The sequence below is a fragment of the Molossus molossus genome, unplaced genomic scaffold (assembly GCF_014108415.1).
Source record: "Molossus molossus isolate mMolMol1 unplaced genomic scaffold, mMolMol1.p scaffold_m16_p_3, whole genome shotgun sequence".
Lineage (NCBI taxonomy): Eukaryota > Metazoa > Chordata > Mammalia > Chiroptera > Molossidae > Molossus > Molossus molossus.
In genome coordinates, this window is record NW_023425366.1 from 47,172,245 (window position 1) to 47,243,986 (window position 71,742).

At 40.6% G+C, this 71,742-nt stretch overlaps 2 protein-coding genes, 1 non-coding gene and 1 pseudogene across 6 annotated transcripts in view; 2 read left to right on the forward strand and 2 right to left on the reverse strand.

The window, feature by feature from the left end:
• The first annotated feature begins 1,360 nt into the window (after window positions 1–1,360).
• Window positions 1,361–47,988, forward strand: OCLN (occludin). Of its 3 annotated transcripts, none has more exons than XM_036279415.1 (9): window positions 1,361–1,415; window positions 9,285–9,395; window positions 13,685–14,360; window positions 17,528–17,689; window positions 33,050–33,195; window positions 39,828–40,043; window positions 42,480–42,651; window positions 45,331–45,372; window positions 47,462–47,988. In XM_036279415.1, the coding sequence occupies exons 2-9, from the start codon at window positions 9,346–9,348 to the stop codon at window positions 47,582–47,584; spliced, it is 1,587 nt and encodes a 528-aa protein (XP_036135308.1). In that variant the 5' UTR covers window positions 1,361–1,415; window positions 9,285–9,345; the 3' UTR covers window positions 47,585–47,988. The 3 variants fall into 3 exon arrangements, with proteins under 3 accessions (XP_036135308.1, XP_036135311.1, XP_036135310.1); XM_036279418.1 differs by lacking the exon at window positions 1,361–1,415 and adding an exon at window positions 1,521–1,590; XM_036279417.1 differs by lacking the exon at window positions 1,361–1,415 and adding an exon at window positions 1,545–1,603.
• Window positions 29,628–29,739, reverse strand: LOC118642980. The gene has a single exon (XR_004961887.1). It is a non-coding gene; the product is annotated as a U6 spliceosomal RNA (small nuclear RNA).
• LOC118643032 lies at window positions 42,170–42,270 on the reverse strand (annotated as a pseudogene).
• A 10,231-nt stretch (window positions 47,989–58,219) lies between the features above and the next one.
• The window catches only part of GTF2H2 (general transcription factor IIH subunit 2), a 23,128-nt gene continuing 9,605 nt past the window's right edge, over window positions 58,220–71,742 (forward strand). The window contains exons 1-10 of one of the 2 annotated variants that reach the window (XM_036278961.1): window positions 58,220–58,357; window positions 59,576–59,653; window positions 59,967–60,003; window positions 60,211–60,297; window positions 62,659–62,709; window positions 63,032–63,086; window positions 69,052–69,157; window positions 70,232–70,322; window positions 70,492–70,579; window positions 71,089–71,196. In XM_036278961.1, the coding sequence (XP_036134854.1) occupies window positions 58,302–58,357; window positions 59,576–59,653; window positions 59,967–60,003; window positions 60,211–60,297; window positions 62,659–62,709; window positions 63,032–63,086; window positions 69,052–69,157; window positions 70,232–70,322; window positions 70,492–70,579; window positions 71,089–71,196 (757 nt within the window). In that variant the 5' untranslated portion in view covers window positions 58,220–58,301. The remainder of the gene's footprint in view (window positions 58,358–59,575; window positions 59,654–59,966; window positions 60,004–60,210; window positions 60,298–62,658; window positions 62,710–63,031; window positions 63,087–69,051; window positions 69,158–70,231; window positions 70,323–70,491; window positions 70,580–71,088; window positions 71,197–71,742) is intronic. The other variant, XM_036278962.1, reaches the window with a different exon arrangement.

Genomic DNA, 71,742 nt, shown 5'->3' on the forward strand with positions numbered 1-71,742 from the left:
CCCAGTGGAATGTTTGGAGATTTCAGTAATCTGACAGGGAACATTAAGAGGATTAACCTGACTTCCCCACTGTTAGCACCACCAATTTAAACTGCATCATTCAAAAACTACAGTCATATTAAAATAATTGTGGCAATGACTTCCACGAAAACAATACCAATCAAACTAATTACCCATTAAGGCTGTCACCACTTTAAATACCTTATATTCATATAATGCTCCTTGTAGTTATATAATGCTTTTACTTCATTAAGTATTGAATTATGGCTTAAGAGCTATTGTATAGAGAGAGTCACATCTCTAACCATTTAATTAAAGGCAGAGACGTGGGTGGGATTGGACAGAAATTTATTAACAATGCTGACATTCCAGAATGGAACACAAAGTGAAGCAGGATTTAAGAAACCTCAATTCTAGCCTTCAATACAGATAGTTCAATAGCAAGAAGTAAAACTGCCACATTCTGGAGTACTAGTTTTAAAAAGTATTGAAATACAACACACATACCTAAATGTGTATACATCCTGAAGTGTAGATTATTAATTTTCCTAAGTGAACACGCCTTTGGAAACAGCCTCCAGATCAAGAAAGAGAACACAGCACACAAAACTAGGGTTTTTGTTTTGTTTTAAGCCAAAGAGAATATTAAAATTGTTTAATCCCCCACCTCCAGAGAGATTCTCCATCATATCATAGTTAAATTTAGGGAAGGAGCACATAACCCTGAAGTGGTAATAATGTATACCCTGGTGTGTGCTTAATTTTGATAGCAAATTTACCGACCCCAATATCTATGATACTTCACTTGCACTTAACCACTCTGAGTAATGGTCATGTTTCCGGATCCAGGGATTCAGAAACAGTTCCTAAATTTACGCGTGACTTTAAAAATCTCCCACATCTGGGTGTTTCCTTCCAACAAAACCTGAACCAAATTTTTTAAGCAGGAAAGTGCTGTGTGAAAACGTGGTTTTCCTGCCGAAATGCGGGGCAGCCTCGGCCCCTCCCTGTCAGGGAGGAAAACAGCCCGGTGCATCTCACTCCGCGGTTCTCCCAGAAACCCGCGAAGCTCCGAGCGCGCCCCAGGTGGTCCACGGCCAACCCCGAGTGCCCGGGGGCCAGGGCCCTTCCTCTGCGCCGGGTCTCGGTCCCTCCGCCCGAAACGCGGAGCTTTTCCTTTAACTCCGCGCTCTGCAAGAGTGTGAGGAGCAGGCCGGTTCCTCCCGCCTCCTTCTCCACCTCTCTCCTCCCCCTCCCACCCGAGTTTCAGGTGAATGGGTCACCGTGGGAGGAGGCTGCCACACCACACCTCCTCGCCAGCGTCCACCTTCCCCTTTCTTCTTCCTTAGGCGGAGACCGCAGGACGTGGGGGAGAGCTGGCCAGAGCGCCAAGGAGCCGGAGCGGCGTACAGCAGGTGGGGATCGCCCGGGCGGGGCCGCGGTCCTCCCGCAGCCCGGCCTGGCGTCGGTGCGCATGCTCGGGGGCCGGGCGCCCGGGGTGGGGGCACCGACAAGGAGGAGGAAGAGGAGGGCGAGGGCTGAGTCCCTTACCCGGGCCGGGCTGCGTGCTGGCAGTCCGCACAGCGTCAGGTGCGCCCGCCAGGTGAGCGCGCTCCTCGGCTCCCGCTGTCCTCGGTGGGTCCGGCCGGGCAGCAGTGAGCAGGTGGGAGTTGGGCGCGGCGCTCGGGGCGCACGGTACCCCAGACTCTCCGCGGGGGGACCGCGGCGCCTCGGTTGGTAGGGGACGAGGGAGGGCGTCGCGGGGTGGTTTCGGTGGCGGTTTCGTCCTTGGCCGGGGCTCGCGGGAACCGGAGAGGACGGGTCGCCGGAGCGAGCAGCGCTAGGCTAACTTGGAGGCGGCGTCCCGGAGCCGGGGCCACTTGGAGGCGCCGATCGGCTCCTTCGGCGGAAACCCTTCATTATACGTGTGGCCAGGCGGGCGCGGGCAACTTTTCGCTTTTAGGAAGCGGGAGGTTCGTGAACAGTGAGAATCCTGAGCTCTGGTCTCCGGGCTGCAGTTGTGGGGAGTCCTCAGGGAGTGGGGCACGGCCCCCGGCTCCTGAGCCCCAGGGCTGGAGCGAGGGCGGGAGGCTTAGAGCCCGGGGACCTCATCATTCCCACCCCACCTCCCCACCTTTGGGTATTTCGGGGAGCGAGAGGCCGGGTTGAATTGGTGAAACACTGTATTCCTGGAGTGACGGCGTGCGCTGACCTACTGTTTTGAATTTTGAGTCCACTTTGGGAGTTCGGTGAGCCCTCGTGGATTTAAGCTGGAGGGACTTAATTTCGAGGGAGGCAGTACTTCGAGGGAATCTGCTCGACGCTCGGATTCTCAGCCGTGACCAAAGGCCTCGGGGCGGTCCTTGCTCGGCCAGCGCGTCCTGCCCGGGGTGCCCTGGGCGCGGCGGGGGCGCGCGGATGCCGGGACCTGCTCCCGGCGGGATCGCCGGGTTTTGAGACCTCCAAGTCCAGCAGACATGTTGCCTTTGTCGGAGGAAGTGCGCGGGGGAGGTGGGTTGAGGGGCCAAAATGGCCTCTGCACCGTGGGACTGGAGGAGCAACTCCGAGCCCCTCGTGTTGTAGGTGAAGCGACTGAGTGGGAGGAGAAGCCACGGCATTCATCCTCGGGCCGGCCCTGGAGCTGGCTGGGCAAACTGCCCACCTGGGGAATGACCCGGGGCGGGGAGGGAGGCAGCCTTCCAGGTTAGTGTGTGGCCCTCGCTCACAACAGGTGTATTATTGGGATCCCCGGAAAAGAGAAACCCTTACCTTTAAGGCATTGCGGGCGGTTCTTGCTATGATTGAAACTAGTTCTTTCTAGACGGAGGTAGATTTCTCAAACTATTCATTCCCAATTGTAACAGTGTTTCTTTGCATTGTACATGTGGGCCTTTATTTTCTCTTATTTATTTATTGATTGATTGATTGATTGATTGATTTTTTAAAGACATTTTAAATGGTGGAGCCACAGTAGTAGATATCTCCTCAGACAAAGCAACACTTGGTTGTTTGGGTCTTTTTGTTTTTTTGTTGTTGTTGTTGTTGAAGTTTTGCACTTATTTATTTATTGGGTACTTCCTTTGTTAGGTGATGGTGAGGAGGATAGTGAGATTTAGACAACTTTCAGGCTATTTAGGGGAATGATAGGCAGTGTCTTCTTTGTTTGAGGCACTGTTCTAAAAGCCTTTGTATGTTATATCATTTAATCAACCACTCTAAAAGGTAGACCTTATTAGAACTCCCTTTTAAAGGTGAGTAAACACCTTTAAACCTAGTTACCTTCTCAGTCTTGAATGTGGTATGAATCACCTGGGAATCTTTTTAAAATGCAGGTTGTGATTCATAGGTCAGAGGTGAGGCCTGGAATTCTGCATTTCTTCTTTTTATCCTCACCCAAGGACATTTTATTTCATTTTTTTGTTCAGATAGAGTGGGAGGGAGAGAGAGAGAGAGAAAGAGAGAGAGAGAGAAAAACATCAATGTGAAAGGGACACATCGAGTGGCTGCCATCTGCACGACCAACCAGGGCCGGGGACAAACTGCAACCAATGTATGTGCCCTTAGTGGGAACCGAACCCAGGTCTCTCTGGACCGCCGGCCGATGCTCTAACTGCTGAGCCAAACCGGCCAGAGCATGGAATTCTGCATTTTTAATGAGCTCCCAGGTGATGCCCACATGGTGTGTATTTCACCCTTTTCTCTCTTTTTCCCCTCAGACTGTAAGCTCTTAATTATGTTTGGTGGTTCTAACCGGTTTGGCTCAGCCATTAGAGTGTTGGCCCTCGGATCAAAGAATCATGGGTTCAATTTCGGTCAAGGACAGTACCTCAGTTGCTGCTGGATTCCCTGGCTCTGGTCATGCAGGAGGCAACCAGCCGATGTGTCTCTCTCACATTCATGTTTCTCTCCCTCACTCACTCCCTCCCACTCTGTTTGAAAACCAATGGAAAAATATCCTTGGTTGAGGATTACAAAATAATAATTGTGTTTGCTGAACTTAAAGGATTCTATTTACTGGGTGTTATGAGTCAAGAACTTCAAGATGGTCACTGCTGGATTGAATCCCTAGCTGTAATGTGGGCTATTGATTTTTATAAATCAGAGATTGATAGATCATGACTTTGTACCAGGGATCAGGAATAACATGGTCAAAACAGACATCCAAGTGAAGCTGGTATTCCATTTGGGGTGGAGAGAGTGGCCAGTGGAGGGGGGTGGGAGGGGAGAAAGAAAGAAAAGAAAAGAAAAGAAAAGAAAAATGAATAATTTAGTTAGGGGGGAAATGTGCTCTGAAAATAAAACAGGTTTAGTGGATGGAGTGTGTGACTGGGAGGACATCTCTGAGGAGGTGTCATTTGAGCTGAGAACTGAACCCACCCGCACCTGCCATGTGAAGATCTGAGTGTTCTAGACGGGAAACTCACAGGATCAAGACTTTCCTTGGATTGACACTATTACACTAGGCAGTGTTTCTCCAAATATATGGTGTGCTTAAAAATTATCTGCAAAGCTTATTTAAAAAGCAGTTTCTGACACAGAGCTCATCTATTTCACAATTGCCTAATTTCAAAAATGTAAGCAGTTTATAGGTCATGTGCCTATAACCTAAATAGAATCATTTAATATAAGGCACAACTTAAAAAACTTCTTAAAGGCAAATTAACTATTGCTGGATGTGCTTGAAAAGGAACAGACTAACTGCCTTTAAATATAATAAACTTCATTGTTTACTTTTTGACAGTTTAATGAATAATTTTGGGGCATAATACTTTCAGACTTTTGTATTTCATCTTAGCTTGTTTGTTTGTTTTTGTTGTTGTTTTTAATTAAGACAGCTTTTGACCAGTAAACGTTTTCAAGAGGAGAACTTTTGTTATATGTTAACATTAGCTGACTTTCAGCTGAACATATCCAACAAGGGTGTGCTGCTTCTCTTTTGCCCCTGACTCTTACTCAGCTGTTTGACTTATGTCTCCTTCAGTGTCTTGACTTGCTGTGCTGAGCATTGGACAACAGGCTCTTGTGTCTTGGCTCTTTTTCTGCTGTGGCTGTGACCTTAAAGCACAGTCACAGACTGCCTTGAAAGAAACCTTTTAAATCCCCCTGTCCAGTCCCCCCAAAGCATGAAACAACTTAAGCTTTGTATAATTGGCATCATTTCAAATTGTTAGTTGTTATTTTTTGGAGGGTGTGTGGGGTCAGGGTGAGCGAGATACCTCCTAACATTGAGAGGAAATCGAACCCTGTGGTGTTTTTGTTTGTTTTTTCAAAGAACCATTTCTAGCACTACAAAGACTGCTCTTCAGATATTTGAAGGTTGCCATGGTGGTCCTTCTCTTGTTGAGTTCTCCAGGCCACACATTTCCTGTTTTTCCAATCATTTGTCTTAAGTCGTGATTTTTCTAGATCTTTAGTAATCTTAGTCACCCTCCTGGAGAGGCACTTAGTTGGAACTTGATGTACAAATTTGAAAGTTATACATAGGTTTGCTTCTTTTTAACAGCTGTGTCATTCCTAGATCCAAACACTATCTCTGTGAATACTGCCTGAGTTTGTAATAGTATGTTAGTTTTTGTTGAAATTCTCACCAAGGAAATGCACTTTTTTTTTTTTTTTTTTATCCTCCCCCGAGGACATTTTTCCATTTTTTGTACAGATAGAGTGGGAGGGAGAGAGAGGAAGGGAGAGAGAGAGAGAAACATCGACGTGAAGGGACACATCAAGTGGCTGCCACCCGCACGACCAACCAGGGCCGGGGACAAACTGCAACCGAAGTACGTGCCCTTAGCGGGAACCGAACCCGGGTCTCTGCGGACCGCAGGCCGACGCTCTAACCGCTGAGCCAAACTGGCCAGGGCGGAAATGCACTTTTTAAAATGGACAGTTATTGCCCAGCTGGTGTGACTAAGTGGATTGAGCATCGTCCCATGGACTGAGAGGTCCTGGTTTGATTCCCAGTCAGGGTTGCTGGTTTGATCCCCAATAGGGGGTAGGTAGGAGGCAGCCAATTAATGTTTCTCTCTCACATTGATGATTCTATCTCTCTCTCCTTTTCTCTATCTTTAAAAAAATCAATAAAAAAAAATATTTTCAAAAAGTTTAAAAATGGACAGTTATTAAGACAGCTCTCTCTATCCAGTAGTTACACTATTGTTTTAAATTGCATTTACATTTTTAAAATGATTTATTCATACCACCAATATTTGAAAATGTATAGCATATACCTAATTGCCTAAACACTGAAATTTCTTACCTTCAGGACAGCCACCTTGCTGTGAATACATTTGCTTATCCTTCTTTTTTTTTCTCTTTCTTTCTTTCTTTTTTTTTTTTATCCTCACCCAAGGACATTTCTGCATTTATTTTCAGACAGAGTGGAGGGAGAGAGGGAGGAAGAAAGAAAGAGAAATATTGGTGTGAAAGAGACATTTACAGGTTGCCACCCATACGACCCTAATAGGGGCCGGGGACGAACTGCAACTGCAACCAAGGTACAGCCCTTAGAGGGAACCGAACCTGGGACTCTCCAGTCTGTGGGCCAACGCTCTAACTACTGAGCCCAACCAGCCAGGGCGCCTTCTTTTTTTTTAAATTAAATTTATTGGGGTGACATTGGTTAATTGGATCATATAAGTTTCTATGGTACAAGAAAAGTCAAATCTTCTTTTGTTACCTTATACTGTATAACGCCCCCCTTCACCCCTCACCCCCCCTGCTTATCTTCCTTAATTCATTGTTTTACTTAGTTATCCTAGCCCAGAGGTCAGGATTATCCCCCATTTGACAGGGGAGGGTAGTGAGGCTCAGAGATGAGGACTTGTGTCAGGTGAGGAGCTTTTACAACCACTAGGTTTGTTTCAACCCAATCTTCTGACCTTACAGAGAACTTGATCTGTGTTGATGGACTTGTAGCCAGTGGGTTTTTTAGCTGCAACTCTGGATAAGCCCATTATATGCACTTTGAGTATAGTTACCACTAGAGACCTCCCTCCAGGTGGACATAAATGGTCCATTCTTTCGTCCTAACTAGGTTCCATTATTCAGGCCCTTGAAATCTGTCTGTACACAGTAAGGATATGTTCTAGATCCTCAGGATTCTCTCTGCATTTCCTTCATCTACCAGTCTGGTAACCTCAAAAAAGGAGATGGAGTTGGTGTGGCATGACTTGTTCTTAATTAGTTTTTTAAAATTATTTGCTTCACAATTTAAAATCTCTTCTATTAGAGAAGACATGACAACTAAACTCTAGGAAATAGCAGTTTGAAAAGGGATATTTCTTCTGGATTTTTGGCAAAACTTAAACTGCAGCCTGGGTTTGAATTAATTTAGAATTTTCAAAAACCATCATTGAGCCTGGCATTTTGGGCATATTTTTGAATGAGTGAGTTAGAGGTATAGAAGGAATAAGATTCCTTCTCTCAGATCAATTTGTGAGCATTTGACATTCAGCTTCAGTTTTTCTTAATATTTTTCTGAATGTCAACTAGGGAGACATTTAGTCTGGACTTTTATAGCACCATAATATTTTGGCCTGAATTATTCATTTATATGTGTTTTTGGGTTCTAGTTACAGAGCTTTGTATACCTATGATTTGTGGACTTTATGTTACGGTTCAATAAAGTGGTTTTTAGAAATAAAAGAATGTATAGAAGAATGTCTTCGTTGTGTTTGGAAGAATTATGCTAAATATGTTGATGTTACTAACTCACTGTATTTCCATCTTTGAGGTTTTACCTAATATACATATGGGCAGTATTTTATTGTAAGACATTTGGAATTGATGGACCTTAAGGATGTGGAGGATAGCTGCCATTGATTTAGAACAAAGTTTAAAGAGTTTGAATTGACTCACTGTTTCTAACATAGTGATGTAAGATTACACATACTTTTTGAGAAGGAAAATATACTAGATACTTCAATATACTCAGATATAGATCTTTTTTTTAGAGAGAGAGAGAAAGAGAAAGAAACATTGATTTGTTGTTCCACTTATTTATTGTATTCATTGGTTGATTCTCATATGTCCTGACTGAAGATTGAACCCACAGCCTGGTGTATCAGGGACAATGCTCTAATCAACCAAGCTACCTGGCCAGGGCAGATATAGATCTTGCTCAAGTATCTTTCCTTCCTTCTTCCTTCCTTTCTACTTCCTCTTGCAGTCTGTGGTCATCCCTATACAGATCACGTAGTCCAGTCCTAAATAATGTCTGTTTCAGTAGCTGTTTTCTTTGTCACACATGTGACCTTAAGAACTGTGTCTCATTCTTAATCTCCACAGGATCCTGTGATGTGGTGGAGGCACTTAATAAATACTTGTGGATTGAATGAAATTGGAACAAATTGAGAAATTTTAGAGAAAATCATTTTGTTTTTCTCTTAGAGAAGAGGACTCTTTAATACAATGTGTGTTTAATGTTTTTTCCCCCATAATTTATAAAAACCGTGCCTAGTTTTGAAGACTTAGAAAAGCAGAATGGGAAAATGTCCACAGTCCCACCATTCATAGATGCATCTTATAATTATTCGTAATGAAAACATCATACTTTTAAACCAGATTATACTATAGTTAACATTCAGGGGCTGGTATGTGTTAGACTTTGCTAGATATGTACTTTCAGGTGCATTCTCATTTTATATGAATTTTCCAAAGTAATATGAAACACTATATTAAAAACTTCTTTTTTTCTTATACCCATCTTCCTTGTTCTATGGCGGGACTATTTAAAAAAATAAATACCTTCCCACACGTGTGCCTCAGAGGTTGAGCGATGACCCATGCACTAAGAGGGCGCCGGTTCAATTCCTGGTTAGGGCACATGCCCAGGTTGTGGGCCCGATCTCCAGTCAGGGACACCCAGCAGGTGGCCAATCGTTGTTCTCTGTTATTCATGTTTCTATCTCCCTCTCCCCATTCCTCTCTAAAATCAGTAAAGAAAAAAAATTTTGGAAAAAATAAATACCATTTTAACCTATGCTGTAAAAGCTTTGTGAATTTATTACTACAATGTAGAATTTCAAGATTAAACAATATTTGTATGCCAGTGATATACAGAGCATGGTGCTAGGTGCTGTGAGGACTCCCAGGCAGAATGATTCCTATGCTCAGATTTCCTGTACTCAAGGAATTAATGATCTAATGTATAAAAAGAACAATGGGAAGGATGAGAGAAGTAAAACTGGTGTGAGAGGTTACTTGAGATTGGTGTCATTAGTTTTCTCAGTGATGCAAGGAAACTCTGAGCTCAGTAGTAATGCCATTACCCTACTTATGTTGCTTAGATTGGCTTATCTTGGGAGCTACAGGACATTGCTCCTCTTGAAGATCAGGTGACCATTGACCATGTCATCGAGGCCTTTTGAAAGTCCACCTCCATACAGACCTGATGAGTTGTAAGTAAATGATTCTTTAGTTTTCTATTTTTTAAAAGTCCATCACATGTAAAAAAAATATGTGCTTATCATTACATTTTCATCTATTGTTTGTTTTCTTTTAAAAAATAAAATATGTGTATTGAGTGAAAAATGAATTTCCCTCTTACCCATAACGTCCAGGATGACTTGTTCTATGCAGAGGCAAATGTTATTACCTGTTTCTGATGTTTACTTCAATATAGTCTCGGCTTATATTTGTGTTTATATTTATTCCTTTTGTTTTTCACAATTGGTATGAAGTTTCCATATTAGTACCTTGTTTAAATGACCATTGGCAACCTAGCATCAATTTTTTAAATAACACTTTTATTGAGATATAATTTGCTCATTTAGAATGGACAATTCAGTGATTTTAATATAGTCACAGAGTTGTGGAGGCATCACCACAATTTTAAAACATTTTTATAACACTTTCCCCAAAGAAACCCCTACCCATTAGTAGTCACTCCCCATTTCTGCACTGTGTTCAGCAACCACCAATCTGCTTTCTGTTCTAGGTTTGTCCATTCTGGACATTGTATATAAATGGAATCACATAGCATGTGGTCTTTTGTGATTGACTTCTTTCACTTAGCATCATGCGTTTGATAATTTTAAGAGTGATTCCTGCCATTATATAAAACAAGAAACAAAGTTAAGGGTTCTTGGCATCTCTAGTTATTTAAGGATTTATTTATTTATTCTATTCTTTTTTTTAATCCTCACTCGAGGACATTTTTCTGCATTTATCTTCAGAAAGAGCGGGAAGGAGAGAGGGAGGAAAAGCAAGAGAGAGAGAAACATCGATGCCAGAGAGAGACACACCGACCAGTTGCCACCCACATAACCCCAACTGGAGCTGAGGACAAACCACAACTGAGGCTCAGGCCCCTAGCGGGAACCGAACCCAGAATTCTGGTCTGCGGGCCGACACTCTAACCATTGAGACAGACCTGCCAGGGCTATTCTATTCTTTTTACATTTCTCCCCCGCTCCTTCCCTCCCTCTCTATTTTCCTCTCTCCCTCCTTCCCTTCCTTATTTGGGGATTTAACAATGAATTCTTCCATTTTAAATTTGTTAGCAAGCATTGCTAGGGATTTCCTCCTTTAAGTAGCTTTAACTCTTTGATAATTGTAGTTGGGGCTGTGTTCATATTACATAACCTCCTGGCTAATACTTGAACATGGTAATTGTTTACAACCCTATGGTCGTGAAAATGTTAGAGAATATAGTTATTAAGTAGTGCTCCATTAGCCTAATGTTTATTTTATATTGCTTTTATAAATGACAGTGGAATATAATATTCAAGTAGAAAAGGGCACAGAATGTGTGTATGAGATAGATAAAGACAAAGCAAAATCATCACCTAGGTCAAGAAACAACACCTCAAAGTCCTGTTCTGACAAATGGTCATCCCTTGCTTTTCTCTGTTATTTTACCACTTTATGTATCCTAAAGAGTACAGTTTTGTTTTACTTGGTTTTAAACTTTTTTTTTTTGCTTCAGAGCAGTGCTATAGAAATATAATGAGTCATATATGTAATTATATTTTCTTTTTTCTTCTTTATTGATTTTAGAGAGAGAGGAAGGGAGAGAGAGAGAGAGAAACATTGATGAGAGAGAAATGGCAATAGGCCACCTCCCGCACACCCTGACCGGGGATCAAACCCATAACCTGGGCATGTGCCCTGACCAGGAATTAAACCGGGGACCTCCTTGTGCATGGGATGATGCTCAAACACTGAGTCACACCAGCTGGGCTTAAGCCTTTATGTTTTAGAGCACTTTTATTTTCATAGCAGAACTGAGAGGAAGGTACAGAGATTTTCCATATTCTTCCTGCCCCCACACATGCATAGCCTCACTCATTATCAACATCCCCCACCAGAGTGGTATATTTGTTATAATTAATGAGCCTACATTGACATATCATTATCAGCCAGAGTACATAGTTAATATTCGGGTTCTCTCTTGCTGGTCTTACATTTTTTTTCATGCTGTGATCACTATGTATTTTACACTTAAAAGCACATCTCTGTACTCTCGCTGATCATGATGTGTCAGTGTAGGCTCATCCCATGACCAGGAGGTCCCCGGTTTTATAAATCAGAGGTTCCCACAGCTCTCTTCTTGGGTTTAATTAATTTGCTAAAACGGTTCACAGGACTCAGAGAAACATGTTACTCGAGCACTGGTTTATTTTAAAGGACATAAGTTAGCAACAGCCAAATATATATGTGAAAAATATATTTGATCATCTGAGTGACCAAATATATATTTCTTTTTTTTTTTTTTTTAATCCTCACCCGAGGACATTGTTGCATTTATCTTCAGATAGAGCAGGAGGGAGAGAGGGGGGAAGAGAGAGAGAAACATCGATATGAGAGAGACACATTGACTGGCCGCCACCCACACAACCCCAACTGGGGCTGGGAACAAACTGCAACCGAGGTACATGCCCTTAGCGGGAACCAAACCCTGGTCTCTCTGGTCCGCAGGCCGATGCTGTACCAGCTGAGCCAGACCAGCCAGGGCTTTCTTATAAATCACAGTATTGTACCCATTTGGACTGTTTCCTGTTTTGGATTATCATAAGCAACGCTTCTGTGACCATTACACTGTTAATGGGAGTGTAAGTTGATACAATCATTTTGGAAAACAGTTAGACATTGTCTAGTGGAGCTGAAACTAAAAAAAAAAATGGATCCAGAAATTCTCCTTCTGGATACATACCTTAGAAGAATAAGTGCTTGTGTGTGGCCCAAGATACAAGATGTTCAAGATGTTCAGAGCTACACTGTCCTTGAATCCCCAAACACAGACAACCCAAATAGTTGAGTAGAATGGAATATGGAGCTTTCTTACTTGACATCCTCAAGGACCAGCTAATCAGTGTTCTCTCCAGTTCCTTTTCATTCTTAAATACTCAGGTCATTTCTTTGAAGCACCTAGTAGTAAGATGTCCCTTGCTTGGGGTGAGCAAGGTGGACTGTGGAAAAAATGGCAAAAACAAAAGGGGCTGAGGTCAGTTTACAAACTGAATTTTGCCTCCCCAAGGCACACAGTTCTTAAATTCAGTGTATCCACACATCAGTGTGCCTATCACAAGCCGTGTTTATGATTAAATAAAGGAGAATCAAGATCCAATTAAGCATCACCCTGAAGAGCCCTCATTACATATTTGATTTTCTTTATAACTCTTACCATAACTGATTATAGATTATGTAGGGATTAATGTCTTACCACCCTGATAGAGACTCAACTCTATGAAGATCCTGGATTGAGTGTTCTGTTTATTGTTGTGTCCCTAGTACTGAGCACAGTCCCAGCCTGGCAGCTCCAGTAAATAGCTGTCAAATGAATAAATGAATGAATGTGCCTTCCTAGGTAGGAGAGCAAGGCTACCAGGAATTGCACGTGTTCATTGGTAGGACATTGCAGGTGTCATGTCTGAATGCACTGGTCTCAAGTCACATACATAGGCAAAAGGGTTGACACCATTGTTTTAAACTTTGTGGGTTCCATCCCCAGGGATTATGATTTAACTGGTATGAAGTGTTCCATCTGGGGATTTTATACATTCTCCACGTGATTCTAATATGTAGCAAAATTTGAGAGCTTCTGTTCCATTCATAGAAACTAGAGCCGTCATTCCCAGCGTATGGTTCCCAGACCAGTGACATTAGCAGCTCCTGGAAACTTGTCCTACCCCAGACCTGCAGAATCAGAAACTTTGGGGATGGAGGCCAACAATCTATGTTTTAACAAGCCCTCCAGGGGATTCTGATACATAGATATCTTTACTGTTCAGTGGGTGTCTGAGTCAATTCAGGCTGATAAAACAAAGGACTATAAACTGGGTAGCTTAGGTACAACAGAAATTTATTGCTTTCATTTCTGGAGTCAACATTATCAGGTCCTGGTGAATCCCCTCTTCCAGGCTGTAGACTGTCAACTTCTAGTTGAGTCCTTCTAGTTGGCAGAAAAGTTTAGAGGTCTCTGGAGCCTCTTTTATAAGAGCATTATTCCCATTCATGAGGGCTCCACCTCAGGACTTAATTACCTCCTAATACCATCATACTGGGATTTAGGATATTGATATTTTAATTTTGGGGAAGAAACAAATTGCCTTATTGCAGTTGGGGAAGTACTAACAATAGTTTTATTTTGCCAAAGGTTTGTTTAAATTATTTCAAGTACTTTGTATGTTCTTTCTGCTTACCTCCAAAAAGTGCTAACTTGAAATTGTTTTTGTGTGTATTTCAGCAAACCCAGTCATTATGCACCAAGCAATGACATATATGGTGGAGAGATGCATGTTCGGCCAATGCTGTCTCACACGGCATATTCCTTCTACCCGGAAGATGAAATTCTTCACTTCTACAAATGGACCTCTCCTCCAGGAGTGATTCGGATTCTGTCTATGCTCATTATCGTGATGTGCATTGCCATATTTGCCTGTGTTGCCTCCACACTTGGCTGGGACAGAGGCTATGGAAGCACTATATTAGGAGGTGGCATAGGTTACCCTTATGCAGGAAGTGGCTTTGGAGGCTTTGGAAATGGCTATGGTTATGGCTACGGTTACGGCTATGGAACAGGCTATACCGATCCAAGAGCGGCAAAGGGCTTCCTACTGGCTATGGCTGCCTTTTGTTTCATTGCTGCATTGGTGATATTTATTACCAGTGTTATAAGATCTGAAATAGCTAGAACAAGAAGATATTACCTGACCGTGATAATAGTGAGTGCCATCCTGGGCTTCTTGGTGTTTATTGCCACAATTGTTTATATAATGGGAGTCAATCCAACTGCCCAGGCTTCTGGGTCTATGTATGGTTCACAAATTATTGCCCTCTGCAACCAGTTTTATACACCTGCAGTTTCTGGAATCTACACGGATCAATATTTGTATCACTACTGTGTGGTGGATCCCCAGGAGGTATGAATAATTTTGTGTTTTTTTTTATACCTTGCGTCAGAGGCTCTCCATTTAGGATACTTAATAGAATCACTTTGGGAAATTAAAAAAAATACTGATGCTAAGGCCCCACTTCTGTTTAAATCAGAATCTGGGAGAAAGGCTAGGTGTCATTGTTGAGATACAATTAATATACCACATCCATTTAGATACAGTTTGTTGTTTTTTAATATATTCACAGTTGTGCAACCATCACCACAATCAATTTTAGAACATTTTCATTATTTTCCAAAACATTTCACTAACCCATACCATTAGCAGTTACTCCTCATTTCCCTAACTCTTCTCAGATCTACTCTATAGATTTGCCTATTCTGGATTTCATATAAACAGACTCACACAATACATGTGCAGTCTTTTATGATTGGCTTCTTTCATTTAGCATAATTAAAAACGTTTTTTCTGTTTTTTTTTAATCCTCACCCAAGGATATTTTTCCATTTCTTTTCAGATAGAGTAGGAGGGAGGGGTAGAGAGAGACACACACGCACACTGATGTGAGAGACACATTGACTGGTTGCCTCCCGCACGACCCTGGCAGGCCGGGACAAACCACAACGAAGGTACGTGCCCTTGACCAGAATCGAACCTGCGACTCTTTGGGCTGCGGGCCGACGCTCCAAACACTGAGCCAAACTGGCCAGGGCGAGCATAATGTTTTTAAGGTTCATCCGTGTTGTAGTAGGTGTCACTACTTCAGTCTCTTTTATTGCTGAATAATGGTCCATTATATTGATACACCAAATTTTATTTATCCATTCATCAGTTAATGGACATATGGGCTATTTTCACATTAGCTGTTAATGAATAATGCTCTGCACATTTGTGTATGAGTTTTTATGTGAACCTATGTTCTAATTTTTCTTGAGTATATACCAGGGGGTGGAATTGCTGGGTCTTATGATGACATTGTGCTTAACCTTTTGAGGAACAGCCAAACTTTTCCAAAGTGGTTACACTACATTTACTAGAAATATATAGGATTCCAATCTTTACGTATCCTCACCAATATTGTTTTTGTCTGTCTGACTCTAGCTGTGCTAATGGGTGTGAAGTGGTACCTCATTTTAGTTTTAATTTGCATTTCCTTGACAGCTAAGGCTGTTGAGCTTCTTTTCCTTATGCATATATCTTTGGAGAAATGGTTATTTAGAATCTTTGTCCATTTTTAAATTGGACTACTTGTGTTTTTATTACTGAGTTGTAAGAACTCTATATATCTGGATACAAGTCCCTTATAGATGTGTGATTTGCAAGTATTTTCTTTCATTTTGTCATTCTCATTTCACTTTCTGTATGTTTTTGTTTACATAAAATCCTTTAATTTTTATGAGGTTTGATTTTTCTTTTGTTGCTTGTGCTGTTGGTGTCATACCTAACTCAAAGTCACAAATGTACTCCTGTGTTTTCTTCTAAGACTTTTAATTTTAGCTCTTTTATTTAGATCTTAGAATGGAATCCATGTTAAGTTTATTTTGGGCATGGCTATGGAAGGAGTCTAACATTCTTTTCAGTTGTATTGGTATTTTTTGTTTTGAAAGAACTATTTCACCATTAAATTGTTCATGCCCTAGTCATAACTGAATTGACAATAAATGTCAGGATTTATTTCTAAACTCTCAATTTGATTCCATTAATCTATATTTCTGTCCTTATGCTAGTACCTCACTGTCTTGATTGCTGTAGCTTTGTAGTATGTTTTGAAATCGGGAAGTGGCTGCCCAACAACTTTGTTCTTGGCTAGATTCTGGGTCCCTTACATTTTAATATGAATTTTGAAGTCAACTTGTGAATTTTTTTTTTTATCCTCACCTGAGGATATTTTTTCTATTTATCATCAGATAGAGAGAGAGAAAAATCAGTGTGAGAAAGAGATATTGATTGGTTGCCTCCCACAAGACCCGACCAAGGCCAGGGACGAATCGGAACCGAGGGTACATGACCTTGACCGGAATTGAACTGGAGACTCTTTGGTCCGCTGGCTGACACTCTAACTACTGAGCCAAACTGGCCCGGGCTCAACTTGTAAATTTTTGCCAAAAAAAAAGCCAGCTAGGATTTTGAAGGATTGCATTGGATCTGTAGATCAATTTGGGGAGTATTGTCATCTTTACATCAAGTCTACTAATACATGACCATAGGATGTCTTTCCATTTACTTAGGTCATCTTTAATGTCTTTCAAAAGTGTTTTGTAATTATTAGAGTGTCAGTATTTTTAAAAGCTATCCAGATGGGAAAGAAAATAAAAAAAATAAAATAAAAGCTATCCAGATGATTCAGATGTGCAGGTGGAGTAGAGAACCCTGCCTTCAGTAACCACGAGTCACCCCTTAATTATATTAAGAAAATATTTCTGGGTTAACTGACTCAGTAATTCTCATTCTTTTGCTTGTTTTGAAGACCAGATGTTTTCTCTTCAAATGTTTGTGGTTGACATTCAGATGTATCTATGGTAAATAGGGCTGAGGATCGGTCCTCCTGTCTTACCACACCCCCATCATCTGACTACCCCAAACCTGTGTTCTTTGAAAAACGATATTACTGTTAGGTAGACAGCTGTGGAGAGAGCCTCCTGTTACCCATTAGCAGATATGCAGGGCAGGGTTCTGGTGCCTGCCTCAATTCCAAGTGTCCCTGGGCCAGTGTACCACTTAACATACCTACCAGGCACTAGTAGGACTGTCACACAGCCCTTTCTAGTTAGTACATGAAAGACTCCTAAAGCGGAAAGACCTGCCGGACTAAATAAATCATTAGTCAATGTCCTCTAATTTATAGCTTGGTTAGATCATGTCTGCATCATTTATGGGAAGACAGATCCTCCATAAAATATGGCTTCTTGGTGCTCAAGCTTTGGAATAGTTTTCTGTAACATTCTGAGACGGGGATGATGATAGTACCTAACATTAATTAACCATGTTCTGAGAATTGAATTAAGGTGTGTGTGTATGTTTTGTTAACCTTAGCTTAACTGGTGTGGGCTAGGTGTTATATTTCTAAAATGTAACCATTTGTATCACTTTTATATCAGGTAAGTCACAGAAATTTAGTAGTGTATTTGTAGTGAGTGCATTGGAATAAAGTAAAAATTAAAATCTAATTAAGTCATTATCTTTCATCTCTGTAGGCCATTGCCATCGTGCTGGGGTTCATGGTTATTGTGGCTTTTGCTTTAATAATTTTCTTTGCTGTGAAAACTCGAAGAAAGCTAGACCAGTATGACAAGTCGAATATTTTATGGGACAAGGAACATATGTATGATGAGCAGCCCCCCAATGTTGAAGAGTGGGTAAGTATTTAAAAAATATCAGCCAGCATCCAATTTTTTATTAAACCTCTAGGCTCTTTCTCTAAACTTGACCTTTAGTGCTTCCTGAAACATTTTCTTAGAATTAATGTCTATGTTGCAAAAGTTGTGGCCTCAGATTTTACTCAGAACTTTAAGAAGGTGGGATAAGGTGCTCCTGTGCCCTTCCCTTTCCTCCCCCCCCCCCCACCCCAGCCAGTCACCATTACCTTCCTCACTCCCAAGCTCCAAGAGCCCTTTCTTTACCTCTATAACTTGTTTCCTAAGCCCATTTCTTCTACAAATTACTTCTACCTCTGTGATTTTTCAAATAAGTGTTCACTTATTAAAAAAAAAAAAAGAAAAGCCCTGCCAGTTTGGCTCAGCAGTTAGAATGTCGGCCCTAGAACTGAAGGTTCGAGGGTTCGATCCTGGTCAAGGGCTTGTGCTGCAGGTTCAATCCCAGCCCTGGTCGAGGTTGTTCAGGGAGGCGACCAATCGATGTATCTCTTTCACATTGATATTTCTCTCTCTCTCTCTTCCTCCCTCCCTTCCACTATCGAGAAAATCAGTGGAAAATCTCTGGGTGAGGATTAACAAAAAAAGAAAGTGGGATGGGATAAGTGGAAATTATTTTACTACAAGGTAAAAATCAGATTTCCATTTTCAAGAAGTGGATCTAGGCACTGAAAAGAGATTGCTTCTAAAGTAATGATGTGGAAGGAACCTGGCCTTTACAAAATTGAAACACCCCACCCCATCCCCGGGCCCCTTTCATTTTCCTGCTTATCCTTTGGAGGGAAACACCATTACCCAGGGTGCTCTCTTGGGTCAAGATTGCCAAAGGGTGTTTTTAGGTGGTAGCAGGTGGCAGACACAAACATTTTACATGGAGAACAGCCTGGCAAATCATGGTGTCTAATTCTGCACTAATATTTACAGTACCTGTGAAATACTTGAGTGAGACTGAGAGAGAGTAGAGCAATTTCAATTTTTGTATATACTGTTAATCCCACTGGTAGGTGGCTTCCTATATGATATGATTTGCGGAAAGCCCACAAAATCCGTCTCTTTAAAAATGTTTGAAGTAAGATTTTGTTTCTCAGAAATCCTCTGTTAGGATGCTATTGGGAGCAACCTCAGAAACTGCTATCATAGGTTCTGTTGAGCAAATTGATTTTTTTTTTCTTTTAATCCTCACCTGAAGACACTTTTTGCATTCATAGAGTGAGAGGGAGAGAGGGGGGAAGAGAGAGAGAGACACATCTACTGGCTGCCACCCACACAACCCCAGCCAGTGCCGGGGACAAACTCCAGCTGAGGTACGTGCCCTCAGCAGGAACTGAACCCAGGTTTCTCCAGACCACAGGCCGACGCTCTAACCGCTGAGCCAAACCAGCCAGGGCAAGCAGATTGATTTCTTCCATGAAGGTTAGTTGAGACTCCTTGACACTGGTTCCAGGGTAGGATTATTTTTGCTAGTGGGAGTTCAGTGGAAAGGGCTAGGGGTGGGAACTGCTGGTCAGGAGTAAAAATATTTCTAAAGGAGTAAAAATAATTAGTCATCCCAAAGGCTCCTTTAGCTCTAGCATTATATACATCTTGTGTTTAAAGAATTCTAGAAATGTTGCCCTGGCCAGATTGGCTAAGTGGTTAGAGCGTCAGCCCATGGATCAAAGAGTCTCAGGTTCGATTCCAGTCAAGGGCACGTACATTGGTTGTGGTTCAGTTCCTGGCCCGGATCAGGGTTGTGTGGGAGGCTACCAATCGATGTGTCTCTAGCATCAATGTTTCTTTCTTTCGCGGGCGTGCGCTATCTCTCTCTCTCTCTCTCTCTCCCTCCCTCCCTCCCACTCTATCTGAAGATAAAGGGAAAAAGTATCCTCAGGTGAGGATTAAAAAGAAAGAATTCTAGAAATGTAAATGAAGGGTTTATTTTATTTATTTATTTTTTCTTTATTGATTTGAGAGGGAGAGGGAGATGGAAACATCGATGAGAGAACATTGATTGGCCACCTCCTGCAAGCCCCCCACTGGCGATCAGGCCCACAACCTGGGCATGTATCCTGACCAGGAATCATCTTGGTGCATGAGTCGACACTCAACCACTGAGACACACCAGCTGGGCTGCTTTTGTTTTGTTTTTTAATCCTCACCTGAGGATATATTTTTTTACTGATTTTGGAGAGAGGAAGGGAGAGAAAGGAACATAAGGTGAGAGAGAGAAACTTTAGTCAGTCAGTTGCCTCTCATATGCATCCCTACTGGATCAAACCTACAACCTTTCTGGTGCACATAATGCTCCAACCAACTGAGCCATCGGCCAGGGCTGAAGCTGTTTTTTATAGTTAGTTAAGGTGCAAAAATGAAGCAGTTTTAGGAAAGTCAGAGGTGTGGTATGTATATGCCATGGAGATGATAGTCTGTGTCCCTGCCCTCTCCTTGAAGCCTCCTTGCTCTTTTTTCCTCCTCATTTTTCCACCCATAAAGTGTGAAGGTGTTTGGGAATGTTTTCTTTTGACCTTTAGCTCCAGGCAAGGCCACCGCAGATGGAATAGGACAGTGTATTGTGAACTATGAAGTAAATGTTTCTTGGGAGTTTCTGGGCGTGTCAGTTTTCACTGGCTGTTGGATTTGTTTACTTAAGGTTTCGAGAGCCTAAAAAAAAAAACTGACTTAAGAGAGACCAGAGCCAGTAATAATAGAGTCCCGGTGAACTTTGGGCTTTCGTCTGATTTTACTATCATAAAGGTTTAATCAGTTCTGGGTGCTTTCAGTAATTTGGCAAAGGCTAGTCATAGTGACTTATGGAGGTGACAGTGATGATGAAGCTGGGAGGACTTAACTTTTTAAAAGGCATTATTTTTATAATGCCTTCTCACTGAATCCTTGGAAAAACTGATAGCCAGATTAGGTTGTTTGACTTGTACTTAATAGTTTCTCTGTATTAATAACTGTTTTGATGTATGAAACTAAAGGAATCATCTGTTGACTAGCAGATGTACGATTTTGGCATACTAATGTTTTATGCAATACTTGCAAATCCCTCATTTCTTTTCCCTTTTCCTTCGTTTCCCCAACTGAAATGCCTAAGGAAGGCTAGTATTTGAAATAAGCTACTTGGAGGTGGTTTTAGCCACAGATATATTGCTTTTACTTTCATTCTGCACTCACCTGCCCAGGTGTGCTTTGCTAAACTCAAAACCAGCAGCACCTCCGATCTTGGAGAGTTGCCGCAGCTCCCGGAGAGCTCTCGAGGTTCCCAGCCTTCTCTGTTTGTTCAGAAGCTGTGCATCAGCCCTCTGTTTTCTCTCCGGAGTATTCGATCTGTACGTAGATGTTCTTGGGTGGGCCACTGGTTCAGCGTCCTCCTGCGCTGCCACTGTCTTGTACCTTCTCAGAAAATGTGCAACTTTCTTATTTCCTCTCTCTGAATCTTTAGCACAGTGGTTTCTCTGCCTTCCAAGGGATTTGTAGGGATTTTTTTCTCCCTCCCCTTTCTGTATATCTTGTATTTTGTAAAATAAACCGACCATGTTTGCCCGCTATTTGGGCGTTAATCTGGTTCTTTGAGTTTGTGCCAACATTGTTGTATTTTAAATGTATAAAGTTTCTTTTAGTAAATTTACGGATTTTTTTTTCTATATGTCCTCAAACCCCAGATTGAATGGTTACTTTTTCTGAATTAAATTATAGTCATGCATTGATGAACAATGGAGATACAATGAGAAAAGCACCGTTAGGTGACTTCATCATTGTGAACATCGTAGAGGGCACGCACACAAACCTGTATAGTCTCGCTAATCACACATCCAGGCCACGTGGTATAACCTTTTGCTCCTAGGCTACAAGCCTGAACAGCATGTTTCTGTACAAAACGTGACATTAAATCAGTGAGAAGAGACAATCAAGAGACACAATAAATATGAGATATATGAGGCTCTTGCCTACATAACACAGCACACTGTTTTACAGAAAACATTTTTTTTTTACATATAGGTAGAAAGAGTACACTCTAAAATAATTATTAAAAGTATAGTATTAAGCCCAGTCAGTGTGGCTTAGTGGATTGAGCATCGTCCCATGGACTGAGAAGTCCCAGTTTGATTCCTCGTCAGGGCACATGCCTGGGTTTCAGGCTCAGTCCCCAGTAGGGGGTGGACAGGAGGCAGCCAATTGATGTATCTCTCTCACATCGATGTTCCTATCTCTCTCTCCCTTCCTCTCTCACTGAAAAAAAAAAAAAGTATAGTATTGAGCCCTGGCTGGTGTGGCTCCGTTGAATGTTGTACTGTGCACCAAAAGGTTGCAGGTTTGATTCCCAGTCAGGGCACGTACCCAGGTTGCAGGCCCGGGTTTGGTCCTGGGTTGGGTTTCATGCAGGAGGCAGCCAATCAGTGTTTCTCTCTTCCTCCCTCTCCTTTCCTCTCTCTCTAAAATCAATAAAAATGTATTTTTAAAAAAGTTATAATATAGTTGCATCTTATAAAAAAAGTATAGTATTTTAAGTAAATAAACCATTAACATAGTTGTTTATTATCATTATCAAGTATTAATACATAATTCATTGTATGTGCTATACTTTTATACAGCTAGCAATGCACAGTAGGTTTGTTTACACCACAGCATCACTACAAACACATGAGTAATTCATTTCACTGAATGAATTCAGTGTTGCGAGAGCTACAAGTCATAGTTGATAGAAATTTGTCAACTTCATTACAGTCTTATAGGCGAGCCACCTATCCTAACTGCAGTCCTTGCTGTGTGGGCTCTCTTGTAGGAGAAACTGAGGTTTGCAAATAACTTCAGTAATTTTCCTCAGACTTGACATACTAATCAACAGGACAAGTATTATATTTGCTGTCATGATTTGTATTTTCTCGTGTGTGTGTGTGTGTCTTTTTCCCTTCTGAGCCTTAATTTTCTTTGTCAATAGAACTGTGGAAAATAGTATATTTTTGATCTACAGTTGGGAATCTGTTTATGGGGAGGGTAAGTTATATGTGGCCCTGGCTGGTTTGGCTCAGCGGTTAGAGCGTCGGCCTGCAGTCCAGAGAGACCCGGGTTCAGTTCCTGTTAAGGGCATGTACCTCGGTTGCAGTTTGTTCCCGGCCCTGGTTGGGGTCGTGCGGGTGTCCCTTTCACATCGATGTTTTTCTCTTTCTCTCTCTTCCTCCCACTCTATCTTAACAACAACAACAACAACAAAAATGGAAAAAATGTCCTCGAGTTAGGATTTAAAAAAAAACAAAAAACGGTTAAGTTATATGTGGATTGTTAAGTTATATGTGAGTCTGGCACTCCTAAACCCTGCGTTGCTCAAGGGTCAACTGTACTTAGTAGAACTAACAAACTAGAATGATAATATATGTGTAAAATGCCCGTCTCTACTACAGATCAGCATACTAGTTAGCAATGAGTATTTTCTGCATCTCTAAATTTGCACTTTTTCTTGTTATGGACACACGATTATGTCAGATGCAGGCTTAGACTAAGTTTGGAGAGAGCATGCCATAAACTTGTTTCTCCATTGTTACCAAGTAGTAAACGAAATTTGTTTTAATCCTCACCTGAGGACATTTTTTTCTTTTTTGTTCAGTTAGAGTGAGGGAGAGAGAAACATCGACATGAAAGGGACACATCGAGTGGTTGCCACCCGCACGACCCAACTAGGGCCGAGGACAAACTGCAACTGAGGTACGTGCCCTTAGAGGGAACCGAACCCGGGTCTCTCTGGACCGCAGGCTGACGCTCTAACCACTGAGCCAAAATGGCCAGGGCACGAAATTTGTTTTAAAAGATTCTATTTTTAGCCCTAGCCAGCGTGGCTCAGTTGGTTGGGCATCCTCTTGTACACTGAAAGGTTGCCATTCGACTCCCAGTCAGCACACGTGCCTGGATTGCATGCTTGATCCCTGGTAGATGCTGTGCAGGAGGTAGCCCATAAATGTTTTGCTCTCACATTGATGTTTCTCTCTCTCTCCTGCTCCCTCCCTCTCTCTCTAAAAATTAATTTAAAACATCTTTTTTAAAAAAAAGATTATATTTTTAAGTAGGAAATACTTAAAGCTAACTTTGTTATCTAGGTAGTTTTATTTCTAGAAGTTTCTAAGCCTTTGACATTGTGATGTAACATTTATGTAGCATTGTTCCCAGTACTTACTTGACAGGGTAGGAGCTAGTGAGGATGAGCTGGCTGGATGTAGAGAGGGACAGGCTCCCTGATTGTTCTTTCTGGTCAGCCTTGGGTAGCTTTTAGTTTCCTTGGATTCTGATGAAGATTGTCACTTTGTCTGTTTATTTAATAGGTTCCTTATATGTAAATGGGGAAAATACAAGTTCCATCTACAGATTTGCTGATTCTGTAACAATTAAAGGGCTTAGGTCAGTCCAGAACAGCACATACTGCCCAATAAACTTTAGCTAGAGAAATAATTGTTAGCATTTGCAATGATGAACTTGAATAAGGGACCTTGGGTAAGAGGACCCAAAATGTAAGTACATTTAATATTGGTTGCAGTTTAACTTAATTTTTCTCTTGTAAGCTTGCTACAAGTCTGCATAATATCTTCTTCCTTTTTTTTTTTTTTTTTTTAAATCCTCACCGAGGACATTTTTCGATATTTTGTTCAGATAGAGTGAGGGAGGGAGAGAGAGAGAAACATCCACGTGAAAGGGACACATCGGGTGGTTGCCACCCACACAACCCAACCAGGGCCGGGGACAAACTGCAACCGAGATACACACCCTTAGCGGGAACCAAATCCAGTCTCTCCGGACTGCTGGCTGACGCTCTAACCGCTGAGCCAAACCGGCCAGGGCCATAATATCTTCTTGTACATAGGATAGGGGTAGGTGTCTGGGAAGGGCAGTGGTGGTCAACATTGGACATCTGAAGATATTTGAATAGGTTTTAATTTTCAACTAGTACAAGCTTTCTTTAAAGTAAAAACAGTCCTGTGGGCTGCTGACTATTGGTATATTGTTACCTGTGGCCTCAGGTGGGTCAAAATGGAACAAAAGTGGAAGTTCCCTATCCGCCTACTGACTTTCAGAACCCACCAGCACGGAGTACAGAGGCCTTGTCTGCCCCAGCACCACTGCAAGTGAAAAGGGTGGGCGGACAGGCCAGGGCATCATGGGGAACCGGTTTAGAGACCTGTAATGGAAGGTGCAGTAGGAGGTGGAACATGTGGTGACGCTGGTGATGTCTTGGTGGCTCTTTGAAAATAGGAATTCCTAGATTTCCAGCACTACATAGAATTAATGTTAAGTTAACAATAGGTGATAGGTATAATGGTCCAAATGGGGTAGTTGTCTGCCTTGGTCAGGGGTTCTCAAACCTTATAAGCATCAGAATCACCTGGAAGACTGGTTAAAACAGCTTGCTGGGCCCCACCCCCAGAGTTTCTTATTCTGAGGCTCTGGTATGGGGCCTGAGAATCTGCACTTCTAATTAGTTTCCCAGGTAACCTGGATGATGCTGGTCTGGGGACCACACTTTGAGAACCATTGTCCTGCAGAGCCAAGCTACACTGAGTTAAGGTAGGCATAGGGCCTGTTCCACATCATGGCGTATTTAGAAAATAACAACATTGTACAGAGTCCTGGAGTAAACTAAAGGGGATTTGGAACCCCAGATGGTGACGGACCACAGGCTCTGAGGACTCAGGTGTTCCATGCCTTGTGGCAAACCTGTTGGGGAGTGCTACCATGGATACACAAGTCTTAAAATACAGACTGCACCAGGATTTCCCTTTCTAGAGCAGGGAGGCCTTGAATGTTATCACTCACTGAGTGTAAGGTTTCTCCAGCTCACCCTTTCCTAAATCTCTGTTAACAATTCATTGACTCCTAGGGAGTTTCATAATTCATCTTTGTTGGTATATGTTAACATTTCCCTACAGGCATTTCGCCTGACATGCATTTCAGTTGGGAACATTGTGTTTGCTAATTCCTCAGTGCTGTTTGATCAACAGTAAATTAATCAGACTAGCTCAAACCTGGCCCATGATCTCTTCATTGTGGGATTCGTACATTTGGGAACATCTACCTTTAGGAAGCCAAGGGTGGAGAAAAGTCTGAGGGAACTTTCCAAAGGCAATTTTGAGGCTCTTGTTGGGGAAGCATCTTGTGGGTATAATATCAGAAAACAGGAAAAACAAGTTGGACCACTTGCTGTTCTGAAAGTGGACGCAGGTTATAAAACTGGAGATGGTACTTTGAGATTAAGGTACTCCTCCCTCTGATGTCTGTTCTTTCTCCACTATAATTACAAGCAGGAAAAGCCCTTCTGTTTCCCTTTTGAGGGTTGTGTTTCTGCACCTGGTGACTGAAGCACACATTCATAGTAATTTTGTGTCAAAGCTGCTTTTACAACGTTAGTCTAATAGGCAAATAAAACTCTTCAAAATGGATTCACCTCACATCTCATTAGGGTTGGGTGAGGAGTTAAGACAAAGAGAATGAGTCCTTTAGTTACTGGGACTAGTCAGTACCCAGACTAGATGGGCGCCTTGAGCCATATTTAATTTACTGAGGTAGCAGTTTGTTCTGTGGGAAAGAGTTAGCTTTTGGAACCAGGTGGACCAGGGTTCAAATCCCCTGTCTAACATATCACCTTCTGTGTGACCTTGAGCAACTTAATTTAATCTTAGAGGCTCAATTTCCTCATCTGAAAATGGAGATAATTGTATCTACCCAGGTAGCAGTGAGGAATAAACAAGGCTGCAAATACTCAACACAGGAACTGTCCTCTTGTTCTTAGAGGCAGGAGACTTTTGTCAAATTGCACCAGCTGGATGCAGGTGGAGCTTGGCTCTTTTTCCCTTGGTGAAGTAGGAATGAAGACAGGATGGAGGGAAACATGGGGAATGGCTGACACTGCTGCTTTTTGCTTGTATTGATTCCAAATAACATAGGAAATTGTTTTGCCTGGAGGGAAATGGTTTCCCTAAACCTTGTTTTGGGGAAGAGAAGATTTTCTTTCTCAAACTTCCCTGAAACATTCTATCTTTTAATACCATCTGTGACTTGGGGAGTCAGAGTGAGAGGTGCCCATTAGTTGATTAGCTGTGCATCCATTGTGGCCCCAGGCCAGGCAGGCACAGTCCTGCCCGGTTTGGAGGAGGGCTGGATAGAGCCACCTCTTTGTTCTCCGTGTGGCACCCTGAAGGGATTTAGGATGTTTTCCTGAACTTTCCAAGTAGTGTTAGATGTTGTTACAAAGATTTTTTTCACAAGTGACATAAGGAGAACTCTTCTCATGAATATAAATACATTTTGAATAAAATGTATTCATAATTGCACGTGTCTTCATAATTACACTCTTACAGAGATCTTTTGAAATGATTTCATTTGAATGTATTTTATTTTGGCATTCAGAAACACTTTTATTCTTCTCTGGATTGAAATATGAATCTTAGTAAAACTTCCTGTGTCCCGTGCCCTAAACTAATTGTTCCTGTCCCTTAAACGAGGTCAGTGTGGGTGCTTGTCCTTTCTGAATTTAGTTTCAGGAGTGAGTCTGAGTCATTATTTGGTTGCTTAGGTGTATTTTTCCTCAGCATGTCTATCTTTCCTTCTGTTGTCTTATCTTTCCCTTTTACAGTCTGGATGTGGGGTGTGGGTGCCACTAGGACCAGGGGCTACTCCCGCAGGTCCCAGCTAAGGGAAGCTGGTTGGGCCCTGCTGTGTGGATTGCTGCTGCCTGAAGCTCCCTTCCCTCTTCACGTGGGTCCCCTCCCCACTGGAAGGCCCTGGAGTTGAGCCCTGATCAGTATTGCAGTATTTGGTTTCTGGAATGATTGGCTTTCTAACTTGTCTTTCCCCTGAGTACTTAGTAGAAGACAAGTCTTCCTTAATTTGTGTTTTTACTTCTGCCCATAATTTCTGTGCTCAAGATACGTGAGGAAAGTTGTTCACCATTTGCTGTTTAGAATTAAGCCTACTTTTTTTTCAGGTTCTAAATCTTTAAACAAATTTTATTTATTACAGTTATTAAAATAGGGTTTTGTTTGTGTCTGTGTGTGTGTTTTTTTTTTTTTTAAAGAACTTGAACTACATCATCGAGTCTTGTGGACTGGCTGGTTGGGGATCCTATCAATAATAACAGCAAAGCTCAGAAATCCTTGTCATAATAAGAAACGCAGGTTGGCCCTGGCCGGTTTGGCTCAGCGGTTAGAGCGTTGGCCTGTGGACCAGAGAGTCCCAGGTTCGGTTCCCGCTAAGGGCACATACCTTGGTTGCGGTTTGTCCCCAGCACTGGTTGGGTCGTGTGGGTGGCAGCCACTTGATGTGTCTCTCTCACATTGATGTCTCTCCTCTTTCTCTCTCTTTCTCCCTCTCCCTCCTGCTCTATCTGAAGATAAACGCAAAAATGTCCTCGGGTGAGGATTAAAAAAAGAAGAAACACAGGTCAAAGATTCCCTATATAAATTACTAACACCTGATCACTCCCTGCTGGGGCTTCCCACTTCATTCTGTCCTTTCAAAGCAGCAGATTTATACTCACTTTGCATTGGTACTATGAGAAAAAGTAATATTTTCACTTTTTTTTTTCCCAGAAAAAGTGAAGCATAAATGAAAATTACCTCCTTATTTTACAAATATATTTTGCCTCTGGACTCTTTTTTTTTTTATCCTCACCCGAGGATATTTTTCCATTTTTTGTACAGATAGAGTGGGAGGGAGAGAGAGGAAGGGAGAGAGAGAGAGAAACATCGATGTGAAAGGGACACATCGAGTGGCTGCCACCCGCACGACCAACCAGGGCCGGGGACAAACTGCAACTGAAGTACGTGCCCTTAGCGGGAACCGAACCCGGGTCTCTCCGGACTGCAGGCCGACGCTCTAACCACTGAGCCAAACTGGCCAGGGCTGCCTCTAGACTCTTAAGCACCTTTTCTCTCTCTCTCTTTAAAATCCTCACCCAAGGACATTTTTCCATTCATCTTCAGATAGAGTAGGAGGGAGTGGAAGGGAGGGAGAGAGGGAGAGAGAGAGAAACATCTACCCAAGAGGGACACATCGACTGGTTGCCTCCTGCATGACCTAAGCTCCTTTTAAGAATATAGTCTGCTTCTTTTTTTTTTTTTTTATCCTCACCCGAGGACATTTTTGCATTTATCTTCAGATAGGACAGGAGGGAGAGAGGGAGGAAGAGAGAGAGAAACATCGATGTGAGAGAGACACATTGAGTAACCACCCACATGACCCTGGTTCCCAACCAGGGCCAGGGACAAACCAACCGAGGTATGTGCCCTCAGCAGGAACCGAACCTGGGACTCTCTGGTCCGTAGGCCAATGCTCTAACCGCTGAGCCAAACAGGCCAGGGCCATAGTCTGCTTCTTATTCTACTATGAGTCTGTATGGGGATTTTTAAAAATTAAATTAGGGTAAGCCCTTGCTGGGTACCTCAGTTGGTTAGATCATCATCTTGATATGCCAAGGTTGCAGGTTTGATCCCCAGTCAGGGCACATACAAGAATCAACCAATGAATGCATAAATGCATAAATAAGTGGAACAACAAGTCAATGTTTCTCTCTCTGTCTTCTTGCTCTCAAATTAAAAAAAAAACAACAAAACTATTGGGGTGACATTGGTTATAGTACATCATACAATATATATTGCATTGTTTGTTTACAATGTTGCAATTTTTTTTTTTTTTTTTAATCTTCACCCGAGGACATTTTTTCATTTTTTGTTCAGGTAGAGCAGGAGGGAGGGAGGGAGGGAGAGAGAGAGAGAGAGAGAGAGAGAGAAACATCGACATGAAAGGGACACATCAAGTGGCTGCCACCCACACGACCCAACCAGGGCCGGGGACAAACTGCAACCGAGGTACATGCCCTTAGCAGGAACCGAACCCGGGTCTCTCTGGACCGCAGGCTGATGCTCTAACCGCTGAGCAAAACCAGCCAGGGCGGAATTTTTTTTAAAAATGTGAACCTGTCACTAATGTGCATGTCATCCTTTTGCAGAGACCATGCTAATCATTAATTTTCTTTGTATCGTTCCAATTTTAGTATGTGTTCTGCCAAAACAAGCAGTACCTTGGAATTTTTTGTGCATATGTTTAAAAAAGGTTTAAGTAACCAAAGATCTGCTAGAGGATAAAGTCAGTGGTCAAGTTAGTCCAGTCCTGCTGACTCTAAGAGACAAAGGGCAGTTCATTCAATAAGATGTTTAGATATACACAAGTAGAACAGCAATAAGTGAGATAACCTCTATGCAGCAAACTCCGGGTTCCAGATTTGTGCCAGGTACTGTGCTGGGCTTGGGAGACACAAAGAGAAGGTAGGAGACTACCCAGGGAGAGGTGGTGGGTTATAGCAGAGGCTTTCCAGTGAGCCCCATATTTAAATCTCACATTATTTACCAGGTATAGGTCTTTGGGAAAGTTGTCTATCTCTTGAGCCATAGTTTCCTCATTTCTGTAAAGGGAATCATAGTATTTAGCTCTGAACTTATGCTTACTAAATGATGTATCCGTTCAGTATTTGGTACATTGTAAGCAGACAGACAGTGGTGGCATTTAGAACAGTCGACTGCCTACTAAAGTTAGAGATATGGGAGCAAGCCATTATACTGTGTGTCAACAATTGTCCCACAGTGCGTTAAGTGCTGTGGTGGGTGGGAGGCTTGTGTGCACAGGTGCTTGGGGAGATAGGAGGACAGAGAGGTGCCTCACCCAGCAGGGCCACATGTGGAAGGCCTCCAGGAGGTAGTGGCATTACTACTCCTTGGTAGTGAGCCAAGACTTGCAGCCCAATTAAGGATTAGCTGGCAAAGAAAAGAGGAAGGACATTCCATTCCAGGCAGTAAGAAGTCTCTACAAGGACAGCCAGGCACCTTTTTGTCAGGTTTTGGTTTCTGGTTTGACAGAATCAGTAGGAAATCTACAAGCTTTGCACCTCTGCTAAAGTTGTAAAGAACCTGGAGAGGCATTAAGTGGGTTTTAAAGAAAAGGAAGTCTGTTCAAATTCTGATGGTCTCCAGTATAAAAATAGGCCTTTGGATCAGAAGAGCCTTCGCCTGTGAAGCTTGGTGACGGCATGGAGTCCTAAGGAATTCATTGGGGGAGCCAAGAATGGTTCCCACCCGTCCTCCCTGTGGTGGGATCTAAGCACACTCCCTGGCAACCCACCCACTGGTTTTCCAGTTGCTGCCAAACTCCACTTTAAGGAGGAAATGATTCCATTCCTTTCTGGCTCACGGGAGTATTAAACAATCAAGAAGACCTCTATGGCCTTAGAGGGGTGGGTAAATAAATATTTCAGGATGTGATATTGCAGCGATAGGAAAAGAACAGGCCTTGTAATGCTATGCTTACTGGGAAACAAGATGTCAAGTGTGTGCTGTGCAAGGAAATACATTGTACTGATACTGAACCTAATTGCAAGGCTACATAACAGCAAAATGATCCAACAAAAAGTCTGCTGTCACATTCAAATATTTACAAAATTCTTTTCTTTAGATCCAATAGCTTTAATTCCAGAATCCAGCATCTTCTGAGTTTTTACTATGTTCAGAAATGCACTGTGCTAAATGTGATACCTTGTCATGTCATTTAGGTAATTGTCAAAATATTATAAAGTAAGTAGCTTCCCCATTTCTTGCAGATGAGCAGACTAGGGCCTTCTAGAATTTATAGTTGGTATATCTGGAGTAAACCCAGGTAACCTGATGCCATTGTTCTCATCACCAAGCTAAAGTAGTCCCACCCTCCCTATTTTTGAAAAGATGGTTCTTTTTCACAGAAATAATTTATAAAGATATTTTATTTTATTTATTTTTTTATCCTTACCCAAGGACATTTTTCCATTTTTTTGTTCAGGTAGAGTGGGAGGGAGAGAGAAGAACAGAGAGAGAGAGAGAGAAACATTGACGTGAAAGGGACACATCGAGTGGCTGCCACTCACACGACCAACCAGGGCTGGGGACAGACTGCAACTGAGGTACGCGCCCTTAGCGGCAACCGAACCCAGGTCTCTCTGGACCACAGGCCGATGCTCTAACCGCTGAGCCAAACCAGCCAGGGCTTTTATTTTTTATTGGTTGATTGATTTTTGAAAGAGAGGAAGGGAGAGGGAGAAACATTGATTTGTTGTTCCACTTATTTATGCATTCATTGGTTGATTCTTGTATGATCCCTGACTGGGATCAAACCCGCAACGCTGGTATATCAGGAACGCTCTACCCACCTGAGCTATGTGGCCAGGGCCTATGATTTTTTGTGTTTGTTTTTTTTTCATGCTTTAATTTATTGCTTTACTTTGAAACAACTCAAAATTGAATCAGTTGTAGAGTAATGTGTAAAGATTTTTAGGCGAAATTTAGAGTGTTGGCTCTACTTCATGAACTCTAACAATGTTGGGAATATAATTGGCAATGCTTATTGTATTTAAAATTTTTCTCCCAAAAGTTCTGTGGGAAACCTTTCATGTCAACAGAACATAATCTCTAATATGTATTTCTTCTTAGGACAAAATCACTTACAGGAAAACAGAGGGACGGCAATGACATTGTGACTCTACTGTACAGGCTATTTATAATAATAGTGCCATTGAGAATATATGTTAAGGGAGAATGCACAGGTCTCATTAAAGAACTATAGCAGGAATCAGTTTGAGCTCCGTTTTTTTTTCCCTTGATTTTTAAAGAGAGAGGAAGGGAGAGGGAAAGAGAGATAGAAACATCAGTGAGAGAGAACATCTATTGGCCACCTTCAGTATGCCCCCCACTGGGGATTTGGCCCACAACCTGGGGATGTGCCCTAACTAGGAATCAAACTGGCAACCTCTTGGTGCATGGGTTGATGCTCAACCACTGCGCCACACTGGCTGGGCCAGTTTGAGCTTCTTAATTTCTTCTGTGGTTTTAATGGTCCATGTTTAGGGTGAGTGGATTAAGAAGAACCAATGTCCTTTGTCCTCGCTAAGAGGTATTCAAAGTGTGGTCCTCAGAGAGCAGCATAAACACTACCTTAGAATTGTTAGAAATGAAAATTCTCATCCTAGCACAGACTGGCCCAGATAAAGTGAGATTAGTTTTCCTAATAGGGGGCAGGAGCAGTTATCATGGATAATTATTCCACCCAATCACATCAGAATGAGAATCAGGTCACTGGGATTTTTTCTTCTTTGTAATTCATTCTGGACATGTTAAACTAACAATAGCACCATTTATGTGTTTGTAAAAATACCGATTTGACTGTTACCACTAATAAAAAGACAATCATTACAGGTTAATGAGCCCAATAAATACTAGATCATTTTATTTTACTTTTTCTTCCATTTTTTCCCCCTTTGAATTATAGGCTAAATAATATCTGTGTCTCTTGGCGTTGTTTCTTTAGGTTAAAAACGTTTCTGCAGGCACACAAGACATGCCTCTTCCCCCTTCAGACTATGCGGAGAGAGTGTACAGTCCTGTGGCCTACTCTTCCAATGGTAAAGTGAATGACAAGCGGTTGTATCCAGAGTCGTCCTATAAATCAACACCGTAAGTAGCACCTTCTGAATATTTGCATGTTTATAAATCAGTTGCTGTTTTATGCCATTTGCCTTAAGAAAATGCATAAAGCCCTGGCTGGTTTGGCTCAGCGGTTGGAGCGTTGGCCTGCGGTACAGAGAGACCCGGATTCGGTTCCCGCTAAGGACACGTACCTCGGTTGCAGTTTGTCCCCGGCCCTGGTTGGTTGTGCGGGTAGCAGCCCCTCGATGCGTCCCTTCACGTTGATGTTTCTCTCTCTTTCTCTTCCTCTCTCTCCCTCCCGCTCTATCTGAACAAAAAATGGAAAAATGTCCTCGGGTGAGGATTAAAAAAAGAAAATGCATAAAGACTGGAGACTGATCTTTGCATTGTAGGTGGATACCTAGGGTTGGAAGATGAGAAGATTGGGGCTGTGAGGTGGGGATCTCTTCTAAGCTGAAAATGCTTTTCTCTTGATGATTTAATAGATAAAGCATAAGTTAGGTTCTTTCACTCTAGGAATGTGATTCTCTTCCCTGCTTCTGGTTTTGAGTTTAGGTGTGGGTAAAAGGCCATTACTGATTGATAGCATAGCTAAGTGTGTTTCTCAGCCCCTCCTTTTGCCTGTAACTATTAGATCTCATTTAGAGTGTTGAATAAGCATAAAGAATCAGAAGGCTTTGGCTAGAAATAAATGATAAAAATTTGCCCCGGCCCGTTTGGCTCAGCTGTTGGAGCATCCGCCTGCGGACCAGAGAGTCCTGGGTTTGGTTCCCACTAGGGGCACATACCAAAAAAAAAAAAAAAAAGAAAGAAATGATAAAAATGTACTCAAGGGTCTTAGAGTTTGCAAACTGGAAATATATCTAGGCAAAACCTAGACGTGTTCCAAAAAAAAGAAAGAAAAGTTAAGAATTCTTACAGTAGCCCTGGCCAGGTAGTCAGTTGGTTAGAGTGTCATTCAGATATGCCAAGGGTTGCAGGTTCAATCCCTGGTCAGGGTACATAGACTTATCAACCAGTGAATGCATAAATAAGTGGAGCTACACATTGACTTCTCTCTCTGTCTCTCAAAATCGATAATTAAAAAGAAAAGTTCTCCCCGGGCCAGTTTTGCTACCAGTTTTGCTTAGTGGTTAGAGCGTCAGCCTACGGACTAAAGGGTTGCAGGTTCACTTCCCAGTCAAGGGCAGATACCTGGGTTGCAGGTTCAATCCCTTGCCCCACTCAGGGTGCTTGCGGGGGGCAACTGATCGATGTGTCTCTCTTACATAGATGTTTCTCTTTCTCTCTCCCAAACTCCCTCCTTTCCATTCTCTAAAAATCAATGGAAAAAATATCCTCAGGTGAGTATTAACAACAACAACAACAAAAAACCCACAAAACTATAAGGCCTCGTTTGGATTCCAGAATTCTGAGATCTTTGCTGTGCTAGAGCATCCGTGTTGCTGATAAAGCCTCTAGGTTTTGTTTTACATATAATGGAAAAAAACCTCAAAGTGAGTTTCTGGCCTAGAATAGGTGCCATTATGGTTATTGAAATGGTATCCCAGTATGGTTTTAATTTACCCTAAAACCTAATTCTAATTCAACCTAATGGCTGGTGAGAGAAGGATGTTGAAGGTATTAAGACCTTGGATGTAATTTTTGCCTAAGGATGCTTTATGGCATTCCAGAACCCCAAATTCCTTTGTAGACCAAGAAATGAAACCTCTTTAGCTAGTGTGATTGTTCTTAGTCAAAGGTGTATCTGCTGGAAAACTTTCTTTGACTTCAAAGTTCTATCTCCACCTGCACCCTCATTTACTGGGCTGAGTTATACAGAGATCCATTCTGAGTGCACAGTTTGGTTGCCTGGAAGCCTATAAGATAACCTCAGCAGCTGAGTTAATTATGGAATCAGTTTGAAGGTGATAGATTTATTATTGCCCTGGAATGAATTTGGAAACAGACTGGCAGTCTGCCTTATATTTTGCTTTGGTCTGCAGAAACTATCTTGTTGTTCATTTCAGTTGTGAATGTTTGGGAGGAAGAGCATTTTCTCTGTTCTCCTTCTTCTCTTTGGAGTTTAACAAAAACCAAAGAACTTGAGGCTGTTGGGGTAAAGGTGCAATCCTTGTGAAAGTTTCAAGCTATGATTTACAGGACTTTCACACATGCAAACTATATATAACACGTGACCAGCTGTGCCTCTAAATTAATTGTAAGCCCTGCATGGTTACATAGCATTTCCATGTGCTATCCCTTTTCATGAAAACCAAAATATTTTCAAATTCATTTGGAACAATGGGAAACTCTTACTTATTCTTGAATAAGCCAATATATTCATAATGTAAAATTTAAAAGGGACAAAAACATCTCCAGTTCCTCTCCCTAGAGACAGCTAGAATTACCAGTTTCTTTTATATCCTTCCAGTGGTCATTTTAAAATAAAATATGTTGGCCAAATATGAATATTGGTTATTTTTTTTCTTTAAAACATACTAGTACGTATATTAAATGCCTTGTTAGCAGTATATCTTGGAGTTTGTTGATACTGGTATACAAAGAATTTACTGATTTATTTCATAGCTGTATAATATTCCATTAGTGGTTTATTTTTAATCCCATATTGATGCACCATTTTCCCCTAATGTTTTGTAATTAATTACAAACCACTGCCAGGAATAAACTTGCATGTTTATCACTTTGTCACAGATGTGAATGTATCTGGAGGGGAAATGTTAAAAGCAGAATTGCTGGGGTAAAGAAAATTGCATATTTCATTTTGATAGATGTGATTAAATTGGACTCCATAATGGTTGTACCAGTTTATACTCCCAGTCTACACCCCAGAACTTTTTTGAAGGTCTTGAAAATGAAAATATGATGATTAGTTTTAGAACCCAGAAGAAAGGGAGGGTGGGAATGGGGCTAAGGGATATAAGTGGGACAGATTCTCCCACAGCACCTGGTGTGTGTGGTAGTGATGGGGAGGCAACTGCGCCTCTGGGGAGTAATAGAAATTGTCGAGTGTTGTCCGTGGCAGAGTACTGGTGCTATGAAGGGTTCAGAGTGCACCCGCTATGGAGGTAGGGATGCATTAATCATAGTCTGCTTTCCTTAGGCTCCCTTGAAGGTGCTAGTAACCCACGAGCACCTCTCCTCCTCGCTGTTGTACTGCGTAGAGAAGGAATTAGAACAGAAACATTGTGTCTGAGGCTCATGATAAGGATAAAGTACCTCAACACTAAGATTCCTTTCCCCCCAAAAAGCATAATATACATTCAGTAAAGAGCACTAATCTTGAATATACAACCTAATGAATGTTCGCATATGTGAACACTGAAGTCACCATGACCGCACTGAGAGTCATTTCTAGCACTCCAGAAGGTTCTCTTGTGCCCTTTTGTCGTTGGTACCCTTGTCCCCCATTTTGATACCTATCGCCATCTATTAATTCAGCTTGTTGTTGGAATTCTTATTAAGTGAAATCATCCTGTTCATCATAATGTCCTATACCTTAGAATTTCAAGGCAGTTAGAATTAATCCTGGATTAGGTGACAGCAGAATTTAGCTGAAGATGGTTGCTTCTTCACCCTTTGTAAGTAAATTTGGGTGAGCCCTGTTAGGTATATTCCCTACTATACTGTCCACACCCAGGGTGAATTAACCTTAATAAATCAAGGAAGTTGAGCGTTAACACTACAGAGAACTTTCAAAGCAGGATGACACCTAGGACAACAAATGAGACAGACTATAGTAGTAAATAGGCTGATGGGGTTAATCTGTTTGGATTTTTGTGCATGTCATAGGAATCCACTGGTTCACATAAGGCTTGGGGATGCGTCTGTGTCAGGTATGGTGTGATCCAGGGACTCAGAAGATATCACTGATCTTGTTGCTATGCTGTCTTTATTCTCAGAACAGCTTCCATTGTAACACAATGGGTCATCCGCACTGATCTTCCAGCCTAGGATTCAGAAAATGGAATTTCCTTTCCCACAGCTTGCATGTCAGTCTATTGGAAAGATTCTGATTGGTCCTTTTGGGACATTGTCATCCCCAAAGTCAAGAAGATGAAGTTCTCTGATTAGTAAGGTTTAGTTACTCCCCATAATAATAGTGACAGTTCTAAATACCATGTGTATAATGGACATCATTCTAACAGATGAGACACTGGTATTGATACTGCATTGTTTCTCCCTCATTAATACTGGGTGTCACCAGAAAACAGGATTCTTGTGACTGTGTTTTTAAATCAGTAATTACTGCCCTGGCCAATTTGGCTTAGCGGTTGGAGTGCTGGCCCATGGACCAAAGAGTCACAGGTTCAATTCCAGTCAAGGGCACATACCTCCATTGCAGTTCGATCCTCAGCCCTGGTTGGGGTTGTGCAGGAGGCAACCAATCGATGTGTTCCTCTCACATCAATGTTTCCTTCCCTCCCTCCCTCCCTCTCTTTCTGAAAATTAGTGAGAAAATATCCTCAGGTGAGGATTAATAATAATAATAATAAAATAAATAAAACTAATTACCTGAACACCTGCCATGTACACAGTACTGGGCCAGCTGCCCATGCTCTCATGGAGGTTGCAACTACCAGGGGCAGGAAGTAAGTGCACAATAACTACATTGAGAGCCAGGGGAGATAAGAACAGCAAAGGCATGTGAGGAGGGTGTGTGTTAGAGGATAAAACAAATGAATCAAAAAGAAGCAATCCAAAAGCTACAAAAGGGGGAACTTCCAGATTGGGATACTGAAGTGAATACTGAGGAAAGTATACAGCTGGTTACCTCTTCTGGGTTATGCAGATTTTGACTAAATAGGACATATATCTAAAAGTAGGTTAGAAGATTATTGAAAGTACATATTTCCTAGCTCTTAAATTTGTATATACTTTTATTGCTAAGCATTCTGTGTTTAGTTTTTATGTTATGTTAAGTATGTTACTGTTTAGTATTTCAAAGGGTGTGGGGAGAAGGGAGGCGGAAAACTTCCAAGCTGAAGATTTATAATACCAATGACAAATAACAACTGATAGGAGGAAGCCTGCTTTAATGTGATTTTGTTTTTGTTTTTTCCTAATTTCCTTTGCCTTTTAGCTCCCTTCCCTTCTGGCCCCCAGCCTCTCAGGTAAACCCGATGCATGCTAAAGATTTTGTTTGTCACCTCAAAGAAAGAAGCATGCATAGTACCTGCCAATTTTGGCAGTGTGTCTAGAAACTTGTTTAATTATTAACTCATGGAGAAAGTCACATTTTCCCTCCTTTCGAAGTAGCATTGACATAGCACACAAAGCCATGGTAATCTGAATAAATTTAGAAAGAATAAATAAATACCACCAACAATACACACACACAACTTTAGACTGACAACAGTTAACAACCAAGCAGTTCTGGATCACCTAGAAAAGAGAGTAAACCTTGTAGATAAAGCTCAAGATTACAGTTATGGTAAGTTGAAAGGAGTAAGAAACAAAAACCTTCAGATGTCTTTTATGGTTGATTTGAATAGCAAGGCTGATGTTGGGAAGTCTCCAGTGCTTGCTTTCTCTTGCCCTCCTCCAGCTCTGCTACAGGGGAAAGGGGAGCTTTGCATATCTGTTACTCAGAAGTGATGTGCAGTTGCTACAGTTGCTCTTGGTATTTTATTCCATGTTAGGCTTCAGTTTTAAGCTTGTGGCAGAAACATTATATGCAATGAAACATCTGATGCAATAGTGAATGATTGCATGAGAAAAATAAGTATAATGGTAACTCTTCCCTTCCATTCATTCTGTGTAGCTTCAGGATTAATAAAGCAATTTTCTCTCTCTTTTTTTAAAGTCCTCACCTGAGGACATTTTTGCATTTATCTTCAGATAGAACGGGAGGGAGAGGGGGAGGAAGAGAGAGAGAGAAACATCGACGTGAAAGACACATGGAGTGGTTGCCACCCACATGACCCCAACCAGGGCCCTGGACAAACTGCAACCAAGGTACGTGCCCTTAGCGGGAACCGAACCTGGGACTCTCTGGTCCATGGGCCAATGCTCTAACCGCTGAGCCAAACTGACCAGGGCAATTAAAGCAATTTTAAAAAGAAGTCTTAATGAGCTTTTTCATCTATTACAATGTAAAGCTTTTTAATTTAAAATTTTAGTGGTTTTGGTTTTTTAAGATACCTTAAAAAGGGAATTGATATATGAGTCTAAAATTAACATTACAAAGATCTGTCTCTGAGAGTCTGCTTCCAAAGGTAGATACGTGTGTGCATTCCTCTTCTCCACTCAACATCCCATGGAACTCAAGAACCTGTAGAAAAGAATCATGCCCATTATTTTATGACAGCCTTTTGTGGAGTGTCCCTGGCACAGGTCAGGTAAACAGTTCTTCCAGATCAGCCTGAACTAAATGAAATCTTAGATCCATTTTACTTAGAAGGTTTACCAATGGGCTCCTCTTACATAGGAACCTTAAGCTCGCTTGTGTGTATTAGAAGATCTGAGCTGGTGCTGCACTGAATGCAGGACACTTGAGGTCTGCTTAGTGTTGGGCATGTGAACTGCTTGAGTGAGTGCACCGCACCTACCTGTAGATCTGCTAATAGTTACTGTTGCTGCTCTTTGTGCTTACGGTGCACTGGCGACACCTTGTCATGTGCCTGGCGATCACTGAAAAATAATTCCTGTTTTATTAGGGTGCCTGAAGTGGTGCAGGAGCTCCCAGTGACTTCCCCTGTGGATGACTTCAGGCAGCCTCCTTATAGCAGCGATGGTAACTTTGATACACCTTCAAAAAGGGCTCCCGCAAAAAGAAGGGCGGGAAAGTCAAAGAGACAAGAGCAAGACCACTACGAGACAGACTACACGACTGGTGGCGAGTCCTGCGATGAGCTGGAGGAGGACTGGATCAGGTACTGACTTGCCTCTTTTGCTGGAACCGCCTGCACATCTAATATTAGTGTTTGGGAACTGTTGCCTCCTAAACTGGAGTGGATGATATAATTCCATTCTTTGCCAACCAGGACTGGAGATGGGCTTTTTATGTTTTTTTCTTAGTACTCGTTCATAATAAAGGTGGGCGTGAAGGGGGTATGTTTGGCTGTAACTATGTCTTAAACACTTTCAGTGGCCTCCACGAAATGTCTGATAAACTTCACCAGGGCTTTCTTTTACCAATAGTCACCCAAGAAAGGCCTTTTTAAATAAATGAAGTACAGTGATACCTCGGTTCTCGAACATAATTCATTCCAGGAGGACGGTCGAGAACCAAATTGTTCGAGAACCGAAGCAATGAAACCCAATAGGAAATAATGGAAACTGGATTAATTCGTTCCAAGCCCCAGAAAATGCCTATTTACTGGCCTAATTTGTATATAATATGTAGAAAAACATAAGTCTCAACAAGAAATAAAAGTGTACAGTATGTCTAAGGGTTAAATTCAGTGTAAAGCGTGACTCTCTCCACAAAGCGTGACTCTCTCTCTGCACGCACACTGATGACGCAAGCAAGGCGCGCTGGGCCGAATGAACGCCATTCGGCTCAACTCGGCTCATCTCGGAAGTTCGAGTTCCAAATATTTGTTCGGATTCCGAGACAAAAGTTTCTCGAATCTCCTGGTCGAATACCAATTTGGTCGAAATCCGAGGCGTTCAAGAACCGAGGTATCACTGTATAAGATAAGAGGAACTTTATTCTACTAATTATAAAATTCCCAAACCGGTGTTACGTCTTTGCTTTGGCTTTTTTTTTTTCCTCATTCAAGGATAGTTTTCCATTTATCATTAGATAGAGTGGAAGAGAGGGAGAGAGAGAGAAACATCAGTGTGATAGAGACACATCAACTGGTTGCCTCCTGCACCACCCGACCAGGGCCAGGGATGAACCGCAAGTGAGGTACGTGCCTTTGCCGGAATCGAACCCACGACTCTTTGGTTCGTGGGCTGACGCTCTAACTGCTGAGCCAAACTGTCCAGGGCTGCTCTGGCTTTTACTTTAGGCTTTCACAATGAGGCCAGAGATCCAAAGGACTTTGGAAAACACTTCTGTAAAGAGTTGTTAACCTTTAGTTCTGGCCAAGGTTGAGGTTAAGTTCTTTTGTGTTTGTGTCAGTGGTATTGTTACAGTCCACCAGCACCAACTATACTCGTGTTTGATGTGTAGCTTTTTTATGCCCAAGGAATGGGACACAAATCAAACACTTGTGGTTTGAATGGTGATTAATCAAACATTGCTCTCCAGGCGTTAGGGATTCATGGAGTGTGAAATTCTGTACTCACTGGTGGTTCTCTTGCCTCTTCCCTTCTCTCCTTAAGAGTTTTTGGCCTAATTCAGTCATTTATCTGTGAAATATTTGCCTAACTTATATCATGGAAGATTTAAATGAAAACTTTTAGAAATTCTGAATTCTTGTTTCCCTTTTGAGTGAATCTTTTAATTTCTCCTCTCTATAAAATGAAGGTATTAGACTAACTTGGGTCTAAAATTTGAAATTCCATATGCTGTGAAATTCCTTAGTTCTGGGAGACAACTCAGAGTATTTCCTCAGTGGATTATGGATGAACAGCATTACCTTCATATGTAAAGAACAACTGGTATATTAAGAGGTACAAGTGATGAAGAATTTCAGGGTGGTTTAATGCATTGCCAGATTATTTGTACAACGAGCGTGCATTTTTATACATGTGCATTTTAAAGTCTACTTTTATAATGAAAGGACTTAAAATAAGCTATTAGGAGAAACAAGACCAAGATAAACAAACCAAAAAACCCATATCTCCAAACAGTCTGAAAACTATAGGTGTAGAAGACAATAGCCAGCTGCCCTTCTGCAATGATGCCAACATATTTGTGTTCCTGAATTCCAGTTTTAAGATATTAAATATAAGTTGCATTATCATGTTCTATATTCAGAATAAGTGAGTTCTTATGACTTGAACCTTAAATTTTATAAATTCTTTCAACTTTATTTTCAAAAAGTATATAGGCACAGTTATTCTTTTTTTTTATTTTTTGTATGTTTTTTTTATTTTAAATTTTTTGGGTGCTAGGACCGATGATCACCAGCTGCCCAAGAACCAAAAAATTATGCTTCCTAAATCTCTTGATGTTGTGTGTTACTCACGACAGTAGCTCTTTTTCAGGCATATATTTTTTTAAAAAAGCATAATCAATGATGTATAAAGGATTCCTTCTTAAGGGCACTATTTGCAACGCACCTTCGTCTTCCCCATAAGCTACAAAAAGGATGTCATTCTCCACATCCCATCAGCTTTATTATCTTTGAGGAAGAAACAGTGCATTTTATGTCTGCTAATGATACACAGTCATCTTCTCACTCCGTTTTTAGGGAATATCCGCCTATCACTTCAGATCAACAAAGGCAAGTCTATAAGAGAAGTTTTGACACTGGCCTGCAGGAATACAAGCACTTACAAGCAGAACTTGATGAGATCAATAAAGAACTCTCTCGTCTGGATAAAGAATTGGATGACTATAGAGAAGAAAGTGAAGAGTACATGGTAAATACAAACCTGATAATTGTATGTTACATATACTTTCTGATCTATAGAAATCCAGTGTCCTTTATACTGATGTCGATATAAAATTTGCTAATAATTATTAAAGTGTAATTTCATTGAAAAATAATTGAAGTTGAGTCTTGGATGAAAGTCCAAATTGAAGAGTGTATTAATACTATTATAGTTAAGAATTACAAAGCAGTAGTCTAGGTACATATATCCCTTCCTATTTAAAATAAAATAACTGTATTTTTCTATTTATGCACTCAGTTCATTCTATGTGTACAAAATTCAAACAATACAGAATTGCATAAATTCCTTAAATTCTACCACCTGGTAATCACCAAAATATTAGTTGTTAAAATGGCTCCTCCTTGTAGATGTGTACCTAGACACACAAGTCTTTAATAAGAAATCATCTTATATGTTTTACCTATATCTTTCCTGCATTTTTACTCAAAAATAGTTTATGGTTTGTTTGTTTGTTTTTTCCTTGATCACCTGGCTGAGGTGGTATTTGCCCTTGTACAGTTAGTCTTTCCTTTCTAATCCCCTTTCCATACTATACTTTTTGGAAGGAAGTCACAGTGCATCGATCCCACTTAAGGAATAGAGAATTATGCGCCAGCTCTCTAAAGGCGATGTACCTACACTAATTATTTGGATTCTTCTGCATGGGAAATGTGTTCCTTCTTCCATTTTTAAATTTATTTAGTGAATCACTTATATCAGTATGGACTCATGGGTATCTCATACTTTGGCTTATAATTGAATACTACTTTATTTTATTTTATTTTTTTTTATCCTCACCCAAGGACATTATTCCATATTTTGTTCAGATAGAGTGGGAGGGGGAGAGAGAGAGAGAGAAACATCAACGTGAAAGGGACACATCAAGTGGTTGCCACCCACATGACCCAACCAGGGCCGGGGACAAACTGCAACCGAGGTACGTGCCCTTAGCGGGAACCGAACCCGGGTCTTGGGACTGCAGGCCTATGCTTTTAACCACTGAACCAAACCAGCCAGGGCGGTTTTTATTTTTTTAAATGCTTGTGGTACTACTTATATCCTGCTTTTTTACTCAACAATAGCCTGTGGTTATCTTTTCATATCAATAATAATGATCTACTTACTAAAAAAAAGTTATTATTTTTTTATTTCTTGTGATTTATTTTTTATTTTATTTTATTGATTTGTAGAGGGAGGGGATGGGGGGAAGAAACAGACAGACAGACACCCTGAATTGTTCCACTCATGTATGCATTTATTGGTTGCTTCTTGTATGTGCCCTGACCGGGGATTGAACCCGAAACCTTGGCATATCAGGACAATGCTCTAACTAGCTGAACTACCCAGCCAGGGCTCAAAAAATTTTTTTATTTATTAAAAATAGCTACAGAGTAAAATCTATGATTTTACCAGAATTTACTTAAGAGTCATCCTGTGTGAATAGACATTCAGGTATGTCTACCCCTGTCCCACCCCACCCCCACAGGCACACATATACCGCCTACCAGTAGTACCAGTAATACCCTGTCGAAGCCCTCGATCTTGGCATACTTGTCTGCTTATCTAGCTAGAGCAAATTTCAGATGTGAAATTGCTGAGTCAGAATTTATGCCATTACATTTTTGTTGCAAAACTGCCCTCCGGAAAGATTCTGTCAACTGCATTCCCACCACCGATGGTCTAGAGGGCTCATTTGACCCACATTTCACTAATACTTCATGCCTGAAAAATTACTTTGTGTTCACATCATTTATTTTTAGGAACCTCATATTCATTTTATAAAACACCCTTTGCCAGTTTTAATTGACGTTTGCTTCTTATATAGTTTGACTTAACTATTGTATTCTTTTATGGCTTTTGTATGGTTTTATGGTGTTGTCATAAACATTTATCAGTTCAGTGAAAAGTATTGATCATTACTGTGCCCTTGATGTAGAAGTGCTGAAGTTAGAAAGATAAACAAAATCCTGTCAGCCCTCGGAGAGTTTATATTCTGAGAGAAATGACATCTAAGCAACTTAGACAATGTGACTAAATGTCATATTCACGTTATGTGTGGAAAGTACTGTAAGTAAATTGCTCAGAGAAGGAATAAGGTCTGCTGAAGGCCTGAAGAGTTTAGGAGAGGCTTCACTGAGAGGTAGCTATTCTAGAATCTCCAGACAAAACTGGGGAGGGGTGCATGAACACAGCCATAGGGAGAGCGTGATAGAAATCTGGAAGCTTAACATGCTTAGTTTTTCAAAGGAATTGCGTACGATGGGTGCTAAGACTGCATAGGTAGGAGACTAGATTGGCAGAGAAGTTAGTGAGGAGCTCTGACCAGTTTTATAATGAGATATATAACCTGATTAGAGCTATGCTTTACCAGAGACCTCTCTGGTGCCAGCGTGGCACATGGACTGGCATGGGGAAAGGTGAGAGGCAGCAAAACAAATAGTTACCTGCCTGCGTGCATGGAACGTAAGAAATATGTCATCAGTTTCTCTTCACTGATTCCTCAGGCCTCCTGCTGCTCATAGTAGTTTTAGGAGCTTTAAGACGTCATTATTTCAATTTCTTGTATTTTTGGCAGTTTTAGTTAGCTTCAAAATATAGCGTCAGTAGTGTTGTTTTTGAAAGAGAAAATGCCCATTAAACATATTCCCTTGTGTTTTTCATTAATAGGCTGCTGCTGATGAATACAATAGACTGAAGCAAGTTAAGGGAGTAAGTATCCCAGATTGTAAGATTCTTTGGGGAAGAATTTTTCTATCATGTGGTTTTCCTTTAACCTTTGGAATGACTATGAATACCTTATAATGCATGCACTGATTATAGACAAAAGGCCCAATAATTGCAAGATAAACTACAACTGAGAAGTTGGAAACTTAATTTCAGTTGTTTGCAGCTACAACCAATACTGATTTTTAAAAACTTTTTTAAAGGTTGAAGTACATGCCCTAGCCGGTTTTGCTCAGTGGTTAGAACGTCGGCCTGCAGTGCAGAGAGACCCGGGTTCGGTTCCCACTAAGGGCACACACCTCGGTTGCAGTTTGTCCTTGGCCCTGGTTGGGTCGTGCATGTGGCAACTACTCGATGTGTCCCTTTCACGTTGATGTTTCTCTCTCTCTCTCCCTCCCACTCTATCTGAACAAAAAGTGGAAAAGTGTCCTTGGGTGAGGATAAAAAAAAAAGGTTGAAGTATACATATAAAAAAAGTACACAGCCCTGGCCGGTTTGGCTCAGCGGTTAGAGTGTAAGTGTATAGCTTGGTAATTTTCACAAAGCAACCACATACCTTTGTACCTGGCACCCAGATCAAGAAATTGATTTTCTAGTACCACTGACAGTGCCATCTTATACTCTCTTCCAATATTTACATTCTCTCCGGAGGTAACCACCATTTTAACTTCTAATATCATAGGTTAATTTTGCCTGTTTTGAATTTTACATAAATGGAACCATATATGTTTGATTTATTTAAAAAACTTATTTATTGCTTTTAGAGAGAAAGGAAGGACGGGGTTGAGAGAGGAGAGACATTGATTTGTTGTTCCATTCATTTATGCATTTATTGGTTGCTTCTTGCATGTGCCTTGACCCAGGATTGAACCTCAACCTTGTTATAGAGGGATGACGCTCCAACCAACTGAGCTATCCTACCAGGGCTATGTGATTTCTTTTGCTCAGTATTATGTGAAATTCATTCATATTTTGGCATGTGGTTGTGGCTCATTTATTTTTACTTGTTTTGTGAATAAAATGCAACTTATTAATTTATTCTAACATTAATGAGTATTTGGGTTGTTTCCAAGTTAGGGCTTTATAACTAATGTAGCTTCAAACATTTTTGTAAGTATCTTTGCACGTGTATACCATTGTTAGGTGTATGCTTAGTGAAATTGCAGGGTCGTTGGTAAGTACGTATCCAGCCTTGGGTAGGTAATGTCAAACAGCTTTCCTGGTTTGTGCCAGTTTATATTCCCACCCAGTAGTGTAGATTCCTGTTGCTCTATATCCTTACCAACGCTTGCCATTATCAGTCTTTCTTGACTTCAAATGATTTTTTGTTTTTTAAAAGAATTCATTTTAAAGTTTTAAAAATTATAGAACATCATGATTTTATTTACTTATTTATTTATTTATCCTCACCCAAGGACATTTTTTCATTTTTTGTTCAGATAGAGCGGGGGGCGGGGGGAGAGAGAGAGAGAGAGAGAGAAACATCGACATGAAAGGTACACATCGAGTGGCTGCCACCCGCACGACCCAACCAGGGCCGGGGACAAACTGCAACCGAGGTATATGCCCTTAGCAGGAACCGAACCCAGGTCTCTCTGGACCGCAGTCCGACACTCTAACCGCTGAGCCAAACTGGCCAGGGCGAACATCATGATTTTAAATGCAAGAGTGTAAAAGCATGTATAGTAAAGTTTCCTGTCTCCTTTACCATTTGTCCAGTTCCCCTTTCCCAAGTCAACTGATACCACTAGTTTGTTTTACTGCATTTTTTGGATGATGTATGAGTTAGCCAAAGGGTCAAGGCGTTTTTTTTTTTTTTTTGTCACTCTACAATTCATTAGGAATTAGTGTATCGTTTTCAAAACACAGGTTAGAAGATATCGTTCAGCAAAGAGAATCAACTGCCTGTCTGGTTTGAGATACCAGATGCCTTATGTATGTTACGTCGATTAACACTCTCAGCAGTTCTGATGACTAATAGTCCCCTTCTTTTGGTTGACCTCTGCCTTCCCAGCAGCTACACATAATTTGTTTTTATTTTGTTAAATTTACCTGGTTCTTTTTTTCTTTTTAGTCTCCAGATTACAAAAATAAGAGGAATTATTGCAAGCAGTTGAAGAGTAAGTTGTCACACATCAAGAAGATGGTTGGAGATTATGACAGAGGGAGAACAGAAAGCAGATTCCAGATTGTTTGAGTGATTGAGAGTATCTGACATCTCTGCAAAATGCACAATGACTTTGGACTCTAACCAGAGAGGCCAGACCTTTGTGATCATTACAAAGTTTTGGTAGCTTTAATATCACTGGTATTGAAGCATTTTATAAGTAGCTTTTAATAATCAACTGGGCTGAACACTCCAATTAAGGATTTTATGCTGTAAACATTGGTTCTTGTATTAAGAACTCACTGCTGTTTGAGGTTTTTAAACCTTTAATGAAGATCGCTGAGTGGATGGTGCTGTGAACTTTCACGCCCTAGGCAGTCATGTCTTAGTGCTTCATTAGTTCCAATAGCTGATCTCATTTAATTCTCCCAGACTCCTCCCTTCACATAACTGTTATTTATCATCATTCCTTTCCAGATAAGGAAACTGGGTCCCTGCAGTGAAGTCAAACTGCTTGTTTCCTAGCTTGCAGTTTTGGTTAAGTCTGTTTTATGACTCCATTAACAAAGTCCTGTTCATATTTTAGCTACTACAGATATTGCATTCTACCAACCTCCCTATTGATTTTTTTTCTGTGTGTAAATGGTTAAAAGAACTTTTTATTTGTTTTATGTTATCTTGGTAATAAAGATCATGTAAAAGTAACAAATTGTGAAATTTAAAGATTGTAAATATATATTTACTTTTTAAAAATCAAAATTTAATACCACTGGTTAGAATTTTATTGTGTATTTTAAAATACTCTTTAATCTTTTATGGTTTACATGCTTTTTTGTTTTAAACCAACTGGGCTTTCTCATTATATCAGAGTATCTGATTACATTTATAATTCAGTTGTGACTTGAAATGTATCTTAACAGGAATGTTCGAGTTTTATACATATTTTATAAGGTATTAAACCAGGTGTTTTCTTTCTATAATATATCTGTTTGATGTCATTAGTGCTGTTAATTTTAAGCTTTGCAAAACTACACTCAGCAATTATTTATGTTGTTTTAAACTATTTTGGGTACTGTGCTGGTTGCTTGCTTCCCAATCCATTAGCTATAAGGAGGTCGATTTGTCTGGAAGTAGAATGTAATACCACAAAACATCAAATATTTCAAATTGTGCCCTTAAATCTCAGTACTTTTTTTCATTCAAATTTTTATTAGTGAAGTAAAATTAGTTGATAATACTGGGCATGTCACTAGCCAAGTTGACTCTGATTATCCTCCCAGTTTAGAAGTTTTGTTTTTATGAAAATATTTTGAACAATCTGTAAATTAATCATTAGTATGCAATTCAGACATTTAAGTACGTCAGTGTACCTGTGGAGATTATTATTATTTTTTTTTTATCCTCACCCGAAGACATTTTTTGGATATTTTGTTCAGATAGAGTGGGAGGGAGAGAGAGAGAGAGAGAGAGAGAGAGAAACATCGATGTGAAAAGGACACATCGAGTAGTTGCCACTCGCACAACCCAACCAGGGCCGGGGACAAACTGCAACTGAGGTGCGTGCCCCTAGCGGGAACCGAACCTGGTTCTCTAGGGAACACAGGCCGACGCTCTAACCGCTGAGCCAAACCGGCCAGGGCTAAAAACTTTTATTTATTTTTATTTTATTTTTATTTTGGTACGTGCCCCTAGCGGGAACCGAACCCGGGACTCTCTGGTCCACAGGCCAACGCTCCAACCGCTGAGCCAAACTGGCCAGGGCAGTATATAATTTTTTATGTACAAGTGTGAATCCTTTCCCAAACGTAAACTTTTTTATTATTGATTTGACAGAGAGAGAGAGAGAAAAACATCAACTTGTTGCTCCATTCATGCATTCATTGGTTGCTTCTTATATGTGCCCTGACCACAACCTTGGCATATAGGGACAATGCTCTAACCAACTGAGCTACCTGGCCAGGACCCAAAGATAAACTTTTAACTACTGTTTCAATTATAACACTGATTCATTTCTTCAAATTGAAAAAAATTTTAATTTTCCATGTGCTTTGCATACTTATGATTAAAGATAATGGTCTATGCTTTTCATACCTTTCGGATTCCCACCAAATGGTAAGGGCTCTCTTGAGCAGTTTAACTGATTTTTATGTGTACTAAAAGTTTAACTCTTGTGTTCTCAGAAGTCAATATAAGTAGTTTATGAAGGCAAGCTTGCCAGTGTTCTGACAAAAACCTATTCAGCTAAATGCAGAAAATCAACTAGTGTAACTTTGCGTTGCAAAATTGTGCCATAAAATTGGACTTTGAAATAAAAAAATGAAATCCTTTTTCAAATGTAGTACTGCCCTGGCCAGTTTGGCTCAGGAGTTAGAGTGTCAGCCCTCAGAACGAAGGGTCTTGGGTTCAATTCCCAGTCAAGGGCACATACCTGGGTTGCAGGTTTAATTCCTGGCCCAGGCAGGGTAGTCTGGGAGGCAACCAATGATGTCTCTCACATCAGTGTTTCTCTCTCTCTCTCTCTCTCTCTCTCTCTCTCTCTCTCTCTCTCTCTCTCTCTTCCTCCCTTCCACTCTATCTAAAAATCAATGGAAAAATATCCTCGGGTGAAGATTAACAAAAAATAAAAAATGTGGTATTTACTGAAGACCATGTCAGGAGCCAGGATCAGGGAGTTTCTGCTGGGATTGACATTAACTCTCTGGATATAACTTTGCAGAGGTATTCAAGTAGTTTCCTAGTCTGGAAAATAAGAGGTTTAGATGAGATTTCAGAGGTCTCTTCCATCTCTGACCATCTGTTATTCTTATGTTTGCGTTCTGCGTTCTGCTATAAACATCATTGTTCAAGATTTTGTTGTGAAAGCATGTGGTCTATTTGATAAATGATCACTGCATAAAGTGATTTCCTTACATGTGTGTTTTTGTATTAAAAGTAGATGAGATCAACATTTTAATTTCTTACAACAGTCTATTGACTTGCAATCATCTCTCATTTTACAGTCAAGAAAACTAGTGATCTGATAGATTAACTGGTCCATTGTCACATTCTAGCAAGTGACTAAACTAGGAATCTTTTAATAGGCTCTATACTCTCATTCTAGCTTCACTTTGTTAATAAATTAATAGGTTGGATAAGGTGGAGTTGCTCTGTCTGATGTTAATAAAATGTCCTATTTTATGCCCCGGCCGGTTTGGCTCAGCGGTAGAGCATTGGCCCTTGGACCAAAGAGCTATGGGTTCAATTCCGGTCAAGGGCACGTACCTCGGTTGCAGTTCGTCCTGGCCCTGGTCGGGTTGTGCAGGAGGCAACCAATCAGTGTGTCTCTCTCACATTGATGTGTCTCCCTCTCCCCCTCCCTCCCACCCTGTCTGAAAAAAATAATAAAATGTCATATTTTAATTTTGAGTGCATTTAAAGTAATTATAACATGAAAATTTTTCATATAACTATCTGAGGTATATAATGGCTTAAACAGGAGTATACATATGTAAAGAAGGGTGAGGGCAGAAATTTTTTTGTTTTGTTTTGGTTTTAATTTTTTTTTCTTTATTGATTTTAGAGAGAGGAAGGGAGAGAGAGATAGAAACATCACCGAGAGAGAACATTGATCGGTCACCTCCCGCATGTCCCCCACCGGGGTTTGGGCCCACAACCCAGGCGTGTTCCCTGACCAGGAGTCGAACTAGTGATCTCATGGTACATGGGTTGACGGTCACCACTGAGCCACACCAGCAGGGCAGGGCAGAAGTTTTTTAATCACCCTGGCTAGTGTGGCTCAGTTGGTTGGAACATCATCCTGTGCACTGATAGGTCAAAGGTTTGATTCCTGGTTAGGGCACAGACTGAGGTTTCGGGTTCGATCCCCAGTCAGGGTGCATAGGTAGGGGAGGCAGCCAGTTGATGTTCCTCTCTCACATCAATGTTTTTTTTTCCCTCTCTTCCCTTTCCCTTCCTCTTTCTCTAGAATCAGTAAAAACAAATAAGAGTTATTTAATCATGGTTCCAGGGATCTTAGCTTTAGCTGGGGGCCGGGACAGGGTTTTCCTAACATAAACACACTCTCCTTCAGCATTGGGATTTGCAGTATCTCAAGTGAACTTTTTAAAGGTTCAGCCATAGAAGTAATTCAGACTCAGTCTCCTGGCAGTTCATGGTTCTGCTCACACTCACCATGTAAGTTATATGAAAGCACAAATAATTACACAGAAGTTGATCTCATCCCTCCTCCTGTGTTTCATATTGTTAACATTTCTTCTACTGGAAATAGTTTCCATGAATAAAATGCCCAAGTATCTTGGATAGTTTCTAGAAAACTGTTAAAACAATGCCACTTTGGAGTTAGGGAAAAAAAAAACATGCACACAGAATTGTGTGTGTGTGTGTCTCTGTGTGTGTGTGTAACAAATGTGGAAGGGTGTTCCAAAAAAATCTCTAGTTGCTGCCAAATAACCTGATTGCTCTTTCCTGCAGGTGTTCTTGATTTGCCCTCCAGCAATTACTTGCTGTGTGACCTTGGGTAAATTACTTAGCCTTGCTGTATCTGATTTTGCTTATTTGAGAGAGATTTGTTTTTAAGAGTAATATGAAGGTAGTTAATGTGTGACTTAGACCAGTCCTTGTTACAAAGTAAATAATAAATATGGCCAGTTACATCTATTTCCCAAAGCCAGAAGGTGAAACTTTAAACAACTTTTTAAAAAGCAAATTGTGCCCAGCCAGTATGGCTCAGTGGTTGAGCGTTGACCCATGCACCAAGAGGTCGCTGGTTTGATTCCCCATCAGGGCACACACCCAGGTTGTGGGCCTGATCCTCAGTGGGGGACATGCAGGAGGCAGCCAATCGATGTTCTCTCTCATTGATGTTTCCATCTCTCTCTCCCTCTTCCTCTCTCTCTCAAATCAATAAAGAAAAAAAAATAATAATAATAATAAAAAAAAAGCAATTGTGTCTTAAAAATGTATGTATCAACCCAATCCTCTATATGCTCCATCTGTGTTGGGTGCAGCTGTAAGGTGTGAATTCTAGACATTACTACATTAGGCTTAGTATTCTGACTATTCACAAATGATGAAATGCTTTCAAAGAATAGAGTTTACATATCAAGATAAGGATTATTAGATACTGTTACAAGCAATGGTGGAGGTTTTTTGTTTTGTTTTGTTTTGTTTTTTTTTTATCCTCACCCGAGGATATTTTTCCATTTTTGTACAGATAGAGTGGGAGGGAGAGAGAGGAAGGGAGAGAGAGAGAGAAACATCGACGTGAAGGGACACATCGAGTGGCTGCCACCCGCACGACCAACCAGGGCCGGGGACAAACTGCAACCGAAGTACGCGCCCTTAGCGGGAACCGAACCCGGGTCTCTCCGGACCGCAGGCCGATGCTCTAACCGCTGAGCCAAACTGGCCAGGGCAATGGTGGAGGTTTTTAATGTCTCAAATGATTTAAGTTCCATCGAAAAGTATTGGAATAGGCAGGTTTACCTCTCCTAGTCTTTGAAGTTGCACACTTTGGATTTCAGGTTGATTCCACTGGCTGAGCTGTTCATGAGCTTTCTAACTGTGGATTGTGTCCAGGCACCCATGAGCAAAGAACAAACTGTTCCATTCTTTATAGTTGTCCCTTAGTTTTACAAGTTGAAACATTTGGCTAGGGTAGATAATTTATTCTATTACTTTGTACACAATTAGAATATTATGTCATAATTACAGCAAGGGATTACTATGGATTTATGCATATTTCATTTTGCTTTGCTTTAGTACCATTTCTACTACAGACAAAGTCTATAACTAGACAGAGGAGAGTAAATTTTACAGTTGCTAAAAGTCTGAATGATTCAGCCTCCTCTCCACAAAGATGCTTTAATTTATTTTAGTTTAGTTTTTTAATCCTCACCTGAGCACATTTTTCCATTTTTTTGTTCAGGTAGAGTGGGGGAGAGAGAGGAACAGAGAGAGAGAAACATCGATGTGGAAAATGTTTTAATTTAAATGTATTGGGGAGTCCTCTGTCCTTTCCCTGGTTTTCCATTAAAAAAGTTTCCAGGGTGGTAAACCTAAGTGAGAAACTTGGAGCTTGGGGGTGTGGCTGTTTGTCCTTGTATAATGCATCCCATCTTGGAATAGGATGGTCAATCAGAACAAAAGGAAAGAAAAGAAAAAGAAGAAAGCATGGAGTTTGTGGAAGGGAGGAAGGGAGGATGGAAGGATGGGAGAGGAAAAAGTGGAGTATGTGTGTGAGTCCTGTAGAGGAGTTAAAGATGTGAGGGAGGCAGAGATGGAAGGTGACTGGCACTGGGGAAAGAATTAGCAACACTAATTTCCCCTCTCCCTTTTAAAGACAACAGCACCAATACTAAACAATAAGACCTTGTCCTCTGGGGAGAAATAAAAGGAGCTGGTTATGGAGTTGCCACTATGTGATGTATAAAACCCTGTAGGGTAGGTGGAAGTATGCCCATTTTATAGGTGACTTGCTTGAGGTCACCCAGCTAGCATGGCAGAGCCTGATTTTAAATCAAGGTCTGTTCTTTCCACTACTGTGCAGGGTGGCTTCTGTTTGTTTCTGAGGGGGTAGAACACATGGGGAAATTTGGGTGCCAATAAAGCAATACAGGTAACAGAGGGGAAGCATATGTTAACAGGGAAGCAAAATGACTTAAGATCCTGTAGTTTCTTTCTGCTCGTCCTTTCCTGGGCCTAATGTTTTTTCAAATATTCTGTGGAGGTGCCTTGCCTCTCCATTTCTCCAGCGTGGGAAATGCTGCTATTTATTTATTTATTTATTTATTATTTATTTTTGGTACGTGCCCCTAGCGGGAACCGAACCCGAGACTCTCTCTGGTCCGCAGGCCAACGCTCCAACCGCTGAGCCAAACCAGCCAGGGCAGAAATGCTATTTAATTCAATTTGTATCAGCAGGCATCTCAAATAACTTTTCCAAAAACTGGACTAATCTTACCCACCCCCCACTGTCTCAGTAACTGCAACGCAGCCTTTCAGTTGCTCAACTAAAAATGTTTGGTTCCTTGTTCATAAAACACACACCCAGTCTATGAACAACATTGCGAATCCAACCATTGCGAATCCAACCGCTTCTCACTAGCGCTAGCTGCACCACCATCCTACATTAGTTCAAGCCATCATCATCCCTCTAAAGTTCTCACGATGCTCAGAGCCACCCACCTCTCTCTGATTTCTGTGGCCACCATTCATCCCCTGCTTTCTCATGTAGTCCCTCAAACACACCAATGCTCTTCCACCTTTGCGCATGCATCTCCCTTTACCTGGAGAGGTTTTTCCCTAGTATCAGCGTGGTTAACTCCCTCTCTCATTCTGATCATGGCTCAACTGTCTTGGTGTGGACTCTTCTGAGCACGTGATTTAATACTGCAACCCATTCCCCCTTCCACTGCATCATTTTACTCTATGCCACTATCACCATTTGATGTTTTCCTTGATAACTGCCTGGACAGTAGAAGGAAATTCTATGAGGCCAAGGATTTTTGTTCATTTTTTTTTTAAATCCTTACCCGAGAATATTTTTCTTTTTTATCTTCAAAGAGAGTGGAAGGGGAAGAGGGAGGAAGGGAGGGAGGGGGGGAGAGAGGGAGGGGGGGGAGAGAGAGAGAGAGAGAGAGAGAGATTGGTTGCCTCCAGCACAACCCTGACCCAGATACGTGCCCTTGAACTAAATCGAACCCAGGACTCATTGGTCCGCAGTCCCATGCCCTAACCGCTGAACGAAACCGGCCGGGGTGGATTTTTTTCAATTTTTCATTGCTCTGTTCTCAGTACTTAGAATTGTATCAGGCTGTATCAGGCCCAAAGTAGGTGTTCAATGAACTATTTCCTGCATGAACAGCAGCAGGGGCAGCAGAGGCAGCCCAGAAAACGCACTGCAGCAAAGAGGTTCTGGTTTAGCTGCTGCTGCTGCTGCTGCTGCTGCTTCTTCATGCCAACCTTTTAGAAATAAAACAAAATCATGCTCCTCAGTTCCTGGGTCGACAGCTATCGGGACTCCGACCTTCCAAGATCGAATTATGTTTTCCCCGCCTCTTTGTTAGCTGGAGGGAGGACAGGAGGTCCCTCCGGGGACTGGAAATCAGCTCCGGGGATGCCGAGGCCCTGGAAAGCCAGGCTGCAACAACCTCCACTGGAAGCAGTCGGAACGTTTCTACCCCGCCTCTGCGCGCGGCGGAAGGACTTCGGGGCGCCTTTAGATCGGATTGGGCGGAGCCTCGGGACAGCGGCTTCCGGGCAGAGCGGCGTCGGGCGGAACCGGTGAGTCCGCGGGTGGAGGCCGGCGCGGAGCCGAGGCGTGGACCGGCCGCCTGGGGAGCATGGATTTTAGGAAGGGCCTTCAGTCTTCGGGGTGGAGGCTGAGTGACCCCGACCAGCGTCATAGGGAATGAGGCTGTGAGGGAGCGTGGGGAACAGGAGGGCAATTTCTGTGGCGGGGAGCTGCGGGGAAGCCTTTGGGGCTGCGATCTGGGGAACGTCCCTAAGGCAGAGCGCGCGTTTGGGGAATTCTGGTTCTGGGTTCGAGTTTGTGACCTGCCTCCTTTGATCCTCGAGTTCCGCGTCTGAAAAACAGGACAGTCATCACCCTTGCCTGTCGCACAGCGCTTGCTAAGACAAGGTCTGAGGAACAGCTTCCTAAACTGGAGGTTTCGCGCAGATGTCATTTGTTCGCAGGTAGCATTCTGAGCTCCTGTGACAGGAATCATACCAACAGGGTTCCGCTGGGGGAGGTGGCTTTTCTGGGGTTGGGTTCCCAGGAAACAGATCAGTGATATTTTAAGAAGATGGAATATTGGGAAGTTATAGAACATGATTGACCAAAGAGGTCTGTTGGAGATACTGACCTAAGAGGTCACCAAGGACATCTTTTTCCAGGATGCATAACCCCCTTCTCTGTTAACGGCACGCATCGTCCACATCCACTTCCCCCGGAACGTCCGCAGTCATGGAAGTGGAACACCTACCCTGTCCCTGTAATTTCCTGCCGCAGGCAGTTCCAGCTGAAGGTGCTTGTGTGTAGTGAGGCAGAAGGGTTCCCATTTGGAGTTTCTACTTCTCTCTTTGTTTCTGAACTTTCAGAGAATTAAAAGTAATAAACTAAAAATAAAATACGTTTTGATGTGATGGATGGTACTAGCCACTTTTTAAAGAATTTGAGTTTAAAAACATTGAAAACACTTGCATGGAGGATCAAATGTCCAATGTAGTCACTATATATATACTATGTTACTACATCATTAAACCTACAAGGCACCAACATAGTTGGCTATTGAAATAGCACCGAAGTTAGAATTAAGTCATTTCTCTTTGCTTCAGGATGTTAAAGTGAATCACCAGATTTCTGAAACAAACCAATCTCTTCCAACACCAGAGAATGGTTTAATTCAGTGAGAGACGCAGAACTTGAGTAAATCGCAGGTGCCACAGAAAACAGTGATACCACAAAAACAGTCTCCAATTTAATAGATTTTAATTCCAAAAATCCATTTATAGGTCAGTTCTTTAAAAATTTAAATATATATTTTATAGCAACAATAATATAAATGGAGGGTACGGTCTTAGTTATTTATGGTCCTCATAAGATTAATCTTTGATCCTGCCAGTGATGGGATTTGTTGTCTTTTTTTTTTTTTAAATCCTCACCAGAGGACATTTTTCCATTTTTTTTTTGTTCAGATAGAGTGGGAGGGAGAGAGAGGAAGAGAGAGAGAGAGAGAAACATTGACATGAAAGGGACACATCGAGTGGCTGCCACCTGCACAACCAACGAGGGCCGGGGAAAAACTGCAACTGAGGTTCGAGCCCTTAGTGGGAACCAAACGCCGGTGTCTCTGGACCGCAGGCCAAAATCTCTAACCGCTGAGCCAAACCGGCCAGGGCTGTTTTGTCTTTAATATCTTGGCATTTAGGGTTCCTTTGAGCCTTCATTTATGCACAAAGGAAACTGAGAATGAGAGTGGGGAGTAGGGAGGGAGATTTCACTGGAGAGGGTGGAGATGTGGATATGATGGAATGTTTATTACTTGGTTATGGTTAATAAGTTCCCCTCTACTACCTGTTTTATCATGATTATTAAATAAATACATCTTCATATTAAAAATACAGAAAAGAATAAATAAGGAAAAAACCCAGTCATCCTTAAGCCTATCATCCAGATGAAACCTATTTATTAAAATCATCCTATTTATTGATATTGTCATATTTATTGAATTATTCAATATTTATTTTTTCTTTTAATAGTTGAGATCAGTAGGTTTAATATTGTGTCATTTTTTTTGAATTATGAGTCATAAACATTTACCATTTATAAATAATAACAAATTTCATTTGAAAACTTGATTATGAAAAAATTCACACATATACAAAGGTGGAGAGGTAGTACAATGAATCACCATATCCATCACTCAGCTATAATAATCATTAGTTGTAGCAAATCTTGTTTTATCTACACCTGTACCCACTTCTCATAATGCATAAAAAATTATAAAAAGATACTTCTATTGGTGTCAAATTTGTCCGTAAATATTTTTATTCTTTTTGGGGGGTGGGAAAAAGTTTCATGAAGATTTTGTAAAATATTTTCACCCAACAACAATTATGAATACATTTCAAAGAATATAAGATGACCTTGCATTCTAATTTTTTTTTTTTTTACACTTTGTATTTTTACTTTCCCCTCTTTTCAAATTTAATTGTAGGCATTTGGTGACATATATCTTTAGGAAAATCACAATGTGATGATTTTTATAGGATATTGAATATATAATACATTTAAGAAAACAAAATGGATGAAGAACCTGAAAGAACTAAGCGATGGGAAGGAGGCTATGAAAGAACATGGTGAGTAGACCATTATTACAATGTCTCTCTTTTAGATGTTTTTTTACAACTTAAAAATTTTTTTTTCTTTATTGATTTTAGAGAGAGAAGAAGGGAGAGGGAGAGAGAGATAGAATCATTGATGAGAGAGAACATCGATTGGCCACCTCCTGCATGCCCCCCACTGGGCGTTTGGTCCACAACCTGGGTATATGCCCTGACTGGGAATTGAACAAGCGACCTCTTGGTGCATGGGTGAGCCACACCGGCTGGGCATTTTTTTTTTTACAACTTTATTGAAGTATATTGTACAGATGTTAAAATTTACCTATTTCTAGTGTATAATTCAGTGATTTTTAGAAAATTTGTTCAGTTGTGCATTCATCACCATAAATCAGTGTCAGAATATTAAGAAAAAAAATTTTGATTGATTTTTAGAGACAGAGCGAAAGAGAGAGCAATTGTTTGCTCTACTCGTTTATGCATTCATTGGTTATTTATTGTATGTGCCCTGACCAGGGATCAAACCCAACCTTGGCATATTGGGACGACATTCCAACCAAGTGAGCTACCTGACTAGGGTGTAGAACTTTTTTTACCACACTAGTAAGATGCCTCATGTCCACTTGCAATTAATTCAGTTTATACCTCTCGCCCAAGGCAACCACTGATCTGCTTTCTGTCTCTTGATTTTTCCTTTCTGGAAATTTCATTTTATATAAATGTAATCATATAATATGTGGTCAGTTGTGTTTGATTTTTTTCTTTTAACATGCTATTTTCACCCTGGCTGGGTAGTTTAGTTGGTTAGAGCGTCGTCCCTGTACACCAAGGTTTTGGATTTGATCTCCAGTCAGGGCACATACAATAAGCAACCGATGAATGCATAAACAACTTGATGTGTGTCTCTCTCTCCCTCCCTCCTACTTGCCTTCCCTTTCTATCTCTCTCTCAAATCAGTTTGAAAAATGCTATTTTCAAGATTCATCAGTGTAGCATGTATCAGAAATTTATTCTTTTTTTATTGGTGAATAAGTGTTCTATTCTATGGTTATACCATGTTTTTATTCATCCATTCATCAGTTGATGGACATTTAGATTGTTTACAATTTTTGGATGTCACAAATAATGCACCAGTGAACATTTACATACAAATCTTTATGTGGACATATGTTTTCATTTTTCTTGGGTTAATACATTTTTAGCTTATCTTTTTAAACAAGTAATTACTGCTTATAGGGAGATTCTTAAAGAAGATGAATCAGGATCACTTAAAGCTACAATAGAAGACATTCTCTTCAAAGCAAAGAGAAAACGGTATGTAAACTTTTTTGTAAGTGTGTTACAAAAAGTAAAATATATTTCTTTAAGCCCTCTGTCCCCTATAGCCACTCCTCAGTACTTAATTTAGCCATGTGTCAGGGAAAATGACATGTAACCTGAATAGAGCAAAGGAACCAGCCTCAGCAGGGAAATGGGTCTTTGGGGACTATCCAAAATGCCTGTAATTGTGTGGATTTCATAAGTTAATGATTTACTTTACTAAAAAAATGCAGGTTAGTTGAAAAGTTATATTGATTTTTTGGGGTAGTAATGGTAGTTCATTAAAATGTTTGCATAATTTTAACAGAGTATTTGAGCACCATGGACAAGTTCAACTTGGAATGGTATGTTATTTTTTTCTTTTACTGGTACAGAACAGTTTTGGGGTTGAGAAGCATTCTGGCTTGATAGCATAAATAATAGTGAAAAAACAAACCTTTTAAAAGAATATATTAAATATATATATATAGACTATGTGAGTATTAAATGCCACTTTTACTTCTTGGTCAAAAATGTATTTGAAAAGTGATCTTTGTGTTTCTTTTTTCTAGATGCGCCATCTTTATGTGGTAGTAGATGGATCAAGAACAATGGAAGACCAAGATTTAAAGCCTAATAGACTGACATGTACTTTAAAGGTAAAAGAAAATTTTTTAGATACAATCTTTTTTTTGTTTGTTTGAGTTTGAATTAATACAAACTACGGCTAGGTAGAGGTGCTGCCAGATCATTTAGGTAACTTATACACCAAAATAGCTAATTATAGTAGTCTCCCCTTATCCTCCATTGTAGTTACCCACAGTCAACCACAGTCTGAAAATGTTAAATAGAAAATTTCAGAGATAAACAATTCATAAAATGTATTTATTTAATCCTCACCTGAGGATATGTTTTCATTGATTTTTTTTTTTTTATCCTCACCTGAGGACATTTTTTCCCGTATTTTGTTCAGATAAAGTGGGAGGGGGAGAGAGGAAGAGAGAGAGAGACATCGATGCGAAAGGGACATATCAAGTGGCCGCCACCCGCATGACCCATCCAGGGCCGAGGACAAACTGTAACCGAGGTACGCGCCCTTAGCGGGAACCGAACCCAGGTCTCTCCAGACCGCAGGCTGACGCTCTAACCGCTGAACCAAACCGGCCAGGGCTGTTTTCATTGATTTTAGAGAGAGAGGAAGGTAGGGAGTGAGGGAAAGAGAGAGAAAGAGAAAGGGAAAGAAACATTGATTGTGTCCCGTACTTGTCCTGACCAAGGATTGAACCTGCAACCTAGATATGGTCTTGATCAGGAATGGAACCCACAACTTTTTGGTGTACGGGCAGTGCTCCAACCAACTGAGCCACGTGGCCAAGGCAACGATTCATAAGTTTTAAATTGCATGCCAGCCCTGGCCGGTTTTCTCAGTGGTTAGAGCATCGGCCTGCAGTCCAGAGAGACCTGGGTTCGGTTCCCGCTAAGGGCATGTACCTCGGTTGCAGTTTGTCCCCGGCCCTGGTCGGTCGTGCAGGTGGCAGCCACTTGCTGTGTCCCTTTCACATCGATGTTTCTCTCTCTCTCTCTTCCTCTCTCTCTTCCTCTCTCTCCCTCCCACTCTACCTGAACAAAAAATGGAAAAATGTGCTCGGGTGAGGATAAAAAAAATAAATTGCATGCCATTCTGAGTAGAATGATGACATCTTGTGCTGTCCTGCTCTGTCCTGCCATATCAACATGGATATGAATCATCCCTTTGTCCATTGTATCCACTCTATAAAATATTGAGAGAGAGAGAGACAGGAGAGACTATATTAATGTAACTTTTATTACAGTGTGTTATTATAATGTTCTATTTTATTATTAGTTCTTTTGTTATTTTCTTAGGTGCCCAACTTATAAATTAAACTCTGTTATAGGTATGTAGGTATAGGAAGAACTGTCTGCAGCTTCAGGCATCCATGGTGGTCTTAGAATGTATCCCCTAGAGATAAGGAGGGACTACTATATGTATGCTCTTAATTTCTACCCTTCCACCCCAAGTGAGGATCTTGTTTTGTCAGTTATTTATTTACTTATTTTTGGTACGTGTCCCTAGGGGGAACCGAGCCTGGGACTCTGGTCCGTAGGCCGACGCTCCAACTGCTAAGCCAAACCAGCCAGGGCTTGTCAGTTATTTCTTTCCTTTATTGAATCTTCTTTCTCCTTTGAGTTACTTGAATCAATCTCCTCAGTTTATAATACATTCATATTATTTCCAATTATCAAAACCCATCCTCAATTCTGCTCATTCTCTTTATTGGGTCTATTCCTTATTTAGATTGTTTCTGTCTTACATGTCCAAATAATTCCATCTTTTAAGGCCTAGCTTAAACCTATTCATCATTTACCATTTCAAATTTAGGTTTAATATTTTAATTTTTATTTATTTACTATTTTAAATTTTATCTTTTTTTTAATCCTTACCCAAGGATTTATTTTACTGATTTGAGAGAGAAAGAGAGAAACGTCAATCAGTTGCCTCCCATATGTACCCTGACCAGAGATTGAACCCACAACCTGGGTATGTGCCCTGACTGGGAATTGAACCTACACCTTTTTTAGAGTATGGGACAATGCTCTAAGCATCTGAGCCACCCAGCCAGGACTAAATTTTAGCTTTTTTTCTTCCCCCTTTATTGATTTGAGAGAGAGAGGAAACAAGGGGGAGAGAGAGAAACATAGATGAGAAAGAACATCGATTCGCCGCCTCCTGCATGCTTTCCACTGGGGATCGGGGCCACAACCTGGGCACGTGTCCTAACTGAGAATCAAACCGGCGACCTCTTGGTACATGGGTTGATGCTCAACCACTGAGCCACACCAGGTGGACTCATTTTTTTATTAAATATTTTTACCACTGAACATTTTTGAAAGTCTATAAACTTAAAAATCACGCTTGATAAATAGGTTTCCCAAAATATGTTTCCTATGGTTGTTATTTTGCTCTTACCTAGTATTTTCTTTTTGTTTTATTTGAACAGTTGTTGGAATACTTCGTAGAGGAATATTTTGATCAAAATCCTATTAGTCAGGTACGTAAATAAGTGATAGAATTCAGAATTAGATTCCTGCTATTACTGTCAAATAGAATTTATTTTAAAACACTGGGCATCTATTCTATGAATTATTAAGTGATTCAGATTGTATACCAGTTTTTGGTACACTTGTCAATGAAAAGTAAGATAACTCTAAAAGTCAAATTATGTATAGTGTACTCATAGCTAAATTTATGTCAAAAGCATCATGAGAAAAAGTTTCTTACATGATAATTATTCCTTTTGTAATTAAGTCATATTAAAGTACGTTCTTATCAAGAAGTAATTTGTTAATAATAATTTTTGTTTTTATTTTTAGATTGGAATTATTGTGACAAAGACTAAAAGAGCTGAAAAACTGACAGAACTCTCAGGTATACATAAAATTACCTTTATAGGACTCAAGGACTTGGCTTTATTTACCCAACCTTGAAACCCTGTTCATAAGGTTGCCTAGTAAGTAAAATTAGGCCTTCCTCTATGTTCTCTATTAAACTCAGTATCTAAGATGAACTGTTTTAAATTGAGTTCTGCACAGTGGTGAATAGTATTACAATGAAAGCAAGTACGTTTATTTATGATCTATACTTTCATCCCAAAAGTATTAAAATTATTGTAACTGTTCAATAAATCCACCTAATTTTAAAATTATTTTTTTACAAGCTAAACCTCTAATTTAAAGAACAAAGAATATAAAAATTAAATTGTAGGTATTGTTAATGATTCAGTTTTTCTGTTTTCATGGCATGCCTAACTGAATGTTAGTTTTTTAAAATATAATGGCAGGTTGCCCTGGCCGGTTTGGCTCAGTGGTTGGAGCATTGGCCTGCAGACCAGAGAGTCCCGGGTTTGGTTGCCACTAGGGGCACGTACCAAAAAAAGTGTGTGTGTGTGTGTGTGTGTGTGTAAAATGGCAGGTTTTATTTGCTTTGGTATATGTGTTATTATAAATTTACATCACTAGTTGTAGTTTATTTTCTGTGAAATATACTTAAATGTCACTCTCAACCTTTCTTTCCCACCAATACATATGAAGAAAATGACATACTTTTATCATTGATAGTTTTTTACTATGGCAGTAAAGAGTGAAATGGATATTATAGCCTGGAGTGAGTGATCTAGGAAACTCAGTGACAAGTAATCAAAAAAAAATTTCAGCCCTGGCCGGTTTGGCTCAGCGGTTAGAGCGTCGGCCTGTGGTCCTGAGAGACCCGGGTTCGGTTCCCGCTAAGGGCGCGTACCTCGGTTGCAGTTTGTCCCCGGCCCTGGTTGGTTGTGTGGGTGGCAACCACTCGATGTGTCCCTTCGCATCGATGTTTCTCTCTGTTCCTCTCTCTCCCTCCCACTCTACCTGAACAAAAAATGGAAAAATGTCCTCGGGTGAGGATTAAAAAAAAAAAAAAAAAAAAAAAATTTCAAATAAGTTTAGTCACAAAAGAGATATCATTTGCTCGTGTTCAAAGGTGGACTGATTTCATATATAGTTGTTTCTAGAGGTTTCTAGCTCTGACTGGTGTCTTCTCGGATAGGCTTTCTATGTCCATTAATACCCCAAGTCTACATGACCTTTGTAGTCTGTAGCTTTAGCACAAGTCCCAGAGAGGACTTTTATTGACCCTGCTAGTTATGGTCTGCCTATCCATGAACAGTCAGGGTAGCCAGGGGAATGAAGTATTTTGTTGGTAGGCCTGGATTACATGCCTGTGCCTGGAGCAGGAGGGAAACACCATAAGCTTCAGAGTCACGTGGTCTAAACTGGATTATTATATAGTTGGGAAAAGATGGTTCTCCTAAGGAATGGATATAGGGCCAACCCTCCTGTCTCTCCTCCCAAATTAGTAATAGTTTTCTGTGTGCACCTAGAAAGTCATATATATAGAAATGAAAAATTCTCTAAAGATTCTGATAGACCTCTTGAAGGCACCCTCTCTCACTGTGATCAGAATCACTGCTATAAACCACACTGAGAGTAATGTGGCTTTTAATTTTTTCTTAGACCCACAGAACAGTGGAAGATGAAAAAAATATTTGTATGGTATGATATAAAGAGAAGTGGATTGCCCTGGCCGGTTTGGCTCAGTGGTTAGAGCGTCGGCCTGTGGTCCTGAGAGACCCGGGTTCGGTTCCCGCTAAGGGCATGTACCTCGGTTGCAGTTTGTCCCCGGCCCTGGTTGTTCGTGCGGGTGGCAGCTACTCGATGTGTCCCTTTCACATCGATGTTTCTCTCTCTCTCTCTGTTCCTCTCTCTCCCTCCCACTCTACCTGAACAAAAAATGTCCTCGGGTGAGGATAAAAAAAAAATAAAAATAAAAAAAAAGAAGTAGATTAAGCCCTGGCCAGTTTGGCTCAGCAGTTGGAGCATTGGCCTGCGGTCTGGAGAGACCCGGGTTCAGTTCCCGCTAAGGGCATATACCTCGGTTGCAGTTTGTTCCCAGGCCTGGTTGGTCATGCGAGTGGCAGCCACTCGATGTGTCCCTTTCACGTCGATGTTGCTCTCTCTCTCCCTCTCTCTCCTTCCCACTCTATCTGAACAAAAAATGGAAAAATGTCCTCAGATGAGGAGAAAAAAAAAAGAGAAGTGGATTGAGAGAGCCAGGAGATCTAGGTTTGAGTGTTAGTCCTGTCATATGTCTTTGGGCAAATCATTTACCTTATTAGATTTGTTTTTCACTTATGAAATGAGGGATTTGGACTTAATGAGGTACTATTCATTTCTATAATTTTATGATTCTAAGAATAAATACTTGTAATATATATATTAAATATGGCAAACGGTTAATATTTTAAAACCTATTCTATTTAAAGAATATACAATACCAAAGATGAGTCCTAATGTAAACTGTGGACTTTGGGTGATAAAGATGAGTCAATGTAGGTTCATCAGTTGTAACTAACTGTAAACTTTTTGATAATTGATAGTAGAGGAGGTTGTGTGAGGCAGAGAATATATGAGAACTCTGTACTCTGCTCAGTTTTGCTGTGCACCTAAAACTTTTTTAAAAAATAAACTCTATTAAATCTTTAAAAAGCCCGGCCAGTGTGGCTCAGTGGATTGAGCATCGTCCCATGGACTGAGAGGCCGCAGTTTGATTCCTGGTCGGAGTACATACCCCGATTGTGAGCTTGATCCCCAGTAAGGGGCATGCAGGAGGCAGCCAGTAGATGTATCTCTCACACATTGATGTTTCTTTCTCTTTCTCTCTAAAAAAATCAATAAAAACATGTTTTAAAAAAAAGATGAAATTGGGCAATATTAAAAATAAAAAGTTGTGCACTCTGGGTTAATATTATTAAAATGTTTGCTAATAAATAAAATGATTAATTGTACAGCAGGTCCTTGAATAACATCAGGTTCAGCATTGTTTCATTGATGAGGTGCTGTAGGAACTTAACTCTTTTTTTTTCTTTTATTCTCACCCGAGGACATTTTTCCATTTTTTGTTCAGATAGAGTGGGAGGGAGAGAGAGGAAGAGAGAGAAAAAAACATCGACGTGAAAGAGACACATCGAGTGGTTGCCACCAGCATGACCAACCAGGGCCAGGGACAAACTGCAACTGAGGTACGCACCCTTAGCGGGAACCGAACCCGGGTCTCTGTGGACCACAGACCGATACTCTAACCGCTGAGCCGAACAGGCCAGGGCTTAACTCTTTTTTTTTAAAATCTTTATTGTTGGATGTAGAATGTATATTACAGATGTTCCTCATTTTTCCCCCATGGACCCCTCCTCCTCACTCCTGCCCCCTCCTGCCTATTCCCACACTATTGTCTGTGTCCATTGGTTATGCATGTGTTCTTTGGTTTATTTCTCCCACCCCCCAACCCCTTTCCCTTTGAAGTTTGTCAGTCTAGCAATGAATTTGTACTTCTTAATCCCTTCACCCTTTTCACCCATTCCCTCAACCCCCCTCCCATCTGGCAACCAACAAAATGTTCTCTGTATCTATGAGAATGTTTCTGTTCTGCCTGTTCATTTTGTTTGTAGATTCTATTGTTGATAGATATGTATTCATTGCCATTTTGTTTGTTCATACATTTTCTTTTTCTTCAAAAAGACCCTTGATCATTTCATATAATAATGGTTTGGTGGTGATGAACTCCTTTAACTTTTTCTTGTCTGGGAAAGTCTTTATATAGCCATCGATTCTAAATGACAGCTTTGCAGGATAGAGTAATCTTGGTTGTAGGTTCTTGGTTTTCATCACTCTGAATATTTCTTGCCACTTCCTTCTGGCCTGCAAAGTTTCATTTGAGAAATCAGCTGACATCCTTATGGGAACTCCCTTGTAGGTAACTAGCTGCCTTTCTCTTGCTGCTTTTAAGATTCTCTCTTTGTCTTGAAACTTTTGCATTTTGATGATGATTGATGTGTCTTGGTGGGGACCTCTTGGGGTTCATCTTATTTGGGACTCTCTGTGCTTCCTGGACTTGTATGTCTATTTCCTTCACCAGGTTAGGAAAGTTTTCTGCCATTATTGTTTCAAACAGGTTTTCAGTTTCTTGTTCTCTGTCTTCTCCTTCTGGCACCCCCAAGATGCGAGTGTTGGCATGCTTGCAGTTGTCCCAGAGGCTCCTTACACTATCCTCACTTTTTTGGATTCATTTTTCTTTTTGCTGTTCTGATTGGGCGTTTTTTGTTTCCTTATATTCCAAATCGATGGTTTGCTTCTTGGATTTACGTACTCTACTATTGAATCTGTGTAAATTATTCTTTATTTCAGTTAATGCCTCCTTCATTTCTGACTGTGCATCTATCATTTCTGACTGGTCCTTTATTATGCTCTTGAGGCCCTCACTAAGTTCATTGAGCATCCTTATAAGCAGTATTTTGAACTCAGCATCTGTTAGGTTGCTTATCTCCATTTCGCTTAGTTCTTTTCTTGGGGTTTTGTTCTGTTCTTTCATTTGGGACCTGCTTCTTTGTCACCTCATTTTGGCTGCCTCCCTGTGTTTATTTCTGTGTATTCCTTAACGAGAGGTATGGGGCTATGTGAGACCAGATGCTGCTTGTTTGAAAGAATTTAGGAAAAACCTGAAGCAGGATCCAAGACTGGCCAATCCTATGGTTAAGCGAGTGGCAACAGCTTGGGTGGGCCTGAAAGTTGGGTGGGGCAGGGCCTCAGGGAGTCAGCAGGGCGTGGCTACCAGTGTGAGCCAGGTTGCTGGAGTCCCAGGTATGGCGGCTGTCTGCCGCCCCAGGGAAGGGCTCACCAAAGGAACAAAGGCCTCTGACAGCACGTTTGTCCCATAGAAAGCCCCCTCTGCAGCCCTCGCTCCAGTGCCAAACAGCTCAGTTCTTCCCTGTAGGTCTCTGGTGCCCCTCAAGCTGCCTCCCTTCCAAGCTTAGAGGGAGAGAGTCCGATAAGTCCATGCGTAGGCCCTTTAGGGAGCTGCCTGGGGCTCCAGCCGCTTCAGCTAACCTGAGCCTCAGTTCCCGCTGGTTTTTCCAGCCAGAAGTTATGGGGATTCTCTTCCTGGCACTGGAACCCTGAGCGGGGCGCCTGGTGTGGGACAGGGACCCCTCAGTCCTCAGGGAGGACCTTCCCAGCATACCTCCTGATTTTTATCCGCCACACTTGGGTGTGGGACCAGCTCTGCCTCCGCCCCTCGTACCAGTCTCAATGTGGCTGCTTCTTTAATTCTGTAGTTGTAGGACTTCCATTCAGCTTGATTTCAGGCGGTTTTGAATGACGGTTGTTCTGTAGTTTAGTTGTAACTTTGATGTCTTAACTCTTGTTTATATCAATCAGTCTATGGTAAAATTAGTCTTCTTACTGCATTTTTTTTTATTTTTAGTATGAAGTGAGACATATAATAAACATCTCTGATAAAAGAGCAAATTGCTAAAAATATAAATTGAAGGGACTGTTTAACAAATATATAAATTATGGGAGAGATATAAATTTACATAATGTATAAATAGTTTTATTAAAAGTAAATTAACAGGGGGAACGCTTTGTAAAGCATATGATGGTCTAATGACTATATAGCTGAAACTAATACAAAATAATTTATTTTTATCCTCACCCAAGGACATTTTTGCATTTATCTTTAGATAGAGTGGGAGGGAGAGAGGGAGGACGAGAGAGAGAAACATCGATGTGAGAGAGACACATCGAGTGGTCACCACCCACATGATCCCACAGGGCCGGGGACGTGTCCTTAATGGGAATTGAACCCGGGACTCTCTGGTCCACAGGCTGACACTTTAACTGCTGAGCCAAACCAGCCAGGGCTACAAGATAATTTTGAATGTAAACTAATTAAAAAAAATAATAAATAAAATTAAAAATAAATAAATAAATAAAAGTGTATTATTTCTTTTTTTTTTTTTTAGGAAACCCTAGAAAACACATAACATCTTTGAAGAAAGCTGTAGATATGACCTGCCATGGAGAGCCATCTCTTTATAACTCCTTAAACATGGCTATGCAAACTCTAAAGTTAGTGTTTTATATTTATTACATATAATTGATTTCAAAGTTTTTTGAATTAGGTTGAAATGATAATATGTTAATATGTGTCTCTATAAACCTAGTTATAATGAAATTGTTGTAAAGAGAAATATGTAATGTCATTTATGATGTTTAGTGTGGTGTTAGTAAATTTCATTTTATATTTTAATTTGTTAGGATTTAGAAAAACATAAAATTGTAGCAATATTAGTAGTACAAAAGAAATACATTGATGAAAAAATATTTTATTGAAAATTGATTGTATATGGAATTTAATATGGTATAATAACTTGAGTTTGTTGTTATTTTGTAATCTGTAAATTAATAGCACTCTTTTCCAAAAAGTTCAACTATGTGGAATATAACTTAGACCCAAGAGGACGTATTCAACAGTTAAAGCTCATATATTGTGTTTCCGGCTAGTCTGTCCTGACTCAGATTTTTATACCTTTATATAATAGATAATTTTCTAGTTTCGAAGTAGATGAGGATGTAATACATGTAATGAAGGTAGGCGCAATAGCAGCATCCACAAGTGAAAGCTGAGAGCCTAAGCAGGTAGGCAGTAAATAACTGATAAAATTGCTCCTAAAAGCATAGAAATCTCTAGTTAGTATGGGAAATAACTGCTAATCACATCTTGAAATTCCATAAGCCATCATTTAGTTAAATAGTACACAAAATTAATGTTTATAATTATTATGACCTAATCACCATGAGTTTAAATGATAGACTTTGAAAAAGAAATACATTACTGTTGTCAAGCCACATGTATTCACCTTAAAATTGATCCATATGGTATTGTTATACTTTCCAATGTACCCTTTAGATTTTGTATGAAGCAAATGTAGCTTCATAATGCCAGGATCCTTTGTCAGTCTTGTTTATCTGTCTATCCCCAGGACTTAAAAAAGAGTTTTTAATTCATTCCTTTGCAATGTTGAAAAAAAGGAAATATTCTGTAGTCTAAATGTATAAACCATGTACTCTGTCCTTTTTGGGTACATTTTTCATTAGCGTAATTTGTTATACCTAATTGGAGTGTATTTTATCTTTGTTTAGACACATGCCTGGACATACAAGTAGAGAAGTCCTAATCATCTTTAGCAGCCTCACAACTTGTGATCCATCTAATATCTATGACCTAATCAAGGTAGATCCAATAATTTTATAATCAAAACCAAAGTTACAACTGTAAAGAAAATTCTATAGTGAATTTATTACTAGTTTTCAGAGCATTCTGTTTATTTTTCAAACACATTAATTGTTCAATGCTGTTTTTTCTTCCCCCAAAACCATCCATTTACTTGGATTTTACGAAGACCCTAAAGGCAGCAAAAATTAGAGTGTCTATTATTGGACTGTCTGCAGAGGTTCGGGTTTGCACTGTACTTGCTCGTGAAACTGGTGGTATATATCTAGAATCTTTAATATTTACTCATAATTACTATGTAAGAAGTAACAATTTATTAATTAAATTGAGATGTTTTAACCTGTTTTTAAGCTACTAAACTTAAATTAGTTCATGTCCTGAAGTCTAAAATATGGGTAGTCATCTTAGGGATATCATTGATTTTTTTTGTTGATAATCATCTCAAAATGCAAGCAATTTTCCGAAGTTATGTCAGTGTTCAGAGGAAGCAGTATAACTCTTGAAAAGCTAGAAATTTCATTAAATGTAATACTTTGTAAACATCTTATAACTTGGCTCTAATTAAATTATAGCTATTGCTAGAGAAGTCAGTTTAAAGATGTTATTTAAATAAGGTTTTGGAAAAATGATAATTTAACCAAAATACTTATTTTTAAAATGTACATTTTCTGATAGTAAAACTTTTACAGAAATACATAGAAATTATATAATTCATTGTTATGTTTGGAAAGCTGATTTTCTTTTCTTTCTCTTTTCATCTTATTAGGCACATACCATGTTATTTTAGATGAAAGCCATTACAAAGAATTGCTAACACATCATGTTAGTCCTCCTCCTGCTAGCTCAAGTTCTGAATGCTCACTTATTCGTATGGGTAAGTGTTTATTTTGTGTTATTTTAAAATAGACACTTAAAAATATATATTTTGGCTGAAACTAGACTTTCTATTTTCATTTATACAAGTGATTTTAACATTTAAGAATCTTTAAACTTAAATGTTTTAGAATTAGAGAAAATTATGCTATTGAAGCAATTGTGGAAAATACAGAGATATAAAAAGAAAATTAAAACCATTTGTAGTCCTATTATTACTCAGAGAACACTACTGGCTTTCTTTTATTGTTAATGTGTGAAAGGTATAAAGACACTGCATTTATAGAAAAATTTTTGTTGTATTAGAAAATTTAAGAAATAAACTGCAAAATTCTCAGTACTGTTTGATCAAAGCTATGTACTACAAACTGCAAAGACGAAAGGTTGCAAGAAGGTCCATCAATTGCTCGATGTGATTTTTTTTTCTTTTTATTTATTTTTAGAGAGAGAGGAAAGGAGAGGGAGAGAGAAATAGAAACATTGATGAGAGACAACATCGATTGGCCACCTCCTGCATGACCCCCACTGGGATTGGGCCCACAACCTG

Coding starts and splice junctions, on each gene's coding strand:
- OCLN (XM_036279415.1), top strand. CDS start 9,346: ATGTCATCGAGGCCTTTTGAAAGTCCACCTCCATACAGACCTGATGAG. Junction 40,044..42,479: donor CTGGAGGAGGACTGGATCAG/GTACTGACTTGC, acceptor CTCCGTTTTTAG/GGAATATCCGCCTATCACTT. Junction 42,652..45,330: donor AAGAAAGTGAAGAGTACATG/GTAAATACAAAC, acceptor TTTCATTAATAG/GCTGCTGCTGATGAATACAA.